Source organism: Paramisgurnus dabryanus, chromosome 17 (genome assembly GCF_030506205.2).
Source record: "Paramisgurnus dabryanus chromosome 17, PD_genome_1.1, whole genome shotgun sequence".
Classification (NCBI taxonomy): domain Eukaryota; kingdom Metazoa; phylum Chordata; class Actinopteri; order Cypriniformes; family Cobitidae; genus Paramisgurnus; species Paramisgurnus dabryanus.
This window is the reverse complement of record NC_133353.1, coordinates 11,386,390-11,458,478: the sequence shown is the minus strand read 5'-3', so window position 1 is coordinate 11,458,478 and position 72,089 is coordinate 11,386,390. Positions and strand designations below refer to the sequence as shown.

Below are 72,089 nucleotides of genomic sequence, written 5' to 3'. Positions count from 1 at the left end.
ATTGTGTTTGTCTATTGTTGTGACCTAGATAAGGATCACATTTTATGGCAAATCACTGTAGAAAACCAGTTCATTACAAGAGGGTTCACTTACTTTTTTCTTTCCATTGTATGTATAAAATAGCATTCAGTTGTGTTAAAATGCAATATTACTGTAATGTGATGGATCAAAGAGTAGAAATGGAGTAGCTGTGTTCTTTAAAATTATATTTTGAGCAAAAACAAACTTCAGTAAAATGTTAAACAATAAATATGAATTTCTTAGTCACTGTCCTCTCTTTTGTTTTAAAAACAGTATGCACTAGGGCTGGCATGAACCACACAGTTTGTACAAAACCTGATGATCCATGTATTTTCACAGCATACTTTGAGACGATCAGAGAGCACCCTTTGTGTTTAAATGATTAATGAAAAAATAACACAAAAATTTAAAATTATACTTCAATTTCCATGTTCAAATAAATAATAAAAAGAAATCCCTTAAATTTAAATTCAGTCACAAGCCCTTAAAACACCACTGTACTATATACAATCTGATCTCACAGAAATTCATAGATATATGAAGAGAAAGAGCAGAGAAAAACAGCCTTTATCCATCCAATTAGTACAAAAGTGTTCAGATGAGAGACAAAGAGGTGGGAGTAGGAGTCTGGAGAAAGTGGGGGAGAAAACGAAAGAAATGCGGAGTTCAATGCTGCTTCCAAGTCAGTAGCCATTAAACAACACTGACTCCTACAGGATTCATAATTACTGAAGCCTCCATGCGTGTGCGTGCGTGTGTGTGTGTGTAAGCGCAGGCAGACATGTGCTAGTGTGCCCATGTTAATTAACACCCCCTTTTTAATCATTTAATCAAACAGAAGAATTTGAATTCCAATTTGCAAATACTGCAACTGCATCTGCTACAGCATGTCATCAATGACGTTCCAAGCGATGACATGCATTCGCTGATTCTCATGACAGCAGCAGAGCTGAATAGATCTGCACCCGTGTGCTCTCAATGATGTGGTTGCTGACATCGTCACTCAAAGCATACGGGGGATTTTCTTGGTATTAAATAATGTAACTCTCATCACAAGATATCATCTATGAGAAGTGGATAGTGAGTCATAGGATATGATTAACCAGGTCTTCAAGACAGAACAAAGACTGTGCACTGTGACACATGCAAAAAAAATCTAAAATTGATTTATAGTCTTATAATTCTTGCATAATTAACCGATTTTGGATTTCCTTCCTAGATATTATGAAGGTAAAATTACTTACATGGTTTCTTTTTACAGTGTGTTAAAACAGACTGTATAATAAATATGATAAATATCTATAAATGTCTAAAGTATTTGAAATTACTTGGTAGAAACTAACACACTGTTGGCATCTTTCTTTCTCTAGAGACAATGGAGTCTGCATCTGAGTATTTACTTAGTTGTGGGGCAGCAGCATCGGCTATGGCTGAATAAGCCAATGCGGGAGCTGCAGCTCCTGCCGCACTTGCTGCAAATGTGGACCGTGTTAGGTACTATGGGGGGAGCAGTGGTAGGTGGAGTTCCCTGCCCTGCTGCTGATGGTGAGGCCAAAATCTGTGCACGCCTCCGCGAAGAGAGTGATGAGTCGCTGAAGGGTGGATTCCGTGTGAGCAGTGAGGGCGACGTCATCAGCAAAGAGCATCTCCCGGATGAGGACCTTGTGCACCTTGGTCTTCGCTCTGAGGTGGCGGTTTGAATAGGTTTCCGTTGGTCCATGTGTGGAGGAAGATTCCATTTTTGGACTTGCTGAATGCGTAGCACAGGAAAAGGGAGAAGAATATGCCAAAAAGTGTCGGGGCCAGGACACATCCCTGTTTCACGCCGCTCTTGATTGGGAAGGGGTTTGATGATGCTCCGTCATACTGAACAGTACCAGACATATTGTCGTGGAATGACTCTACCATCTTCAGAAGCTTGGGGGGCATCCAATCTTGTTGAGGAGGGCAAAGAGGCCAGACCGACTGAATCAAGCGTGCCTTGGTCAAGACGATGAAGGTGAGGTACAGGGGACGTCGCTGTTCGCTGCACTTTTCCTGCAGCTGTCTGAGGGAGAACACCATGTTGATGGTTGATCGCTTAGCCCGGAAACCACACTGTCACTTGGGATACACGTTGAAAGCAAGTACCTGCAGGCGGTTGAGGACAACCCTGGCGAAGGCCTTTCCCACAACACTGAGGAGAGAGATCCCACGATAGTTGTTACAGTCCCTGCGGTCGCCCTTGTTCTTGTAGAGCGTGACGATATTTGCATCCCGGGGTGTGGTGTTCTCCATGGCTCTCTCTAGAGTACAGCTCCCCGTAGTGCTCAACTCATCTCTCCATCTGCTCGCCACGGTCCTTGATGATGTCGCCGGAGGTGGACTTGAGGGGTGTGATCTTGGTGACACTTGGTCCAAATGCTTTCTTCATCCCCTGGTACATGGCATGGGTGTTTCCACAGTCGGCAGAGGTCTGGATGTCACTGCAAAGCTTCTGCCAGTAGTCGTTGGCGCACCTACGGGAAACCCTCTTGGCGTTGTTGCAGGCTTCCCTGTAGGTGGCCAGTGCTTTCTCGCAGGGCTTCCTCTTGTACTTGAGAAGCGCAGCACCCTTAGCAGCTAAGGCCGGCTCCATCTCTTCTATCTCAACCTCGAACCAGTCCTTGTTATTCCTGGCTCTTTTCCAAAGGTGTCTGAAGCAGCCTGGTATATGGCATCACGGATAAAGTCAGGGCGTGCTATGGCGCTGTCTGTGGGGCAGCCTTTCAGGTTCTGGGAGACTGCCCCACAGACAGGGAGGGAGGCTGGCCCTTCTGCTTGGAGCGGCGGGTCTGTCTGAGTCTGAGACGCATCATGATGCTGAACAGGGAGTTGTCGGTGTCGCAGGCGACACTGTGGTAACTGCGCATGGGGAGCACGTGGTTCAGCATGGGTCATCTAGTGATGACAAGGTCCAGCTGGTGCCAGTGCTTCGACCTGGGATGTCACCAAGACACTCTGTGATGGGACTTGGTGGAATAGAAGGTGTTGGTGATGGCAAGATCATGATAGGAGCAGAGCTCAAGTAGTCGCTGTCCATTCTCAGTGAGCTTGCCAACGCCGAAGGGTCCGATGCAACATGGCCAGGAGGTATGGGCTGCGCCTACCGGGGCGTTGAAGTCTCCGAGCATCTCTCTAATCTTTGTCTCAAGCTCCTCATAGAATGCATCTTTGGCCTCAGCTGTAGAGCAGGGGCATAGACCCCAAAGATGTGTGTAGGTCCTGAGGAGGTAGTGAGGCGGAGTGGATGATACGCTCCCTGTGAAGGAGGTTCGACTGATAACAGAAGGGAGTTGCGAATTGCAAAGCCAACCCCGTAAATTCCAGACTTCAGACCTCCTGGAGGGAGGCGATGTTCCACTTGGCTAGCTTGCGTTTTTTTCTGCCGTCATCTACTTGTTGGAGGTGTTCAGAGAGGCCAGGTTAGGGTTAGGCCAGGGCTGGTGGTTTATTTTCCTTTTACTTGTGTTTGCCTGGTGCTCAATTTTACAACAAGCCAAGTTGTGGCAAGGTAGTACCTTATTGCCCGGGGGCTGCCAGGGTTGAGGCGGGTGGTAACTTCCCAATTGAGTCAGAAGACTCTTCCCACCATCGAGAGCAACCTCTGGCACCCTGGCTCTATGCCAAAAGAGCCTGGGCTTATCACTGGTGTCTGCTGCCCCCAGTGTTGAGTCTACGCTGGACAGCAAAGCTGGAGTGACCTCTCCAGGCGCAGGCCTGGGCAAATAGTATGGAGATCCTAGAGTGCCCAGTGCCAGGATAGCCCTCTCTGCGTTGCTGGCAGAGTCCGGCAGAAAAGCAAGACGATACAGCCGGTGCCAACGCAGCTGCAGGAGGTGCCAGAAGGCATTGCAAAGCTCAGTCAACTGCCTACGGGTCTCCGCACCAGATTTTCTATTTGTGTTTACTCCCATAGCCTTTGACCAACCAAGGCCCACCTGCAAGGCAGCAGGAAACTCGTGGAAGGCGGGGTCGTTCATTTCCTGTGCAAATGCGAGGTCCACTGACGCAAAACTTATACACAAACTAACACACCAGCTATAGCATTTGTATTAATTTGTTGAAGTTATCAATATCGATGTTGTCATCCACCCATTTTTAGGAACATTTTGGAGTATCGCCAAGATGCACACAAATTCTAAAAACGTGCATAAAAACGTATGTGCTCATTTAAGTCAGACAAATTTCTTATTCAATAAGAAAGCAGGCGCATGAACGACGATGGAAACACTTTAACCAAATAGATCACTCAGCATCTAAAATGTGGTGTCGATTTGCTCATTTCAGCTCGCTGGATGGAAACGCTGCTTCAATCGCAAACGTTTAATGCGATATACCAATTATGCGCATAAGTTTAATACACGTTTTAATACACAAAATGTGTTGGCTACATTTTACAAGACGTGAATACTACAACTCTAAAGGAAAGTGGTTCTGCTGGCCCAGTTCCATGCTCATAAAGATAGTATATGACCTGTTTTTGGCATTGATCTTAACCAAACCTATACTGTGGATTTGAACAAAAGGTCTGAATCATTCTATTCCACTTCAGGCTGAAATGTATGACCCTTAAATGTCAGGGCCAGAGAGAGACGCAAGGAAATATCTATCCGCTCCAGAAAATCAATTAACCCTCCTCCTTCCCAGATGCAATTCTCATTATTATCAAATTAGTGCTCAACCATCAATTAAAGCCACAATACTGTGGCTTATCATAGACAGGAAAGATAGAAAAAAATCAGTGTTGGAATTTTGGAAAATATAGTATTGTTGTTTTCACACCACTTTCACAGCACCAGACTAAAGCTCATTCTCAGAAATGTCACCAGGCCCCCATAGTATGACAGGAGTTTTGCTGATGTGTTGGTGACCTTCAACATGAAAATTATCTAGACGGCTCTTCAAATAATACAAAAACGTGCACTTATTATTCAAAAAAAGCACACAGAATGTTTCATGGATAAGTAGATGTATTTGTTTTGCAACTTTATCTGAAACTGGCTTTACAGTCTTTTCCTGCTCTTTATATAACAGCAACATTGCAATTTATTGCATGTTAATTAATTAACTAAAATAAAGAAAAAAATGTGACCTTTCATACAATCTAAACTGTAACTTAAAACTGTGTGTTAGGTTATAAGCGCTGTACTGTAATATTTCCATTACCAAATGATGTCCAAAAATGTGACATGAATTTTTTTATCCAGACAGGTTCATTTTAATGATCAAACTCTGTGAAAATGCAAATGGGACAGGTTAATTAATGTGACACTGTGGGGTTAAACTCAGAAATGAAGTCTTACCTCTGCTGAACCACAACAGATTGTATTTGCTAATTTAAATTAGTTTTTTTTTCTTTCTTACTTCCTTTAAAATTTCAGTTGCTGTCAGACACTTTATGGGTGTTATGGGTGGTAATGACAAGGACCATCAACAACAGGCTAAAAAGTTATGCCACACACTTAAAATAACCCTCGGTTGTTATGCTTTCAGACCCCATCAGCCGGCAGAGGGAATACAGGGGTTATGACAGAAATTAAAGTCCACAAAGACAGTGATGAATGACTCATACAGTAAATGTGTCACAGACCACGTGTAGGCAGACATCTCAATGCACAAGCGTGTGTGCAAACATCTATCTCTATTTTCCAGGTCTCATATGAGCAAGTCTTTAATTGTTTAAATTAATGCATTAGTTTAATGCAGAGTCATTTCTTGAGAGAAATCAGAACCAATTAATACTAAATTGAGTTTTGCTGAGAATGTCAATACATTAAAGTTACAACTAATATTCCTAAATAAGCTGTTAGTGTTTGTCACAATATTTAAATCATTCGCATACAGAAACCTAATATAGATATGTAAAACATGTTCATATAAAGCCATACTATATTAGACTTCATATGCCATTGTTGTTCCTCAGCAATGAACACTATGGGCCCTATTTTAACGATCTGAAACGCAAGTGTCAAGCGCAAAGCGCATGTGACTTTGTGGGCGGATCTTGGGTGCTGTTGCTATTTTCCCGGTGGGAGAAATAACTCTTGCGCCAGACGCAAATCTACAAGGGGTTGTTCTGAAGTAGGTTCATTATTCATAGGTGTGGTTTGGGCGTAACGTCAAATAAACCAATCAGAAAGTCATCCAACATTCCCTTTAAACGCAAGTGCACAAGTTCCATGGCGGGTTGCTATTATTATGACGGATTTACCAGGCACACACCATGAGCGGTTCACAGACGAGGAGACTGACCTTCTTGTAAGAGCAGTCAAAGACAGAGAAGTTGTTTTGTATGGGGATGGGAAAAACCCACCCAAATCAGCGTCGGTTAAACAGGCGTGGGAGGAAATAGCCACAATTGTCTCATCAACTGGCATCCCCAGGACGTTGCGCCGCGAGCACTACAATGATGTCAGGAGATGGGGGAATCCCAAGCTTGCCAGCATAAATCGGGCACGCCGTGTAACGGGAGGTGGATCTGCCTCTACACAGGACCTGACGCCAGCAGAGGACATTGCTGCATCCACCCTCACCGCTAAAAGTGTTGAAGGGTTTGGTGGCTTTGAAATCGGCACCCAAGAAACGCAAGCAGTCCAACCCCAAAGTGCACTTACAAATCAAGTTCACATACATTAAGGTAACCAAACTGCATTTCCCCAACCTGTGTATGGATCAACTTGTGTTTTGATTAACCAGTTTTGGCTATGAGTATAGCCATAGATGCTGGAATGGTAAGAAGAAAGAAAGTATCTCAAATGTACATATTGGTACCAAATGTATACATATATGTACTTAAAATTGCTATGAAACGGAATTAGAGATCGCCTTATTTTACAGGTGGTAACGTATATCCAAGTGGTACCGGCTTCAGAAATGAAATAAGGCAGGGCTGGATTTGAATTTATCCATCGAAATCCTACTGGATCATTTGAAGATGGGTCGTGTTTCTAATTGCAGTGGCCCACCAGTGGCGGCCGGTGACTTCTTTTTTCGGGGGCACTCGATGCGAAGTTCGTCACAACATGTATGTAGCCCATCGTGTGTGGTTCCTTTTTTCAAAATATGTGTTCTGCGCCTCGAGAGATCCTATGTTCATCAGGTGTCTTGTCAAAATAAGTGCCTGCTGCACACGTGTCAAAACCGTTTCCAAACACTTATTTTGAATTAGCGGCCCTCGGTTGGACTGCCACTGCCACCCACCTGCCATACCATATGACCAGAAGTAAAGAGAGATCGTTTTGAGAAGGGGAGGAGATTTGAAATTTTGATTGAAGATTATGAGGGCACTTGAATTAAAAAAAAGAATAATAAAGTGTACAGATAAGTCATTTGTAAATACCACATTATTCCAAAACAAACTACATTTTTTCATTTTATTTTCATGGCGACTTTAATTGGTACATATTAGGACCTTTTTAAAGGGTACTGCCCAAGTGACAGCTTGGAATTTGTTTTACCATTTTTTTCTGACAGTGTAAGCATTTCTACAGTACAGGTCTACAGAATAAGTGTCTCTTATTAAACTTTTTGCTTAAATGTCAGTGCAATCAAAAAATAATAATATAAAACTGAACAAAACTGAAGCAAAAGGTTAAATTACAACCCAATGGGCTGGGCTCATCCTTTTGTAACCCTGCAATCTTTTACAGTGTATCTAAACATTAAAGCAGCCCTGCAAAAATCTGAAACTAAATTGTATGAAGCATTCAGTGGTGAAATTGGGTTAAAAAAATCAAGCCAAGACATCTTTGTCTTTATTATAACTTTTCATTATATCTAAGGATTAGATAATGTATGCAATTTCAGGGAAAAACCTATTTGTGGGTGATACATGGTAATCGATGACAATGACAAATATAACTCATACAGAAGTATATATGCCTCTTTCTACCTGCTATTTTATTATTTCTTGGGAATGCCAACGCAATTAGACCATCTTGATGCACAGATCACCCGGAAGTCATCTTGTTTATTTATTTATTTTTTATATCACATGTGGTCTTTAAACATTAACATAAAGTTTCTACATCCTGGTTTATTCCATAAATGAATTAATTAATGTCTCAGCTGTTCTGTATAACTAAAACCCAATTATATTTGCCTCACATACAGCTGCTGATGTCATAGTCAAATGTTTTCTATTGCTTCCTATTGCTATTTTCGGTCTCCTTTGATTGACAGCTGGCTGTATAATCATCTCTAGAAGTCTGTGTATATATATCTGAGATTATATATAAATATAAAGAATGATGACCCACTGCATGCCATATGTCATATAAGCCACGTAAGTACATAGTTATGAAAAAGTAGAAAGGACATATTTAGGGAAAAAACATAAAATTCTTTCACATTTTAGCAATAGATGTGGTTCAATGTAACATGACACTTCAATAGGCTTTATGCCCAGCTGCCCTACTTCCTGAACTTCAGCCAGCTCCTTGTTTCCTGTCTGCCATTATTGGACAAAATGATTAATCCAGGTGTGTCTGATTATTGTTGTTGTGACTACTGATGTCAGGCACACCTGGATTAATCAGTTTGTTTGTGATTACTGAGGTCAAGCACACCTGGATTAATCAGTTTGTCCAATAATGGCAGACAGGAAACAAGGAGCTGGCTGAAGTTCAGGAAGTAGTGCAGCTGGGCATAAAGCCTATTGTCACTTTATGGAGTTTAGTGAATGACAAAACAGTGATTATTTTATAAATAACACAATTTCAATAATCACTTAACCACAAACTGATATGTTTTGTAAGAATTACAATAACTTAATCTACACTCTCAATGTGTCTTTAAACATTTTAAATCTAAAAAATAAATGTTCTATGTTCACTTTTAGGTATGTGGACATGTTTATAATTCATAATGACATTAAATTCATAAGGTTCTCAAGAATCCTAAATCACTTAATACACAGAAGATCTGCAAGACTCTCAATACATCAAAAGGTTTAGCTCAACATGTTCACCGTTCAGTCATTTTAAGCTTTCAATAATAAGCATATATTTTAATTACTCAAAAGAAGATGTAAGTCTTTGATGATCTCCCATTTTTGGCAGTGCAGCTTTTAAATGAGAGCAGTTTGTGGCCTTAGAGATTTTGCACATTAGCAATGAAGTCTTTCACTAAACTAATGACTTCAAATAAAACAAATTTTTTTTTTTTTTTTAAAGCTGAATACATATCAGTCTATTTATTTTCCGCATAAAAAAATTCCCCCAATTTGTTCAAAAATCTAAATCAAAGTTTAATATATGCTTAGTATGTTACTCAATTTAAGAAGACATTAACAGTAGGGATGTGCATTTATCTCATTTGTTCAATCCATAGGTCTGAAGAACGAGTACTCAATTAACTGGGGGAGGGGCAATCAGAGGCTGTACATGTCATGAAGAAAATATTTGTATTAAAAACACTCAAATAAAACTTAATTTTGAAGAAACTATGACAGAACACTTAACAGGTAATTTGCTGTACAGTTGATATTAAGATACCTCTACTTTAAAACTTAGGTCACACCACACTGTTAATCTGACACAAGCACAGACACAAATAACGTTCAACCTGCCCAAGTGTATACAAAAGAAACAAATATATACAATAACAATATTTGTTACATGGCTCTCTGGAATGCTTGATTCTGATTGGTCAGTTGAGACATTTGCAGGTTCGTTCTATTTTTAAATAATAACCCCTCCAAAGTAATAACGCATAGCCGGTATACTTGTACGATTTAAATCGCTCCGCGCCAATAAAAATTACTGTTTGGCGCCATCTTGTGAAAAACACTGGACAACCACAACATTTTGACATAAATTTTAACATGTACGAAAAAAACAAAACATTTAAACAGTGGATAGAAGAACGAACAACGACAAGACACAGAGAGCTTACTGAGACTGAACTTGACAAAATAGAGCATGACAGCTACGAAGCCAACATACAAAAAAATACAGAATGGGCATTAAAACTTCTCAAAGACTGGCTAAAACAGAAAAAATGGAGACAGACAAGTATGAAGCAGAGGATCTTAATAAGGTATTACGATCATTTTATGCATCTGTGCAAAGTTTCGGGAAAGGATAAAAATGATAATTTAAAACAAATATGCCAATAAGATGTTTCAAATTCACATTCATGTCCAGTTTTTTTTCTAATGTGGCAAGTAGCCGTGTAATAAGCGGGATAATGTAGAGGCAGCCGGTAGTTATCGGGAAATAACTACCGGCTGCCTCTACATTATCCCTTACATAAACAACGATGCCCAAGTAGTATACCGTGAATGTGTGTGCTTGAAAGTCGTGAAAGGTGATGATAGCAACCTTAGAAACCCATGGCAACAGTGGTGTGGACAATTGCGGAAGTAATAGCGTCTGTCGGGCTAATTGCTTGTTTATGAAAAACCTAATTCTGTGCTGTGTTAACGCACCATCGAATTGGACTAATACAGTAACATCTATGACAATTTAGTTTTGAACATTACATGAACCCTTACATAAGCAGTGTTTCCCATAGATCTGAAATTTACTTGTGGTGGTAGCTGGTGAAAAGGGCAATCATTATCCACCAACAAAAAATGGTCTACTATACATGTGACAAAGAACTAATAATGTGTGACACAACACAATACTTTGATTTATTAAACATTAATATTAATTTCACATTATAGTTCATTAATCTAACCACCCCAAACTTTCTTTGCCATAAACAAAGCTGACACTGTTTGTCAAAGCACCACGAAAACACTTTTTGCACTGATATATAAAGTAATTTGATGACCCCTTTTATCAAACTCAATATACAATACTATGTATAGCCTATGATAGACAGTGCAGGTCTATAGATTATAAATGTGACTGATGTTATAATGGTAATAATTTCTAGATAGGCACTTTTACTGCTTCTGCTTTCTATTTCTCTCTTGCCGATTAAAAAAAGCTTAATCCACTAATTATTTCAGATTTAAAAGTCTACTTGCTGTCCCAATGACAGACTTTACATTACAGCTTTGCGTTTTTTATATCCTGAGTCAGCTAGAGCTTTGCTCGTTCAGTATTAGCACTGCTTTTTGCTGCAATCTCTTTGCAAACTGTTTAGATTTTAGTAAAGATATTGTCTATTAATAGTAAGATTATTAAAAAATGGGATAAAGAAAATGAAGCGGCGCGTGGTCTGAAACAGCACTCGAGCTTTAGCGCGGTTTTTTTTTCCTGGGCGGGTCGCAATTTACCTGGGCGCAGCGCCCAAGTAGAGCCTATGTATGGGAAACACTGATAAGGAAACAAAAGGATGTCATCAAATGCAACATTTATAAAATTTGATGACTTTACCTCATCCATTAACATGATTTCTCGTTCCCGTCTGATGGCCATCAGAGGTTGAGTTAAAGAAAACAAATCCCATCATTCCACGCTGCTTCAGAGCGTCATTAATCTACGTCATTGTTTTGATTGTGCGCCCTGTAGCGGCAGATTCTACAAATTGTATTTTTAACTTTGAGTTAAATTTTTTAACTTGCAAGGATGAAGTGTTTGAGGCAAATGGCGCGCCTTTGCGTTATTCGTATCGCCCCCCCCCCCCCACACACAGTTTTGCGTCTATTTGTGCAAATAATTAAGCCACACTACAGATATGAAAGACAGCGGAGGAGCCTTGCATTGATGTCTCGCTTCTTCGCTTGCCATGGTAGAGCATGTTTGAAATCTGACACAAGCAGTTAGCCGCCTGTAGCACATAGTGACTTGATATTTACTCATGGGGAGACGAATGGATTTGCAGAAACACGAACAGATGCACAGGACATAATAAAATAATAGACATAATAAAACGGATAGATTTGGATGCACAAAAAACCCCGCAATTCATATATGTGCACATTTGATTGTGGAGGTCATACCGATTGGTTCAATACTATATTAAAAATTGTGACATCCCTACTTTGCATCAGTTTTATTTATACTTCTGCATCATTGTTCACGGCATTATGCAATTACACATGCAGATCACTAGGCTAGTTGTAGAGTCTATGGGCATGTTACTGTTGTATACACAGTATCAAGGCAAAAGACAAAAGGCAGCAGCTAGAGTTGTTTCATTTCACTTCTCAACTTGGTCTATCTTTGTTGTTATCATCACAAGTGAAAAATGTGTATTAGGAAATGCGCTTCGTTACATTTTTGGAGAAGTGTGCGTCAGGCTAAGCAGAGCTATGCACAGCATAGGCCGTAGGTACGGCCTACTCAGAAGAATAAATCACACTTTAGACCTTACCAGCAAGCTAAAACAACAATTGTCAGGTTAATTAATAGGAATTTACCCATACCCCTTTTTCCAGTACCGATCTAATTTTAATACCAGAATTCTGAGTATTGGCTGATCCTGATACAATACTACTGTATTTTTCTTGAACCATTTAAATTGCCTACACACACAAAATCAAGAAAATGTGAAATGTCTAGAGCGCTTATTGCTACATCTGGTATAATTTTAAATTGAGAAAACTATCATTTAAAATTATTTACAAGTTACAAGAACATCAGTGTTTCCATAAACTGACATTTCTTTACAGTATATACGTGTTTGCCTTTGTCCACTATTTTTGTCCTATAAAATCCTGTGAATAATGGACAGTATGCCTATGCAGTTTCTACACAGAATCTTTAACAATTCATGCAGAGAGATTTCAATCACCAACTGTAACTTCTCCAGCTTCTTGGAGCACATTTGAATAATTCATTATGAGAATATTCATCTCCTCCAAGAGTTTGATGCAAATAAAACTTTTGATTAAATTGCCATGACATTACCGAGGCTGCCCTTAAAGAAACGAATGCTAATCTGAGTTTTAGCCTTATACAACTTTCAACTTGGGTGTGCAAATAAAATGTGTAGTGTTCTAGGAGCCGTGTCTATCAAAGCAGATGTGTGAGATGTTTGTGAGGTGTCACAGATGAAATTTAGACAAATGCATACAGCAGATCACTGATTCACTGAAGAATCACTGAAATTTCAGCTTCTGTCATATAAATAACATGGATGCTATTTTAAACTATTAAGATGCTCTATCACATCAGATAAACAAAAATCTTAAAAATATGACACTGACTTTCACCATAGAAAGCCTCAGGGAGATTTTAGCACTAAAAAGTGTGAAACAGTTCCCTTCACCCGGTGAAAAAACAACACTCCAACATGTTTAGGCTTTACTTTTTCATTTATACATGTTTGTGTGTGTTTTGTATCCCTCACTTTTACATTTATATACCTTTATATCACTCATTATTTTTAAGTGGAATGCCAGCCCCTCAGTCAATAACAAAATTGAAGAACATTGTAAAGTCTCATGAATTCCATGAATAGTCTTTGAACCAATCAAACTCTGCTTATTTGCGGCTGCCTTCTCTTCCCCACAGCGGCCAATACAGCAAATTCATACTCATTATTGTCTTATCGGGTCACACAATCATCCGTCAGATGATGCCCTGCAGCCTAAATCGCACTCTATCAAGCCTAAATTACTACTGTCGGCAGGGTGAAAGCTGTATTTATGGGTGTATCCATGCGTTTGTGTCTACAATGCTTTTTTATTGCATGTTAAGAATTTAACATGCAATTTGTGTTTGCCTGACGAAGGTCTTGGACCGATACGTTGCAGTTTTAACTACTTAAATAAAGGGACTTTTTACAGTGTGCAGATCTTTTTCTGTTCTATGTTAAGAATTTAACACATCTCTCGCACGGGCGTTCTTTATATGAGTGGCTTAGATTTGGGTCTGAATAAACGCAACATACTTTTAAAGCTATGTTTACCACCCCCCCCCCCCCCTTTATACTGTAACTCCATGCCTACCAGTTGGGGAATCAGCCACTACCTTTAGTAAGAGTCTTCTTTCTGTTCGTTGTCTGATTGATTTTTTTCTATGTATATTGGCTGCAAAATTATATAAGTTAATCCTTCTGGCCAGTAGTGGCCCCCCAAGCCCACGGGCCCCAGGCAATTGTGTGATTGCGTGGTGAGTAAAGACACCACTTATCGTATCAGCATCAGTAAAGCATCAATAAGGCAAAAATACATTAGAGCAACATCATTAAGTGCAACCCAGCACCACACACTATTATGCTGTGTTTAAAACATCGATATGGCTATACAGTGTCATGAATTCCCAGGGCCCGTTCTTTGTACGTGGATCAATCAGTTAGCCGGATTTGATTGTTGATCTTGGATTATTTGGTTCTTCGAAGCTCATCCTAGAGTTGCTGTCAAAGCAACAGGTCCGTAAGCTTAAACCTGCTCGGCAAACAGTAGATGACAAAAATAGCTAGTTGGGTTTACAAATTCAGCATCATAAAAAGTTCACATTAACCTTCCATCAACAGCTCGCGAATGGCAGGGGTTAAAACTTGGGCATGTTCTTGGCCTTTGAAAACCAACCGGCCAATCACAGCGTTGCTGATAAATGTTTCTACTATTAATATGTATTGGTTTTTTATGCAGTGCAGGAACATGCAATGATCTCAGATAATTCAATCATGCCATAATAATCATCAACAGCAGAGGTGTTGAAAGAACCAAATTAGCGAGATCATAATTAGCGAGATCTGAACATCACAAATCTGTCATTTGATCTCGGATGTAATAAGCGGCATATGAAGAACGGGCCCCTGTTGATGCGCGCATAGATACAGCACCTTCCGTATCGATTTGGATGCACTTTTGAAAGTAACATGACGAATCGCAGTTGATCCGTGAACGGTGACTAGTATGAAGGAAGCATGTGACCTGCAGAGTGAAAGGTAGCAGGGTATACTTGACTTTCCTTGTCTGTCTCATGCGCACACGCATCTGCATACCTTAAGATAATAACTTTAATAAATTAATAAAAAAATATATAAATTAAAAGGATCTTGTATCGTGATGTGCATTGCACCGTGGCCTTGTATTGGGATACGTATCGTTTCTGGAAATTGTTGGCAATATACAGCCCTATTACATACCTACAAAACTACAACACCAACATTTTTAAGGTTGAAGCCGGATCATTACAAGAAAAGCTATATTACCAGTATTTAAATAAAAGACTAACATCAGCAGTCAAAAAGCAAGCCATCAAAACAGACGATGGCAGAAATCAAAAATCCACTTCAGTACTAAACACGTGATTCAAACAGATATATATATAGTAGGTGATATCTCACAGCCTGGCAGCAGCCCATCAAAACTTTACTATTACCTACGTGCCTGCGGTCAACCAGATATTAGCCCAGGCCTGAAATTCATCTCCCGGAGAAGATATGTTTTTTTCCTATGAGAGATTCAAGCTAAAACAAACAATGTATGAGTCATACGCATGTTGATCTCTCCGTCCTCCCACAATTATACTGCGCTCATGTGTTTCTCAAAGGATTATGTGAAGAGCAGGTGAAAAGGAGATACACACAGTGAAAAATGTGTTTGAGGAAATGGAGCAGAGAGCCATGAATAATGTGTGTGAAGGGTTGTGTGTCTGCAATGTCATACTCCATCAGATAGTGGCCAGATCATGATGAGTAATATCTTAGATGCTCTGAACTATATTTTCTGATGCGTATAAAGAGGTTTACAATAGACATTCTGAGTCTAAAAATAAAAAATCTTGATGCAGTTTTGGGGTGGGAGATCTTGAGATCTTTGTAAGAACTGGTTGACATTTTTAGGTCAACTGACTAAACATTACAAAGCTCTGCATACTAGCCTACTAGGATTTTATAAGGTGCTGGGTTGCATTAGTGCAGAAACGCATGAAACTTTAAAAGACATGTTTTGATGTTTCAGATCTGTTGAAGATTTCAAAATCCATTTTGCATAGCCTATTCAAGTTATTTGGTGATATATTTCCTCATGCTTACAGAGCATTGGCTAGTCAGTAGAATATGTGAGTTAAATTAATTACTAAAGATGATTTACTATACAAGGGGTGGGCAAAATTGACTCAAGGACCACATCAAGTTTTTGAAACCATGTAAAGGGCTGCATACTATTTGTGACAAATTAAGCTTTGCATTTCTTATTAACACTCAGTTACTTTATTTAAAAAGTGCTGGGTTATTTTCAACCAAGGGTTGGGTCAAACAGGGACGAATCCAGTCGTTGAGTTAAATTAAACACGAAAATGTTTATATTTGACCCAGCAATGGGTTTAAACTACCCATATGCTGTTGGGTAAATTAAGAATTGGGGTTGACCCTTTTGCACTGTAATCAATTGGATTCTATTTGTATTGGATCAAGTTAGTAATTATGACAAAATCCTTACTAAAGTGCAAAAATATTAAATTAACTTACTACAGATAAAAAACGCCTTACAGTCTGGACAAGACTGGTCAGCGTGCCACCCTCTGTACTATATGGACCTGTTAACCTGCAATACTCAGTAGTGCTGGGCAGTTTGACTATTCTACATGTCCATATCACAATTTATTAGTTCTTCTGTCGGAATTCACGTTTCATCACGGTTCCCCTCCCAAAAGAACACTGTATATTTACTAACTAATGCATAGTGTTGGGTTCATTATTTATTTTTTACAAAAACACAATTGTTGCAGGAGCATTCAGTCACACAATATCACTATAAATGTACCATTTATTTACAGACTAAATAGCCTAGCTTACTCCTATGTTTGCACTCTGACGCTAACTGCAATGTCACATTCCAGTCAAATACATATATGCTGCTATATACGGTCACTGCTTAACTTCGGTTTTACTTGGCTAAAATCAATTTAGCCAGTTCAGTAGCAGACACATCTTGAGCAAATTTGTGTTCTCAATAATCAATGTTAACAATAATGCCGATGCTAAGGAACGTCTTGTGATTGATTTACTGTTTTAGGTCAAGGTGCTGCAAACTAATTGCCATACAATATTTTGTTCTTTTTTAATCCGCTTAAAAAAATTGATACGTAAAAAAACATACTTACTCATGTAACTGCTCATGTAACAGTTTTTAAATACGGAAAACATGCAAGTGTTTGGTGGCTTCTAAATTCATCCCTGTTTGGATCCTAAGGAATGAATGGGTTGAGGCTAAATGCTAACACATTCACGATGCGCTGTACAAAAATTAAGTGCATGCATTAAAAAAGATAAGTATGTATTAATTCGTCTAAGTTGAGGTAAGAAAATATAAAATATTTTTCCTTTAACCGACCTATGAAAAGTAGCAATCGTGAAAGGCCTAATCTGAGCTTTATTCGAGGCTTAATAATTTTCCCATCACTATTTTCAATTATGGGATTAGTTATCACAAAGGCAGTCTCTGTTTATATTTCAAACAGAATTCTGTTACGTTGCCTTTGAAGGCTGTCCGAATGCGTTTCTCGGAGCTGCCCCAAAATCATTGCCTCATGAGGCAGCGAGGCAACAAGTCAGCTGCCAAAAATTTCGTATGCAGCCATACTGCGGATGGACTTAGTGACTTTTTAAATGGTCTTTGCTGCCCTCTAATGGATTAACAGAAACCAACTACGAATATATATTTTCTAAAATGACGTAAAGTTATGTGGAATAGCTACAAACAGAGTTAAACAAAGTTCTGGCATTTTGCTAAAATAGTTGTCCCCCAAACGTACATTGTCAACGTGTACTTACTTTGATATGTCGCCGTTAACCCGAATCACGTTGTTGTCTTCCGTGATGCAAAAAAATGTAGACAGTGCTGCTCACATGATTTGTCAAAATAAACACCATTAAAGTAAACCATAGACTTGAATCCAAAGGACAAATATGTGTCACCACAGCAGAAAATGATTATTAACAAGTCCTTCACAGTTCACAGTGCACCCTGCCCAATCTGTGGAAAAGACGTTTGACAACATGGATCATCACGCATGCGCATTGTTAACCAATCATATAAGGCAAACAGAGTTTACTGCATTCACCTTACGAAGATTGTAAGTCAAGATATATCTCGTTAGTTTTCGTCTTTTGGTAAATGTCGTTACTAGACCTTAATTAGGACAAAAACTTATATACATTTATTCTGACTGTATATTTGGTTGTAACGTTAAAAACATGTTCTATGCTATTTAACGTTATTTCTTGCAGGGTATTGCACAGGACATTATGGGGCGGTTTCCCCGACAGGGATTAGACTAGTCCTAGACTAAAATAAATGTAAGCTGTCTAAAAATAAAAACAACTTGACATATATCAATGCCCTTTGTTTTGCATCAGAATGCACATAATTAATGTTTTTGGTAATGCATGATTGTTAAAACCAGTTGTATTTCCTAATTAAACTGAGGCCTAGTCCTGCTTTAAAGTAATCACTGTCCGGGAAACCACCCCTATAGGTGTATAAGTAGCTGTGAAGAAAATATGTTTCTGTTGTCGTTTGGACAAAATAATCTCTGATTTGACTGAAAGAAATTCACCACTTTAAGCCATATCAAATAAGAGCACATTAGTAAATATAGAAGGTAATATTTTTAGGTAAAATTTTTTGGTAATCATGCATGCAAAGTTTATCAATGCATTGAGCATCTAAGACACTATATTTGAAAACAATTTACTTGTTTACCACACATGTTGAAATAAAAAATATATATAAAGAAAAACTTTATTGCAGTTCAATGAGAAAATATATAAAATATTAACTTAATGACTTAACTGGAAGATATCTGTTCTTGCCCTGATCTCTGTATTTATAATATCAGCTAACATTATAAAGTTACATAACAGACATCATCGTTCATTTTTCAAGTTCGATGTACATGAATACTTTTGTGCTGTTTCCTCAAACCTTCATATTGTCAGAAGTCAAAGGCTGAGGGACAGGGAGGGAACTCTGAGCCATCTCGGAATTCTTGAGCCAAACTCACTTGGATTAAAGGTAAAATCCAAAACATTGTTTATTATGACTTCTCAAGTGTATTTTTGTAGTGTTGGCTACCTCTTCTTTTGCTGTACAGAACGGTTAGTTTTCTATTTTTTGAAACACCTCATATTATCCTTACAAACAGATGCATTACATAAATTGTCTATTGATTATTTGTCAATCACTGGGAAGAAATACTCTCAAAGTGCAGTGATGAAAGTGTCCAGCACCTCATAACAAAATAAAAAAATGGTACCTATACAGTACACATATACTTCATTTAAATTTAAAGGTGAACCAGCCACCCGGCACAGGTTTAGCAACTTGAAGAGTTTAATTTGTTTCTTTTTGTTTGTTACAATGCATTTCTTTTAATTCCTTCTTTGTCAGGACTACGTCCACAGAAAGGCAGGATCTCGAAGCACATGGGCAAGGTGCTGGTTAAAAGGCCGGTAGAAGCTTTGCAGAATCTCCTTGGTTATGGGCAGCATTGGGCCAAGATTTCGATTGGCTGGTCTTCTGGTGTTGGAGGCGGGGCTCTTTGTAATGTCTGCTTCCTTCTGCAGAGTGAGTCGTCCTGAAAGGTAGATAAAGCACAAATGATAAAGATCAGACAGACAGATAGACACTTGGTCCTACAGTATATGGAAATGAACTCACCCAACTGTAGAAAGTCAAATACTCTCCGCATAGTGTTTTTCCGGTTAGCTGCATGATCCTCTAGTCGTAGTATGAGAATTTGCTCTCTACTGAAAATGCTCAGCCAGTCCAGCACGTATATGACATATAGCCCAACCTGAAGTCTCACCTACAGAAAAAAAGGAATGAAATGATCATTCCTGCTAATCTATATTGCCGCAAATGCCATGCATATCCATGTTTTTGATTTGCTCATCAAATTTTGACACAGCATTTGAACAAGCGTTGTTGAGATTCAATAGCTATGGTGAAGCAAACATTTATTTTCTAAACAGTCAGATAGTGAAGTGCTAATCAGTGTCATTTTTTCGTTTCATGTCCTGGAGGGCCAGTGTCCTACAGAGTTTAGCTCAGACTTGCCACAGGACACCTGCCTGGAAGTTTCTAGTATGCTTAGTAAGGCCTTGTCCCAAATGGCACACTCCGAACACTTTGAAGACATCATGTAGTGCAGACCTAAGGGACCATTGGCCCTGTCCCAAATGGTGCACTTCATGTAGACTTTCGGTCTTGTGGCCTTAAATTGCGCGTTCTCGCTTGGTTTACGAGTCCGTAGGTTGTCCCATCTGTCATTTTTACACTTTGAAGTGTGCTCATCAGCGCTTCCTTTGCCCCCTTGATGCGGTCTTCAGCGAAGCCCGCACTGCAGCAGGCTTTGCGCACTTTACCAACCCAGAAGTCTATGCGAAAGGGCAATCAGACGACGGAAGGGAAGAGTTCACACTGACGGGCAACTTCTCTACCTATTTCCGGTGTGATGCTCGTGTCTGTCCCAAAATAGGACTCTGGTGCACCCACGTGGACTCGCATCAAGGGTCCCTAAAGTCTGGACTACGTGATGTCATCAAAGTGTGGACTCTGAGGAGGACCACAACCCTGCTGAAAAAAACAGCATACCAGCAAGACCAGCATATGTTGTGTTTTGGTGCTGTTTTTTTTGTGAACACCAGCTAAACCAGCATCAAACCAGCATCAGCACCAGCATTAGCACCAGCTAAACCAGCACCAAACCAGCATTAGCACCAGCTAAACCAGCATTAGCACCAGCATAATTCCCATGCTGGTCCATGCTGGTTTGATGCTGTTTTTTTTCAGCAGGGAAGTCCGGAGTGTGCCACAGACGCGAGTCCACGAGGGCGTACCAAAGTCGTATTTTGGGACAGACTTAAACATCACACCAGAAATAGGAAGAAAAGTTGCCCATTAGTGTAAACTCCTCCCTTCCATCTTCTGATTTGTCTGATTGCTCTTTCGCAAGGACTTCTGGGTTGGTAAAGTGTGTGAAGCCTGCTGCACACTGAAGACCACATCGTGGGTGCAAAGGGGGTGCTGATGAGCACACTTCAGAACGTAAAAAATGACAGATGGGACAATTTGTAAAAGGTAAAAAACTTGCAGGGTTAGGAATGACAGCATGTGATTTTATAAGTTGACCAACAGAGGGACCCAGAGGTTCAGCAGAGCAGTCAGGATTAAGAATTTTAAGAAAAACATTTTCTGCACTGGTACATTAACATTAAAATATCATCTTAAATCTGATTTACTCCAACCTAAACCTGATACATAGGTCTATTTGTCCTATATTAAAGTATAAAACAATTCCATATTATTAAAAAGGACTATGGATGAGATGTATGTATTTATATATTATTAATGTGCATGGTTCCTGATTAAATAAATTAAAGAAAATAATAAGCCATGATTCACCATTAAAAGTATTTTGCTGGTGCATCACTTCCATGAATAAAATTAATCTACAGCAAAATAATCTACAGTAATAAAATCGTTTGGCTTCACAGCTTCAGAACAGCATTTTATCTATCTGGGTGCACCTGGCTGAACAAATTACATCATATCCGACTGAATGAAATTTAATTCATTCCAGCCACCATAGGAGCTTGAACCTAATGAGAATCAGCCATGACTCAAAAGATCTGATAACATTTTAATAAATTAAAGAAATGTTCCCCTAAAGTGAAAATGATGTCATTATATTTTCTCAAACTTCTTTATTTCCTTTTTTACGAAATATAAAATCACACAAAGGCAAGTAAATGATGTAAGGGTTTTCATTTCTGGGTGAACTATATTTGAGAAAAAAATAGTAAATGTAAAATTTGTAAGTAAAATGTTCTGTACACTTTATCATAGTATTTCAATGCATATGATCAGGTTTTACAAATGGAGCAAAACTCACAGGCATTATATTGTTGAGAGTGGTGTTGTAAATACAGGATCGGATGGATCTCTCAGCCAAGCAGATTTCAAACAGCTGCAGTGATTCTGATACTCGCTCATGAAAATCCTCAACGGATTTATTGGTCATACCAAAATATAGATAGTCCGAGTAAAGCCTGCTCTCTCACACACAAATACATGATATAAGGTAGGAAGAGAATCAAAAGAGCATTTTCATGCATACTTAAAATCTGGTTATAATATCTTGTCCATAAGGATGAATATAAAGATTTGAAAAAAGAAAATAGTACCTTTCTACGGGGTCTCTGAGCATTACAATAAATTTGGCATCTGGTTGCACAGCATGAATGAAATCTTGTACCAAAAAAGGAGGCTCCACCGCCGTACCATTGTCGTAAAAATAAACCCAGGCATTGTTGTCCCACATAGTGGATGCGCTTGCTTCACCTGTCAAAGAGACAATGACTTACATTACCAAGTTTTTGTATAAAACACCACCTGAGAAAACATCACTTTTAATGATCTAGAAAAAAAATCTAATGAGCTTAACAAAACAACGTTTATTGACGACAATGATTATCAAAAGATGAACTTTAAAAAGGGACTTTCCACTTATTTTGAAAACATGCTCATTTTACAGCTCCCATAGAGTTAAACATTTGATTCTTTCGTTTCGGAATCCATTCAGCTGATATTCGGTTCTGGCGCTAGCACTTTTAACATAGCATAGCACAATCTATTGAATCTGATTAGACCATTAGCACTGCACTAAAAATAACCAAAGAGTTTCAATATTTTTCCTATTTAAAACTTGACTCTTCTGTAGTTACATCATGTACCGACGGAAAATTAAAAGTTGCGATTTTCTAGGCGGATATGGCAAGGAATTATACTCTCAAACTGGTGTAATAATCAAGGACTTCATCAGGCGTAGTGATATTACGCACTGCATGAAAATAGTCCCCTTGGTTACTTTTAATAGCAGGGGACTATTTTCAGGCACTGCGTAATATCATTGCGCCTGCTGCAGCCATGTTACATCAGCAAAGTCCTTGATAATTACGCCAGCTTGAGAGTGTAGTTCCTAGCCATATCTGCCTAGAAAACCTCAACTTTTACTTTTCCATCGTTCTTAGTACACAATGTGACTACAGAAGAGTCAAGTTTCAAAAATATTAAAAAACCTCTAGTTATTTTTTAGCACAATGCTAATGGTCTAATCAGATTCAATGGATTGTGCTAAGCTATGCTAAAAGTGCTAGCGCCAGACCCGAATATCAGCTGAATGAATTCCAAAACTGTAAGATACAAATGTTTAACTCTATGGGAGCTGGAAAATGGAAAAATTATTATTTTCAAAAAAAGTGGAATGTTCCTTTAACCTAGCAAAATAAACTACTTTAGATTCAAACCCATTCAGGACACCATTTTAAATAATTTAAACCGAATACTGAGCTATATTCACAGGATTGTGAGATGTCACAGGTACCAAAGGTGGACAAAGAAAGCGGTTTCCATTAATATTTTCATAATTTATATTCATAACAGAGGGGTAGATTTTGACCCTGAAGTCTCTAATGGGAAATAAAGTCTGTGCTTTCATACAAAATGCGATATAATAAAGCTCTTAGTTTGTCAAATCAATTTAAATTATAATCCAATATATTAAAAAAACTCACTCATACTCATACTCATAACTCAAAGACTCTCTCTGCTATCTGCACTGACCTAAAACTTTGATTTTACATACATATTTAAAGTATTTACCACTACAGTCATCATCATAAACCATAGAATAAAGCCATCACAAGGACGTCAACCCCATCTAGCAAATTTGGGTCAAGTTGAAAAATAAACACTAGTTATACATTCAAAGGAAAGCCTTTGGCTTGAGGGATAACATTATTGATAAGTTTTGAGAAAATATACTGACATTGCCAGATAGCTGTGCTGCTGTAATTGCTGCAAAAGGTGGACATACCAAATAATATACTCAAAGGGGACATCATGAAAATCTGACTTTTTCCCATGTTTAAGTGCTATAATTGGGTCCCAAGTGCTTCTATAAATCTAGAAAATTAAAAAAAAATAACAACCCAGTAACTTAGTTTTGTTAAACCATGTAAAAAATAGGTCACTGAAATGTGGCTCCCCTTGTGATGTCAGAAGGGGATAATATCGCCCCTTAATCTGCACTATCCAACCATGGCACTGCCATTTAGTCCAGAGATCAGCTCATTTGCATTAAAAAGGACACATCCAAAAACAGCACATTTTTGATCACACCTACAAAGTGGCAATTTTAAAGCAACACCAAAGAGTTTTTTTTACCTTAAAATAACGCTTCCAAAACAGTTTCAGTCGTTCATCCACTCTAAACAGGGTGAACAGCACTTTCACATTCGCTTTGCAGCCCTCTATCGACCAAAACCGCACTAAAGAAGTTTCCAAACGTCGGGTAGTGGTCCTGTAGTCCGAGTGAATACTACAAAAACTTGCTTTACGGCAGACCTACAATCCAATCAGAGCCAGCTATGCCTCAGTATTTATGACAGTGGTAATGAACAATTACGCTTCTAACCTGTAGGGGGAGCAAAGAGCCAGAGTTCTTTAGTGTTGCTTTAACATGCTATAATAAATTATATGGTATTTTGAGCTAGAACTTCACATACGTAATCTGGGGACACCAAAGATGTATTTTACATCTTTAAAAAGTCTTGTGAAATGTCCCTTTTAAAAGTGGAAATGGATGAAGTCTGACTCACTTCATCTAATATTTGTTGAGCTCAGAGAAACCATCATTATGAAATAAAATCATGTTTTGGAGGCAGAAAAAGGTATAAAGTTAACGTTACCTATTATAATGTCAACTTTTTGGTGGCTTTGAAGGGAGTCGTTCATCAGCTGATCCTGAATATGATTGGATGCCTGGTCAAACAGATCCAGATAATCTTTCAGTGGGTATGGATTATGAAAACCATTACTCAATCTGATGATACCTGAAATCAAGGGACAAATGTGAGATGATTATCAGTTACGTCAGTTGTCGTATGGCAAAACAGCCCACTTCGACAATCTGGTCCCTCTGTGTGGGACCTCTATTTCCGTTGTAAGCAGAAGCAATAGTTGTAGTGATGCTTGTCCTAGCATCACTAATTATAGGGCAGATGTTTGGTAGCTGTTAAACTGTGTAATGCATTAAATGTGATTAAACCCAATGATCTGTGAAAAAATAAAGCAGATGCTCTGCACAGTAAGAAAATGAGAGCGACAGAGAGATGGATGAGTGTTTGACTTGCCAACATAGAAAACCAAACAGCATCATTAATTACAAATATTCACATTTCAAGCTTGCGATTTCTCAATTTTTCATTTAAATCTTTTAACTTCACATTTAAATCGTATGATTTATTAGTCTCAGTGGAATCCGAAACTCACCAAACCTCTTTCTCGTCCACCAATGTGGTTCCTTCATAGTAGTGAAATGGACCTCGGGATGCAGCCGTAATCGGTCGTAGAGATCTGTGGTGCCACACTTGGGCTGCCCGATGATGTAAAAAAAAGGCAGGCAGCGCAGACGGTAATGTCTACCCGCATACTGATGTAGGTGAGCCGGAAAAGCCCTGCGCAAGTGGTCATATATCGCCTGAAAGCGTTTTGAATAAAGCGCATACAGGTTTTTCCCATATGGATCTGCTGTTATATTCCCAAAGAATTCCTCATACCAACATGGATTTTTGAGATTGGGAAGGAACTTATGAGGAATGGCAGTGAATAACTGGGGAGGAGAAAGAGCAGATAAGTGTGTATTTGTGTTGTAGTGAAGTACTTATGAAGGTATGTAAACATCTGTTTATCTTTATAAACATTTTTAATAGGATTCTTGGCTAACTCTTAAATTCGTTCGTCACACTACAGGAACTTAAAGGAGGGGGTGACAAAAGGCCCAAGATATCATTTTTTCTTACACACGAAAATAAAGGTGCTTTATGAATGTAAATTTTAAAATATTAATATTCAAGGGATAATTCACCCGAAAATGAATATTCTGTCATCATTTACTCACCCATCATCATGTTGTTCTAAAACTGCAAACCAATTGACTTCCGTAGTATTTGTATTTCCTACTATGGAGGTCAATGGGTGCTGTCAACTGTGTGCTTAACATCATTTATCAAAATATCGTCTTTTGTGTTATTCAGAATAAAGAAACTCATACAGGTTTAGAACAACATGATTTCATTATGTATCACATTATGAATGTTACATTATGAATTAACTACCCAAAATTAGATGCTTGCTAATGATCTTATGCAAATATATTTTTTTATGAATTACAGGTGCTGCTCATCATAAAAAAGTTCATGAATTCCATATAAAAAGTATAACTTGTATATTATATTCATTTGTTACACACAGACTCATATATTTCAAATATTTATTTATTTTAATTTTGATGATTATAACTGACAGCTAAGGAAAATCCCAAATTCAGTATCTCAGAAAATCTGAATATTGTGATAAGCTTCAATATTGAAGACCCCTGGTGCCACACTCTAATCAGCTAATAAACTCAAAACGCCTGCAAAGGCTTTAAATGGTCTCTCAGTCTAGTTCCTTTGGCTACACAATCATGGGGAAGACTGCTGACTTGATAGTTGTCCAAAAGACGACCATTGATGCCTGGCACAAGGAGGGCAAGGCACAAAAGGTCATTGCAAGAGAGGCTGGCTGTTCACAGATCTGTGTCCAAGCACATTAATAGAGAGGCGATTCAAGCGAAGGGAAGGAAAAGATGTGGTAGAAAAAAAGTGTACAAGCAATAGGGATAATCGCACCCTGGAGAGGATTGTCAAACAAAACCCATTTAAAAATGTGGTGGAGATTCAGAGAGAGTGGACTTCATCTAGAGTCAGTGCTTCAAGAACCACTACGCACAGACTTATGCAAGATATGGGTTTCAGCTGTCGCATTCCTTGTGTCTAGCCACTCTTGAACAACAGACAGCATCAGAAGCATCTCAAAGACAAAAAGCACTGGACAGCTGCTGAGTGGTCCAAAGTTATGTTCTCTGATGAAAGCAAATTTTGCATTTCCTTTGGAAATAAGGGTCCCAGAGTCTGGAGGAAGAGTGGAGAGACACACAATTCACGTTGCTTGTGTTCCAGTGTAAAGTTTCCACAGTCAGCGATGGTTTGGGGTGCTGGTGTTGGCCCACTGTTTTCTGAGGTCCAAGGTCAACGCAGCCGTATACCAGGAAGTTTAGAGAACTTCATGCTTCCTGCTGCTGACCCACTTTATGGAGATGCAGATTTCATTTTCCAACAGGACTTGGCAACCACACACGGTGCCAAAGCTACCAGTACCTGGTTTAAGAACTGTTCTAAATTGGCCAGCAAACTCACCTGACCTTAACACCATAAAAAATATGGGTATTGTGAAGAGGAAGATGCAATATGTCAGACCCAACAATGCAGAAGAGCTGAAGGCCACATAACACCTGAGCAGTGCCACAGACTGATCGACTCCATGCCACACCGTATTTCTGCAGTAATTCAGGCAAAAGGAGCCCCAACTATGTATTGAGTGCTGTACATGCTCATACTTTTCAAGTTCATACTTTTCAATTGGCCAAGATTTCTGAAAATCCTTTCTTGTATTGGTCTTAAGTAATATTCTAATTTTCTAAGATACTACATTTGGGATTTCTCAGTTGTCAGTTATAATTATCAAAATTAAAAGAAATAAACAATTGAAATATATCAGTCTGTGTGTAATGAATGAATACAATATACAAGTTTCACATTTTAATGGAATTAGTGAAATAAATCAACTTTTGTATGCGTGACCCTGCCTGTAAAAACCCAGATAATGTTTTTTAAGATTCACCGTTTTAGATGATTTTACATAAAATAAAATGTTATGTTAATATAACCTTGATATCTTTAATACTGACTGAGAAAGGTCATATCAAGGATTCAAATCAATGTGAAATCAGTAAGTAAAAATAAAAATTATGCTTCTAATCTCATTTTTATTATGACACTTTAACCTTGATTTCACAGGCAGGATCACATAGCCTACTATTATTATCATGTTTACTGTTAATTTTGGATTGTTTAAAAAAACATTTAATAAGATAATTCAAATGTACATACATGTGGCTCTTTCTCTCGCAGTTCTCTGATATCAGGAACTCTTCTGCTTCTGAAGTCCACTCTGGCCACAATGTTTCTCACCATCTCTCTCTCAGTTTTATAGTCTGTGATGGAGGTCAGGTTGAGATTCAGCTGTGCAGGGTGAGATATTACAGTAAAGTGATACGGTGATGGGGTTAGAAAAATTCCTTTCTGGTCCCTCGTCAAAATGTAAGAAGCCATGATGAGAACGGTGACCATAAGCCCAAAAATGAAGCTCAAGATTTTGATTTTTCTTACAGACCCCATTATCCAATGGCCCCATGCCTGGTGTGGTACTCTGCTGTATTCTATGATAGTCAAAACACTCGTCCACCTGTTGCCCAGGTTTAGAAACACAGGCCTGTTTTCATACTCCAGTTTTTTAGCCAGGCCATTGAGAAGCCCATGTCTGTGGTCCATTTTGTGTCAAGTTAATTTTACACCCTTCGCACATAAAGTGAACCCCATTGATGTGAGTTATTGTAGGGTGTAGATTGCTTCATCACACTACTGGTCTAGAGTACACTGTGACCGAAAAGAGCTTTGGCAGTGAAAACATCATCTTTCAGACAGCAGATGTTGTGTGGCTTCAGGTCATTGTTTGTAATGAAATGCTTGCGGGCAGGGAGACAGACAGTGGAATGAGAGAGCTGCCACCCGGGGCTTCCAGCACACACGGCGAGGAGCAAGACGTGTGGGAGAAGATTACAATGCTGCTTCAATTTAGCTGCCACAAATGACACGGTGGCAGCACAACGCAAATTTTGTTGTGAAGGTCACAAAGGTTCCAACAGCAGCTTAGATCTTAAGAATGGCTATTCCTGCAAGACAGATAAAGAGAATTACAGCAAACAACACAATAAAAATACAGAAAAAAGAAGCTTATCGATCATAGCCTTGTCTAAAACTTTGAGACAGTTCCAAAGGAAAAAGCTTTCTCATAGGTCTGAAGGCTTTTATGAGTATCAATTTTGGCTCAAGTGTTGATTTAACCGCCATCTGAGACAGGTGTGTAAATGCGAGTCTTTTACTGAAAAAAAGTCACCTTATTGTTAAACTTAAAGTTAAAACCTAAAGTTTTGGCGTTTATATGTCTTTGTAGTGCTTTAATATGCTTTAGGTCAAATCATGTGCAAATTATCATTCAACACCATTGCTGAATATGTTATTCATAATATTTAAGTTTTCCAAGGACATCTCATCACACACATGTAACCAATTCACATTTGAACTCAAATGTGCTGAACTCACGTGCAGTGTGTAATAATCCAACCTGCTAACGTTAGCGCTAAAAACAGACTTTGCAGTTATGTGTCTGAAACTAGCAAAAATAGTATACATTTACAAATAGGAAAGGATGGAGGTGGGGACTAATCCGAATATTTATTTCTATGGTCCGAGCTGTGCAATGGAGTAGAGGCGGAGACTAGTTCAAATATTCATAGATCTGTGTATATTAAATGAAAGAACAGACCCTCTGCTTTCATCCTATCTTCATTTGTTCTTTTATAATCACCTTTCAATTATGGGTAGGTTTCTTTAGAAGTCCAAACTTTTGAACAAATTGCAAAGGACTTTTGTTAGAGTTCAGAGTCAGAAGGATGATGAAAACATACCTAAGGTTTTGACTGTTTTTGGATCAGTGGATGCTTCAGTGTTGATATTAGGTAAGTTTATAAGGTAAGCGCGGCACCTAGTGGATAACAGCGTAAATATAGATTGTCGTAAAAACTCGTCATTGGTAGGGAAGCGATTTCTCTTAATTGACGAGATAACTCTCCAATGGCGGGAAAAGAAATTAAGAGGAGGAGGGGGACTAATTTGCATATTCAAATCTATGGCCCAAGCGATTGAGTAGAGGCGGGGACTAATTTTCATATTCTTTTTTTAAATTACATTTTAGGGGCTTTAGGCCTTTATTTGGATAGTGTAGTAGAGCGATGACAGGAAAGATTGACCGGAGTCAAACTCGTGTCACCGTGAGGGCACTGACGCTATTCATGAATATCAGCTGACGTCACTCGCATCTCAAACTTGTCTTCCGCCATTTTGAGTACCTGTGGTCGCAAAAGAACTAGAAGCTATGCCTTCAATATGTTGTGAGCATCAAAATCGCTATTTATCAACACTAAGAAGGCTCGACACAACATGATACTTTGCCCGAAGTATCACCTGTGTCTCTACACATGAACTCGAGCATTGAGAAGATTGTTTGTGTACACAGAGTTTACTAAAATGAAAGTTTTGAACAACTTACTTTGACTGTTTTGATGTCCGCTCGCCGCAATCTTGCCAGTCATGACAGTCTCCGTCATATCAATCTCCGAATGCGACATAGGGAAGGAGGAGAGTAAAGACGGATAGCTCCTAAAGCATAGTTCCATATAAATGCACGGATAATTTGTTGTTTTGTCGCAAGTGAAAAACAATATTGACCTTCTAGTTGAAAAAGGAGATTTATATGAGATTCATTCATTCGCATTCGATTCTTTATGTCTGGCAAAGATGGCGAGCGGACACCAAAACAGCCAAAGTCAGTTATTCAAAACCTTTCTTTTTAGTAAACTGTGTACACAAACAATGTTCTCAATGCTCACGTTCATGTCTAGAGATCCAGGTGATACTTCGAGCAAAGTTTCATGTTGTGTCGCGCCTTCTTATGTTGTAAAAACAGTGGTAGTTCGGTAGCAGCGGACAGCCGCTGGAAGAACGCATCAGGGATCGAGTAGGCATCACACCCTAACCAAGATTTAATTTTTTTTAAGTATTGTTTCTTTTCATGACAGTCGAAGTGTGAAATGTTGTCTTTCGTAACCATTTCCTGTATCCGCAAGATTCAAAGCAGTAAAAGATAAGAAATCCGGAAATCGTAGCAAGCTAGCCAATGCTTGTCAGTAGCCTGCTGGTACTCGGTAGGTACTCAAGATGGCGGCAGTAAGCTGAAAAAAGGGCGGATGACTTAAAGGTCGCATGACTGATAATCATCTATGTGTCAGCGCACTAACCACGTGGCTATTGGCGTAGACTAATTTGCATATTCATAGCACTGCGTGTACTAAAGGAGGCGAGGGTATAGGGTTACATTCAGCTGTTCTAAAGCATGCAAAAATTACTGTCACAGAAAAAAACATATGCTTTACATGTTATGCACAAAGTTTTAAGTGATAAAATGATCAATTACATGGGGACTTTTAGAGGCCGTTTTCTCCACTGAATTTAATTTTGGTCTAGGAGTACAAACTGAGACATTAAAGAGGTGAGATGCTGGCTATGAAAAAAATCTGTTTGTCTCCCACATGTGCTGTGCCAATAACACTGTGATGAGGTTTGGATTAACATCAGAGAAACAATGGCTCAAAGACCATACAGACCACAATGTGTGTGTAGCGTACAGTGTGAGTGGGTATGTATGTGGGCATTGTGTCTGTGTGCGATGTGTGTTTTGGAGAGTTTAATGTTTAATCCATCCAGTCATGATAGCCTCAGGACATGCCTAATTAAGATCAAAGTAGACCAGCTGCAAGCAGATTATTATTTTTTATTTAACATCAATCTCTCTCACTCTCTTTCCCTCTCTCACTTCCATATCAATGCAATCTCATGGCTATTTGTATTTAATTTTACGAGGTTCATAATTTGTACTGTATGTAGTTTTTTTTGGTACAATTTGCTTTCACCCCGTGATGTTGAGGTTAGGGGTGGGGTTTCATTATTGTCTTTATTATGCATATAATAACTTGAGAAGAAGCATTAGCCGATCTTCTCACAACATAAGCATCATACAGTACAATCCTGAACTGTTAAAAAAAAAAACAATAAAATAAAGGTTTTATTTTAACGTTATAAAGAAGAACTGAAAATCAAGCTACCAAAATCAGATGACAAAAAATGCCAGGGTTGCCAGGGAGCTGCCATAAAATTTAAAGGTGCAATGTGTAACTTCTTGACAGAAATGCAAAATAATATACATAACTATATAATCATTGGTTTATAAAGACCTCACATTATGAACTGTAATTTTTTTGTTACCTTACAATAAGCCGTTTTTATCAACATACATCACGGGTCTCCTTACATGGAAGTCATGTTTCTACTGTAGCTCTAACCAGACAAACTGGCCTACAGACTGCTTTCGTCCCTATGTTGACTCCGACGATGACATGTTTGTCCTGTTAAGGTTGGTTGAAATTTGCAATCTCACCACTAGATGCTGCTAAAAACCCATACTGTACCTTTAACTAAATGTTTAATTATTCCTACAAATAAAAAACTCTATTATAGGTGGCAGTTGATAGTATCCAATATTTGGGAATATAAATGTGCTCATTTTTCCATTCAGCATGTATGTGCATTAAATTCGAGAACGCTTAATCACAATCATTTGTTTTAAACTTCACAGTCAGGTGAGGAAAGAAAACGCTGGCACACCAATGAATAACAAAACATTTCTCCTTGAAATAGAAATAAAGTCTTGTTATTGCTGGATATGCAAGGTTGGAAATGTTAGAACCGGCCCTTTTTAAAACCTAAAATAAATTTTGTTGATCTTGTATCTCTTCTTTTGGCAGATTAAAGAGTCTACTGGGTGCTCTGGCGGAGGGTTTGCCTTCATCATTTCATCAGACAGTTCAGGACTGTTATTTACTGCCTAACTGTGGTTAAATTAACCCTAAGAAAGTCATTAACAGAAATGTGACTCTACTAAGAACCACACATACCACAGTAAACCATGCTGAACTAATACTGCATAGTACATAGATGTGGGGCTTATAAATTATAGATAATTTCCTATTTGTGCACGGTTTTAAAAAGGCAGGAAGAGAGAGAGAGAGAGAAAGATTAATGAAAAATGAAAAGAGGTAGTCAAATGAGGACATGTGCGTTCCCATGGAGATGAAGGCAGGTGTCATTGATCTGTGTTGCCATGGAAAGTAGATTCTAGGAGTGTTTACGTGTAAAGTACATGATGACCCTAAATGAAAATCTTTTGACAGATTGTGTGTCTGAGTCATGTTAATTGGGAATAAGGGAGGACTCACTATGCTGGAAACAGGAGGCTAAGGTAAACATCCTTCTTTTTCGGCGTGGGTTTCTATTTTAAGCATCAGTATTAGATTTCTGATGACTTTAGCACAGGGTTAGGCTGACGTCGTGAGCTGTCACTTGAAATAAATTGTAGAATAACAAACCCAGATATAAGTATGAGGAGATGAGCCATCTGTGAATGTGTCTTCATTATGAATCTTACTGAAGTAAAGGAGGAGTCTGGGACAACGTGAAGATGCAGTTGAGTTGAAATTCGTTACTGAGAAGCAACATAATTATATCTGTCAATCAAAACAACAGGTGAGCTCAAGCACATACTGCACTTTTAGAGATGCTCTTCATCCTGTTTATGCAAGCACATTCAAACGTACAAGTACGTAATGCAATGTTCCTTAAAGGTGGTGTGTCATATCTGAGAAAAAATATGCTTTGTAAACTAGAGGTCATGTCGGGGCTAAAGAAATGTACCTGACCCGAAATGAATCACTTTTTAGCCGAACCCTAAGTGCAAAAATCTTTTTCTTTTAAAGATAAACTCGACAAAATTAGACCCGAGCCTGACTCAACACGTGGCAATTTTTTATAACCCGAATGTAAACCGACATGTGTGCAGTCAGCAGCCCGCATGCACCAGAAAGAAACCATGGTGGCCTCGCTACCAATTTGGCAAGCTGCTCAATTTATTTTCATCTGACAACGGCACCAAGGTAACTCTGCAGTGTGCATTTTAAAATTGATTGACAGGTCTGGCTCAACGAAAATTATCTTACCACCAGCCACACGATGTTGCAAGTCTCTTGGCAAACTAAGGCTATGTCCACATGAAGCCGGTGCATTCCCTATCCGATCATTTTTTTCCTTGCTCAAAAAAAAAAATCCGTAAACACGAAACCACTGAAACCTACTGAAAGCGGTGTAGTATATATGCCGGACCAGTATGGGGCGCTGTAATTCTGCCACAGATATACACTATACACGGAGAAGAAGACTTTGAGCATGCGCATAACCAACGCATGGTGTTGTCCATTATCGCTTGTTGGTCACCACAATTGCATAGAAGCAATAGATTTTGCTGTAATAAAGCTAGTAGGCTTTAGTAGCTTCTGTAGCACGAACACAATCACGTAGTTCGCCGTTATTGTTGTTGCTGTTACGTGTGACACTTCCGACACGTGATGTGATGACGTTTTCGCTTCACAAAATATACGGATTGGCTGTACAGACGAAACCGCAAGGGTGTCGGTTTCAGATTGATCCACTTTAGGACCCGGTTTCAAAAAATAGCGGATTCAGTCTCCCAAAACGCCGGATCCGTGTGGATGAAACGCCAATACGATAACAAATTTATACGTATACGGTGATTCGCGTCTCCGTGTGGACAGCCCCTAAGGTGGGGTTGGATAAAAAACTTGATGCACACGCGCTATATAGTTTGGGTCTTCTCTGGTCATTCAGAAACAAACACATTCATTTTAAAGGGGCCATGGGCACAAGACTTTAAGATTTAAAATAAATCTTCGGTATCCCCAGAGTACACATGTGAAGTTTAAGCTCAAAATACCATATATATAATTTATTATAACATGTTAAAATTGACACTTTGTAGGTGTGTGCAAAAATGTGCTGTGTCCTTTAAAATGCACATGAACGGATGAAGTGCAAACACTGATCACAATGATGGTGGTTTGTTGCAATTGAAACTCAATTGTCATGTGAATTATTTTCTCTCTCGCTCTCTCTTTCTCTGCACTAAATGGCAGTTTTGTGGTTGGATAGTGCAGATTAAGGGGTGGTATTATTATAATAAGAGCTCCTTATGACATCATAAGGAGAGCCAAATTTCAACTAACTATTTTTTTATGTGCTTGTGTAGAATGGTTTATTTAAACTAAGTTACTGGGTTGATCTTTTTCACATTTTCTAAGTTGATAGAAGCACTGGGACCCAATCATAGCACTTAAACATGTAAAAAGTCCGATTTTCATGCCATGGCCCCTTTAAATTACCCGAAACCACTAATATTATACCTGACCTGTGTCCAGGGGCACACGTGAAATTTTAAAACCCAAACCCACTCGGGTCGACCCATGGGTTTTCGGATCTACTGTAAGTGGTCCCATGAGGATCTCTACTCCCTTCCTCAAGCAGATTTGATGAACAAGCAGTCCTTGACCCAAAGTCAGTCCAATCTGGTTGGTTCTGATGCTTCAACAAAGAGAGGAAAGCAGTCTACTAATGGTGGTTTATCTAGAAAAATCTGTTTTATGAAAAAGTACTTGTCTTCTTGTGAATGCAATTATTCTCTGCAATGTATTAAATCATGTAAAGGCCACATATTATTGCAAGATACTATCGCAATAACATTCACAGTGCTGCTTTTATCACAAAAAAACAATAACCAGTACGTGTTCTTATGCTAGACATTTTTCAACCCAGCGACTGATCCACTATACCAAATAACTGATCCTGACAAAAGCTCAAAATGAACATAATTCTAGAGCACATGTGTCTTTCTGTGCACCCTGCCTGTCAAACCCACAGTCACAAGGAGTGTGAGGGGGATTGGGGCATTACTGGCAAGACCGCTGCCTCTGAGCACAGAAGCTGCCCTGTCTGTGCCAGGCACTGCCATGACTAATGGATCAGAGTACACAGGAATGGATCTGTATGGAAAGAGAATGCCTAAAAGGTCCCGGGTGAAAGTCATTGCTCATGTTGAAGCCTACATAGAAACAAAACACCTTAAGAGAGACAAAACTAAACACAAAATATAACATGGAGATTGGAGAAATACTACATATACATGCGAGCTTTGGGTCAAAAAGAAACAAACCCAGACGTTTGGGTTACATTAACCCAGAAAATGTTTATATTTGACCCAACCATTGGTTGAAACAACCCAGCATTTTGAGTTGAAACAACCCAGCATAGGTTCAATTACAATCCAAGGGGTTGGGATTATTTTGAAAATTACCCAGCATTTTTAAAAGTATATAGAATTAGAAAACACAATGTAAACAAACTACTGTAAATTCCACACTCATTTATCTGCTCTGTTTAAAGTGACATAAAAAAAAATATATATATATATATATATATATATATATATATATATATATATATATATATATATATATATATATATATATATATATATATATATATATATATTTACTTATAATAAATACCTGTAGACCTACAATGAACAAGCCAAAGACGATTACAGCAGGGAACGAAAAACTGGTGCTGGTGTTGAAGAATCCGGCTCATCTGTGCCTTTGCTCATCTAAATTCCCCTATAGTCCCATCACACACATACCGACTGACAAGTACACACATTCAATTAGTTCGGTGTCAATAGAGGAAGAACACGCAGAGATAAGATCTATGCCACAGTCAGTACAAGCGAGAGGAAATGAAGGAACGTAGCAGCTGATAGAAGTAGATAATGAAGCTTAGTGGAGCCGAGTCTGAACATTAGTCTGTTATTTTTAATATATACGGATTTCATCAAATAATCTGTGCTAAAAGAAGGTGGTTTAACCATTCAAGTCACCTGGAAGCGTTGTGTAAAATCTCTTAAATTTTGCCCAGTCCCTTGAATTATTAAGTTTTATTGCAAATGTTTATCAACATAAAAATCTTTTCTCAGAATCTTTATTCTTTTGAATTCTTATAGTCTGAGGGAAATTTGTATTTTACGAGGCAGCTGACTCATGTACAAATGTACAATTATTTGAAAAAAACATACATGCAGCCCCATCCCCAAACTCAACATCACAAAGGCGAAAGCAGAATGTACTAAACAAATGAGATATTCATATGAATATGTTCTTATCCACCGTATAAAATGGTAACTAAATGCAGTTATGCAATTGTGTTGATTGTTTAACCATTTCCTGCAAAGAAATAACATTCAGAAGACATCAAATAAATCAAAAGCTATTATGAATAAATCCTCTGTGTACAAGAATGTGATGTGTGACACAAACAGCCCAGAGATAACAGTTTAGTCTCCAGAGTGACAGTTCAATTAATACGGTTGTGCCGTGAGAAACTCAGACGCTCCCTGAGCTATACAACATAAAACCTATTAGGTTCAGTTACATATCCAGCTGCATATTCGCCATTGTCAAAGTTTCCGTTTCACCATAATGAAAGCAATCAGCGCATACTGTATGCATAACAAATAACACCTTTCATTCATTCATAAAGCGTTAGCATTTCCAAAATTACTTTCAGGCTTGAAAAATCACTTGCAATGACAAGCTCCTATTTTCCACTTTTATGGAGACATGACCATAAAATAAACAGTTATTAACAGAAACCACAAAAACTGAAAAGAGTGCCATTTTGCATTTCTGAAAGGTAATTTTTGGGCATTTTTCCCATTTTCATACATACAAACACGGCATAAATTATTATTTTGTTAGGCTAGTAAAACACATCTGAATAAGCAACAAATGTGAATCTTATTATCTTATTTATTGATTTCATTTTTTTTTTCCATTTTCTGTATTAACAATTGGATAAAAAAATAAAGAAAGCCTTTTTTACGGGTATGTTTCATTGGACAGTACAGTATCATTTATTTACTTCAGCAGGGCATGGAAACAACTTAAGCAGATACCTAGGCAATAAGGCAGTTAATTTTTGTGACAGTGGGACACATCTGGCTGACATGTGTGTTTAGGGCAACGTTATGAACGTCTTTCTCTTACTGATATTCATTCAGGATGAATAAGATAACAGACTTGTGTTTGGTAAATTTATTTTGCAACATAAAGATGTTTGTGTCTCAGCGCATAAGGCACGAGGGATGTGGTTTGCTGTTGATTTCAGACTGTCAGGATTATGATAGAAAACTTCATTGTGTTTGGTGCACGCCTTGTGTGGCACCAGAGCGAGAAAGCACTGGAGATGTGTTTATGTAACCCTCAGTGAAATGAGCAATAACACACCAGAAAAGAAAAAGTGTAAATAAACAAAAGAGATGAGAGAAGGGATGTTCCCTCAGGTGCTTAACTTAGATGAATTACCTAACAAAGAAAGAAAGAAAGAAAGAAAGAAAGAACGAAAGAAAGAAAGAACGAACGAAAGAACGAAAGAAAGAACGAAAGAACGAAAGAAAGAAGGATGGGCTAAAGTAAAAAATAGTCTACAAAAATGCACCAGAAAGTCTTGACATAAGTGACACAACATTATTCACTTTAACAAACAAGTCCATTCGCACCACAAGTTCATTCATCAAATCCTAATTAACTGACAGCAACTGAGTGCACCCTTGCATCTCGACCAGATGTGTGGAAGCCGCTATGGTGAAAGACAACAATCCAAACCTTTAATTTACACAAAGCTCATATCTCCATATCTGTGACTTACCAGAACCCGCAACAAAACATGAGACAGAGTAGAGCAGCCAGTTATACAGTCACCTCTTTAAAGGGGAACCTATTATGTCCCATTTTTACAATATGTTATACAAGTCTCAGGTGTGCCTAGAATGAGTCTGTAAAGTTTCAGCTCAAAATACTCTACAGATCATTGGTTATAGCATGTCCAAAATGCCCCTATTTGGGTGGGGGGGGAAACGCTGTTTTCATGTGTGTACCTTAAAGGTCCCGTTCTTTCTGTGGTTTTGCAGCTTTGATTGTGTTTACAGTGCGCAATATAATGTGTTCATGTTTCACGTGTAAAAAACACATTGGGCCCTATCTTGCACCCAGCGCAATTGAGTTTGTCAGTGGCGCATGTATAATTCGTATTTTGCACCGGTGCACAGCGGGTTTTTCCCTCCACTGACGCACGTCGGCAAACTAGGGAATGAACTTGCGCTCCCTGGGCGGTTCAGCTCAAAAAAGGAGGCGTGTTTCGGCACAAACCATCCCTAATGCTATTTTGCAGTTTCAAAAAACAATTGCGCCACCAGAAAAAAATAGAATGTTACACGGTGTGCCCGATTTATGCTGGCAAGCTTGGGATTCCCCCATCTCCTGACATCATTGTAGCGCTTGCGGCGTAACGTCCTGGGGATGCCAGCTGATAAGACAATTGTGGCTATTTCCTCCCACACCTGTTTAACCGACGCTGATTTGGGTGGATTTCTCCCATCCCCATTCAAAACAACTTCTCTGTCTTTGACTGCTCTTACAAGAACGTCGGTCTCCTCGGCTATGAACCGCTCCTGGCGTGCGCCTGGTAAATCCGTCATAATAATAGCAATCCGCCATGGAACTTGCGCACTTGCATTTAAAGGGAATGTTGGATAACGTTCTGATTGGTTTATTTGACGTTACGCCCAAACCACACCTATGAATAATGAACCTACTTCAGACCAACCCCTTATTGATTTGCGTCTGGCGCATGAGTTATTTCTCCCGCTGGGAAAATAGCTACAGCGCCCAAGATCCGCCCACGAAGTCACTTGCGCTTTGCGCTTCCCACCTGCATTTCAGATCGTTAAAGCAACACCAAAGAGTTTTTTTACCTTAAAATAACGTTTCCAAAAAAGTTTCAGTGATTCATCCACTCAAAACAGGGTGAACGGCACTTTCACATTTGCTTTGCAGCCCTCTATCGGCCAAAACCGCACTAAACAAGTTTCCAACCGTCGGGTAGTGGTCCTGTAGTTTGAGTGAAAACTACAAAAACTTGCTTTATGGCAGACCTACAATCTAATCAGAGCCAGCTATGCTGCAGTATTTACGACAGTGCATGAGCAATTACGCTTCTAACCTGTAGGGGGGGGCAAAGAGCAGGAACTCTTTAGTGTTGCTTTAAAATAGGGCCCATTATTTTTCACACAATTTACTTATCTGTATACTGCGGTTTTCACTGTCCTCTAAAAGGGCTGATGTCTTCCTAACTAACGAGTTCTGATTGTGTAGTTTGTTTAGTGTGTTGTGATTTGATAGCAGCTTAGCTTGCCGTTAGTTTGTGACTGATGTATTCTTGTGGGCATAGTTTAGTCAAAAAACTGTTTTATTGACATCATTAAAGCAAGAAGTAGATTGTAGTCCAAACCGGCTGTTCGCTGTAGACTTTAAAAGGCGAATTCCGTTAATTTTATCTCCTGGCAGTGAACTTTGAGCTTTATCAATTGACAGGTATTATTTATGCTATTATAGCAACATTACACACTAACTATAGGGTTTAAAGAAATGGGATCAGAAAGAACGAGACCTTTAAATGCAAATGAACTACAGCTCTTCACTCCCTTAGCAACAGACAGTATAAGAGCTTTTGGTTAAAAATAAAATCTGATTTCTGTGAATACAGTCTGATACAATAGCATCTTTAGCCGCATTAGCGCAACAATGTGCCAACTATGGCTGCAACAAAGATTATTTTGACAATCGACTAATCTATTGATTATTAGACCGATTAATCGACTAATCATCGATTATTTATATGATTAATCAGTACGTTTTGAACGATTATTCAGCTTTTTCAATTAGTTAAAACATTAAGGGCTGTATCTTACACACGGCGCAATGCAGCGCAATGCGCGACGCAAGTGTCTTTTGCTAGTTTCCACCCTGTGCAATTATCATTTTCACGATTAGCACCACGTTGTTTAAATAGCAAATGCATTTGCGCCCCCTTTTGCGCCCATGGTGTGTTCAGGCGCATTGTTGGCACGTTGCTATTTTGAGGGAACTAAAATAGACTACGCCATTGATCAACAAAAACCTGGCGCATTATGTTTTTTTGTTATTTAAAGAGCGCATTAGTAATATTCGCCTATAAACGGGACGACAACGCGGGTTTGCTTATTGCATACATAAATGCGCAGCAGCACAAAAACGCTTTTAAATATGAAAGATTAAAGGATTGAATGTAAAAGATTATTATTGAGTCTCTTGGACATAAATGAGGACAGATGATGAGATGTTAGAAGGCACAAAGAGCTGCTTCACCTGCAGCCTGGTAAGTAAATAAATGCTTTGCTTTAACAAATGCATCTGTTTTTAAATGTTTTTTTTTTAAATGCTACCTTACGGATTTATTGTATATGATGACTCTGTACCTGTGGATATGGTGGGGTGAGAAACATTTTTAAGTAGTGCTGAAATGTGCAGATAGCCGTTTGTAAATTCTTTATCTCCTGTTTGTTACAAAGAAAGTATTTTTAGAGTACAAACTTTTTCTTACATACTTGTAAATTATTTTTTGATGATATTGGATAGCCATACATTTAAAGCAATTAAAAGCCTGCTTTTTTACTTCCATGACTTAAAGAAAACGGGTTTTAAAGGTTTTAATAAAAAATGAAAAAAGTTCAATACAAGTGAAAAACAACACAATTATTTAACATTAATCTTAAACTGGGGATCTCCTTTCTCCGTATAGTTTTTAAGTTTACAAAGTCCGTCATCTAAATAGGGATTAGACATAGCACCAGCGCAACTGGCTTTTAAAGGGGATGAGAGCGGAGACTCTCATTGGTTTATTGCACGTTACGCCCAAAATACTCCCATTACTCATTTAACTAAAGGACCAACCCTTTTCGACCATGCACTCGGCGCACAAATTTTTTTCCAGTCGTTAAATAAGCAAAAGTGAATTTGGACACGCCCATTTAGACGTTGCACTGTGCGCTTTAGACAATGCGCTTAGATCGTTAAAATAGGGCCCTTAGTTTTAACTAATAAATAAAAAAGAAAATCACTTCAGCATTTTATATAGCTGTTTTAATGAACTTTAAACTTTAAGGTTTCTGTCCAACTCAAATTACATACAAATGCTCTCTAAGCATTGTTTAAATATTCTGTTCTCTTTCAATTGAAAAAAAAAACTAAGCAGCATTACAGACTAAATTTCTTAACACAAACATCTCTTAGTCTTAAGACCTAAAAGTGTTACTATAATAACATTATTTACCATCACTATCCTGAATGATAGTTATGTAGATAGTTATAATGATGACTCATCTTCATTAGTTTATGAATAGTCCATGCCTTAACTCAGCATTAGTTCAGGCTGAAGTAAAAATGAGTTCATAATTCATGGACCCTTATTACAAAGTGTACTCATTATATTATTACTGTTTATATTATTACTGCAATATTAGTACGTCATTCTCATTTATCTAATAGAGATTTACCGCCAAGTTAGTTAACGTAGCTCCAGCTGGAGAACACTTAAGTTACCTCTGACCGGCTCCTCTTGCACTGGGATATTTCCTCTTTAAGTGCTCAAACATGCACGTTGTGCTCCCGTGAAAGGCAAGTTCTGTATTTTATGTATTACAAATGACAGCATCATCGATCTTCTTCTATCGCACATTTTAAGGGCTGCATTACACGCTAGCGCTTGTCAACTACACGACAACAAAGATATTTGACAATGTTGGCACTAGGGCTGAAAGGATTAGTGAAATACATTTAGAAGAGCTTTTGGGTAAAATTAGTCAGTCAGAGGTCTTGGGTGGGGCTTTGTTTGTGTGATGTCACATTAACAAGAAAATCAAAGCAGCATGTCTAATGAAACTGCTTTGGTGTAATGGGGATTAAAAAAATAGGAAAGGGTGAATTTTTCATTGTAGGGTTGTTGTGTTCACACACTCTCAACACACATTTATGTTGATTTTGCATAATATGTGCTCTTTAAGGGATTAACTTCAGTGATAAAATGTGGGTGGCATTCATACCATAATCAAACTGTGAATGAACTGACCCATATTTAGCACCCTAAATTGGAAATGTTTTGCTGCTGTGTGAATGTAGCCATGGTGTAACTGGTTTGTTTATCCACAAATTTTCCACAGCATAATTTAAAATTCATTAACAGCAACATGATAATGCGTTTAACCATTATGTTCTTCCGGATAATGCTTTCTTGAAACACTATTATGTTCTTGATGGGCAACTTAAGACAAGCTTTTCAACAGCATTTATGTCCCAGAGGCGGACACAATACAACAATACATTCAAGTTCCTGTTGCCAGTTAATCAATAGCCTCTTATTTGTTGCCACCCCAATGCACAACTCACAAGGATAATGTGTAGCCAATGTCAGAGGTGCACCAAAATGTCAAGTCACACTGACTCTGAACTGAAAGATAACAGCAACTTGAATTGATCTCATAAATAAACTATACGTGGGACTGGACCTTTAATTAAATCTGCTAAAGGAGACTTATGATACAAAAAGAGAAGTATAAAACTGAACATCGAGGGAATAGAGACTGTGTATTTCTCTGTGCCAGTGAACACTGTGAACTATAAATAAACCAAAGAGTTCTGTCTCATTGCGTTACGGAGTTGGGGTGGAGGAAGGATGCCGGATGAATTGTCACAGGAGTGAGGTAAGAAGCAGATTATATGTGAAGAGCTCAGATGCAAAAGCGGTTAGACGCCACCTCAATCAAAAATGAGATAATGATATTAACCAAATCTCGGCACGTGTTATATGTTCATTAAATACCTTCACTTCAAAAAAAAAAAAAAACTGGTTTGTTGAATCTGTTAAACGCCATGTGGATTTTTTAGCAATGACCTCAAAAGTGCACAGAAGATGAATGTGAAACGACCGTTAATCACATTCAAACTTGGGTCCAATGCAAGTACTTGGACCTGAATACAACCCGAATGTGGTAGCCACATGCATCACAGCGCCCCCTTATGTATGGTTCAGTTTCTTCATTTCCACATTGGAATTCTGGCTTCATTGTTTGCAATGTTTCTCATGTTTAGTGATTTTGCAACGGTTTACTATGTCTTGTCCAAAGAAGTGAATTTTGCTTTAAAAACATACATTTTTTTCAAACAAAGTTTGCATGCAATTCATTTTGATTGACATTAAAGTGAATTATTGAACCTAAATATAAGAGCCTGATTAAAAAAAAACATTTACAAAAAGATGAGGGGTTTGCATCTGAACTCTTCATGTGCTTCTGTAATTTTAGAAAACAAACTCAGATTAGACAGCACACTTTGTACCCTTCCTCAGTAGGCCATGCTATTCTAAACTGCAACAATGAAGCCTTTTTAACCAGAAAATGCCACCGTCCCCATCCTATCTTGGGATAGTGGCTGGCAAATGTTCCATGCATCATTAAAGAGGGCAGCAGACCAAAGCTCCTGGCATAGATGACCAGTAGCGAGCGAGAGAGAGCGAGACTCATGCAACTTATGGATCAGGCACCACTGCTGCGGTTCACAATATTTATGTGTCTGGTCCAAAGGAACATGACTGGGTGTAAAACTTGGCCCCAGGCGGGCAGACATTCGAAGTAAATTTAAATTATAAGTGCGATCTAAATCTGCAGTTGTGCAATACATTTCCAGTAGCTTCTTAATTATTTACCAAATATAAAGCTTACATCTGACTGCATTTATTCACTCTATGTACCTATATTACATAAAAACATTCTGTCAGGAATAAACCGTAAGAATATTTGCATCCGCATTGTGGTATTATTAAAACGTTAAGCAGTGAAACTCTCAAGGTGGCTGCAAAATCAATCACACCAGTGGAATGGGCCATCAAGTAATTCCCACTAACTTTCTGAAGCACTCCTGCATTGTTTCTTTCTGGAAAGAATCCATGAAAACATAAAAATTGAGTTTTAGCGCAAAATACACAGGAAATAGTGTATTGTAACTGTATGGTGAGTCCATTGCCGTAAAAGTCACTTTAGAGTTACCAGAAATATGTTATGATTGAAGTTAACAAGCCATTAACACAACCCAACTATGGATCACTGAATGAGGGTGAGGCGTCTCCCTATTTGGATCTTTCAGCCTGCTTAACACAAGGACAAATACCACTCTGACACCATTAAGACTCTCAAAAACCACTCAGGCAAGCTAATGCTGCTTACATATTACTCTATAATGACACTCATGGTCTTCTGGACTTGTAGGCTACACTGAACACAACATGAAGGTTAATACAAACAAATGTGTATGATTTAATATTTACAATGACTTTTAAATAAATAGCTGACGCTAGATCAGTGGTAGTTTTTTCCAGTGGCCAAAATTGAGATTATCGTAAATGACGCAAATTTCAGAATAGCATTACAACGCACTATGCTACATATTAGGTCTATTATTGTCACAGGAGTGAGGTAAGGAGCAGGTTATATACTGTATGAGATAATGATAATAACTGAATGCTCTCGGTGCGTATTATAGGTTCATCTAATACATTCAATTTCAGAAATACTGGTTTGTTGAATCCATTAAACGCCACATCAATTTTTCAGCAAAGTCCTCAAAGTGCACGAAAGACGAATGTGAAACGAAAAAGGATTATATTTAATCACATGCATCACAGTGCCCCCTAACTTATAGTTCAGTTTTGTAATTTTTACCTTTGTAATTTTGACTTTCATCATTTGCAATGTTTCTAGTTGCGTCTTTAGTGATTTTGCAACTATGGCTTGACCAAATATGTTTTTTTTTTTCAAAAAAGTTTGCATGCACTTATAGGGTTTTGCAGTGAAAGATGTTTACATTTATTCATTATCAGATAAATGACTAAAGTGATATTTTTGAAAAAAAAATATTTCAATTCCTTATAATAGTCATTAAACTGAAATTACTCAACCTAAACATAAGAGCCTGATAAAAAGCAAGAGGGTTTTGCATCTGATTATGCGGTGTAGTGATTAGGGCTAATACCAATATTTTCATAATCGATTAATCGGACGATTATTTTTCTGATTAATCGAATAAAAACCTAAATATTAACTAGTATATACGTTTCATTTATTATAGCTAAATAAAGTACTAAATTGGACAGAGTTTTACTTAACCTTTTTGATTTTTATATTTTAAGTCTTAAATAAAAGAAATGTGTGCAGCTTTTAAATAGTAAAATATTTAAAATGTCAAAATATAAATAAACAAAACATATTGGGGCGGTTTCCCGGACAGTGCTTATCCTAGTCCTGGACTAAAATGCATGTTTGAGCTGCTTTAATTTAAAAACACCTTGTTAAGTTTAATTGTAACAAATTTTGTTGAAAGTGTTTTGTGTCATCACAGACCAACTAAATGATAATGACATGCATTGTCGATTATTGTTGATTTTATTGATTTGTTGTGGCTAGGGATGGGCATGATTTATCGACGATCGATAATTGATTGTTAAGAATTTAGTCGATGACGTTAATTTGTTATTGATTAATCGAATACTTTTTTTATCTAATGCAGGTTGCGTTGCCTAGCGTAGCGTGTGTCTTGAAGGAAATAAATGAATTTCACTGTGTGGCAGCAATTCAACATTTTACCACCAGGGTGCAATATTTGACACCATACTTCGTTATCTGTGACCTTCCGTTTTGATTTAAAAAAAAAATCATGAAGAGGTCATGATTTTTTGGAACAAATGAGGTCTCTGTTTAAGAATGCGGCTCCTAGCTGCAGGTTCCGCTGCTTTAGAGCACTGCATATTCAAGCGCATATATGTTCCGTTTGTCTAACTAAATGTAGTTTAAAGGGGAATTCCGCCCTAAAACGGAATTTAGGGTGTTTTTTTCGTTGTTAACGAGTCAAACTTTCATTTAAAAGCATATTTATGACTAAAGAGCAACATTTAAGATATTTAAGATTTTCGTTTTCTGGTAAACTGGCCTTTGAATGGGAGTGAATAGGGCATGTCGATTGAGCGCACAAAATCTCTATTTTTACAACACTAAGGAGGCTCGACACAACGTGATACTTTACTCGAAGTATCACGTGGGTCTCTACACATGAACGCGAGCATTGAGAACATTGTTTGTGTACACAGATTTTAGTAAAAGCGAAAAGTTTGGAACAACTTACCGTGCTGTTAAACTGCGTCCCGCCGCCATATTGCCAGTCATGAGCAATCGATTTCAGAATGCGATTGAATGGACTCCATAGGACGCTACTTTTCAACTACAGGGTCAATATTGTTTTTCACTTGAGACAAAACAACAAATTATCCGTGCATTTATATGGAACTATGCTTTAGGAGCTATCCATCTTTACTCTCCTTCCTCCTTATGTCGCATTCTGAGATCGATTTCTCATGACTGGCAAGATGGCGGCGGGACGCAGTTTAACAGCACGGTAAGTTGTTCCAAACTTTTCGCTTTTACTAAAATCTGTGTACACAAACAATGTTCTCAATGCTCGCGTTCATGTGTAGAGACCCACGTGATACTTCGAGTAAAGTATCACGTTGTGTCGAGCCTCCTTAGTGTTGTAAAAATAGAGATTTTGTGCGCTCAATCGACATGCCCTATTCACTCCCATTCAAAGGCCAGTTTACCAGAAAACGAAAATCTTAAATATCTTAAATGTTGCTCTTTAGTCATAAATATGCTTTTAAATGAAACTTTGACTCGTTAACAACGAAAAAACACCCTAAATTCCGTTTTAGGGCGGAATTCCCCTTTAACTGTTTGCCACAAGTTGATCTTGTAATAAAGGTCTCATGGAGGTAAACACTCTTATCGTTCGTATCGATCATTAATTCTCCCGACAATCGACTAAAAAAATTTAATCGAATGCCCATCCCTAGTTGTGGCAGCTGATAGGCCAATTTTAAATAAAGCAGTGTTTGTTTTTAAGGGAAATATGTATGAACTTAAATGAACTGCAATGTCACTCATGGTCTTCTGCACTTGTAGGCTACACTGTCTGAAACACAAGATGGAGGTTAATACAAACAAAAGCATGAGTCAATTTTACACTGACAAATAAATGACAGTAGATCAGTTTTGCAAAAAGCAATGACTGAAAGATTATAATATTAGGATCTTTTCATTTTTTTCAAGTGCGCCCTTTAAGTGGCCAAAGTTGGAATTTCAGAAATTTTAGGACATTTTACAATTTAAATTAAACAAATCACAGAAATAGCTTTACATTGCACTATGCTAGCATATGACTAGCTATTAGGCTGTCAAGTTCTTAAAATCAGACCATTCTTTTTGGGCCTATACTCTTTTGGGCTTAAGCTGTGTGCACTTTGAACATTCATTGTGTGACTATAACTGGAATAAAGTTGGTAAACAGCTAAAATAACACGAAATGTGCCTACTGTATGTTCCAATAAACACACACATACATACACACATATACACATAAACATACACACATACATAAATACTGTTAATTTTTATAATATATATTTTCATATATAATAATGTCATTTTAAAATATATATTTTAAACATGTAATTTTATATTTTACGGTTTAATTTTATTATTGCTGTTGTATTTGATATCTTGCTGTTATATTTGGAGGTCTGCACTTGGATGTCATGAAGCTTTGGGTAAAAGTTTATGTGCATGCAAGCACACTTGGCAATAAAGCGCTTACTGATTCAAAAATAAAAAAGGAAACGCAATAAAGTATGTGTAAAAAGACAAGTTTCAGAATATGCAAGAGTTGATTCCTTGAGTTTAGCTACTGCTAGTAGTTTTAAAATATCTCTTTCTTTTTGTCTTGCACAGATCACACAATAATAAAAATCCAAAGCTGTATAATATCTGATTCGCCACTATGAAATTGCACAAAGAGAGAATGCAAAGCATTTACATAATCATGCGAATAAGCAATAATTTTATCCCATTTCCTTTTTTTCCATCTGCTTTATATCTTTTTACCAATCCACAACCAGACAACCATAAACAAGTATACTGCAGGTGAGTGAAACTTACACGCACGCACGCACGCACGCACGCACGCGCGCACACACACACACACACACACACACACACGTACGTCAGAAGCCAAAGGGTCTACCTGTCTACTTGTCAGGCCAAGCTTTGTGACACTCACAAGAAATAAAGACAAGAAATGTCAATAAAAGCCCTAAGCCCTAGTCTGAGGTCTGTGTGAGAAACCCTGCTGACACTCAGTGCTGACTTCCAACACTGCTGACAGCAACAGGAACTCCATACAAAAAAAATAATAAAAGGGTCTTTTCTGACATACCTCAAGGCAAAGGTTCTCAACTCTGGCCCTCGAGATCCACTTTCCTGCAGAGTTTAGCTCCAGCCCTGATCAAACTCACCTGCCAGCAATTTTCTGGTATTCCTGAAGACATTGATTAGCTTGCTCAGGTGTGTTTGATCAGGGCTGGAGCTAAACTCTTCAGGAAAGAGGATCTCGAGGGCCAGAGCTGAGAACCTCTGCTTTAAGGAATAGTATGGACAGAATAATGATGAAAAATAACAAAAGTCATTAACGTTTTGTCATTCAACACCAATGCAATTTTAGGCCAAGGGTAACAAGTGGAACAGAAACATAAGCTTTAAATCAGTTGCTAAATATGATTAATTTTACAGAAAACAGATCTTCTGTACTATTAATGTTTTACACGGTGTGAATCAGTTTGTCACATTGAAGTTTATACTCTTGGGGTCCTGTGCAGAATTTGTGGCATGGATTGTACTGTATGTATGCATGGCCTCAGTCTATGTGTATAGGCAGACAGAGGGTCAGAGCACTTGTTGTTGGTATGGAAAGGTTGTTGGTATGGATGTCATGTTGACTCATCAAAGAGTTATTTATTCTGCAGCTGTTAAGATCTTAGAGTACTGAATGTCTTTCTAAGGAAATGACTCTCCAACCATTCCAAATACACGTCCTGTGCCAACAATTACTAATACATCACAGCCGTGTAGACACTCCAGAGTGCAGTAGCCACGATAAACACGAAAGCACGCCACAGTCATTTCCACTAACAACAGCAACACTTTCATATCTTCCAAGTCTATTTAGATGGCTAGATTTGGGGTTGAAACAACACAGCTTAGGTTAAATTATATCCCTTTTAAACCCAACAATGGGTTGAAAATAACCCAGAATTTTCTAAATACCCACTAAAGTTCCTTGAAATGTGCACTTAGGTTGATGGTTGATGTAATTTCCACTAAAACAGGAAGTTAGACTGGGACATACTGTACTGAGTAGCCCCTCCTCTGTTTCAAATAGCCAATATCATGGAGTCTTCATTTCAATTCACAGTCACATTATAATTTAAAAAGCATATGAATTGTATGAATTTGAGTAGTATTAATAAAATTCATACAACAAGAGAGTTGTTAACTTGGAATAAGTTAAACATGCACAATTTAACCACAAGGAACAACTGTTTTTCTTATGTACATGTATTAACATTTGAACTTTTCGCCTACTGTTTTCAAATACTATGAATTTGGATATACTACTCGCCTCGCCTTCTGCTTTTCCCCTACTATACAGTTTGAAAGTAGGCATTTTGGATGTAGCAGTAAGTTTTTCATGAATCTTTTAAATGCAAATTTTGTAAGGCTGACTTATGGCCATTTTCCTTTACACCCCATGGTCAGCTTACTTTTGGGGACTTTTCCACTGGGTGCAGTACTAGTACCCAATACTTTTTTTAGTACCACCTCGGTTGGGGTTTCAAGCCACCCGAGCTGATACCAAAACGTGACGTGAAAACACTGTAAATCACTGATTGGTCTGAAAAAATCGTCACTACCAGCGCCATCGCTATAATGTAAAAGATTAGCTTTACCTTCGAGTCAGCTCCGAGTAAACCTGTTGTCATCTGTGCTTTGCTATAAGTTCCCAACTCCCTTTTAGCGATGAAAACATCCACAGGTTGAGAATCAGGAACACCATACCAGTTTTTTCCAGACTTACAGTTTGTGGCGGCACATTCGCGACATGCACGTCCGCATATATGCTTAAATGCAACTTAAATGAGGCTCAGCGGAGCGCTTTGACTGACGTACAGAAACTTTCATGTGAGACAGAGGTAGTGATAAACGCAATGTGCAAACATCTATTTCGGATGGTCAATTTTAATTTGGTGGCGGACTGAGAAATAAATGAATGTTTGGGGATGTATAGCATCCCAACAATGCTCTCACTTGCAAAATGTCACGGCAGTAGGCAGCGCAAATATAACGACACGCCTATAATCCCTCCCACTCCGATGTGTTATTAACTCGAGAGAAAAGATAACCAAGCAAAAGTGAGGTGAGCTGATCCAACCTGACCCGACCTAAACCGGGGCGTACTATGTATGGAAAAGCGGCATTAGAGCGTTTTTATACTGTACTCATTTGCTGCGGTCCGAGTGCGAATGACCCGCAGCGTTGGTCTGGTTTCTATCGAACCCCGGTTCACTTGTGTAATCTCACGTCATCAGCAATGCACTCAGCATGTTTTTTTTTTTTTTTTTATATGTTGGTGTTATCATGCACAACAGATAGAGCGACAATTGCACATATGTGCTTTAGAATGCGCAATTCTTCAGTTGTCATGGTAATCGTGTATTGTGGAAACTAATGATCAACGTCATTGTCTAAAATGCATGCACAGGTTACTTTGTTTCCTGGACGAGTGGCCCTCCAGTCCAAGGTGCTTTCACATTCACGCAAACAGCCCCACAGTTCGATTGCAACCAACTCAGACCACCTCCTTCAGGTAGTCTCAGGCTCAGTACCACGGTACACTTCCGGCCATGCATGACAGCTTTCACATTACAAATTTTTCATGCGAACTGTGCCCTGTTTCGCACTAAACTACCAGTGTGAAAGCCCCCTTATTCATACTAAAAAATACTCTTTTTGATTTCATGGGGACTTTAAGTCATAATCTAGCAATGAAGTTCTAGCAATTATAGGATGTGAGAATGACAATTTACTTCAGTAAGAATAACTGTTACTATAGTATTTTGGTGATGACTGTGGTTACCACGGTAAATTTTTGGGTAATACTTGAAAATACAGCCGGTGTCATGCAACTGAACTTGCCCGAGGTCCGTAGACAGCCAATTCTTCCTTCACAGCAGTGTAAGCATCTCCATCGATCTGAATGAAACATTGTGCTTGTGAAGATCCTGATAAGGACAGCGATTTATGAAGAGTGACTCTCTCAGTTAACGAGTTTCAAAGATCTGGATGAAACGCGTCAAAAATCAACGTCAAAAACAGCGTTTCATAAATATCAGCGCTGCTTTTTTAATCTATAAAGCGCTTCACCATAATCTTTAACAAAGAAATTCCGACACAAAAATATATAGAAATAAAAATATATAGAAAACGACTCACAAAAATATATAAATATGACATATCAGTTGCGTGTAAAACTTACCCTGACAACTTGAATATTTCAATATTCCACATTCAAATTTGCGCCCAACTTTCCTTGCGACTGCCTGACCAAAGCCGTTTTGTCTCTGTCACAACACACTCTCTCTCTCTCTCTCTCTCTCTCTCTCTCTCTCTCTCTCTCTCTCTCTCTCTCTCTCTCTCTCTCTCTCTCTCTCTCTCTCTCTCTCTCCTCTCTCTCTCTCTCTCTCTCTCTCTCTCTCTCTCTCTCTCTCTCTCTCTCTCTCTCTCTCTCTCTCTCTCTCGCTCTCTCGTAGCAGGGGATCTGGGTAGGATTGATGCGCTATGCTCCCACGAGCCTCGTGTGATTATGAATATACCTTTTACTATTCAACTGATTCATAATGAAACTGAATGGAAAAGACTGAATAGACTGTAATTAGAGAGTAAAATTGGTTGTGATTTGTCTAGCTCTAACCTTTCTGTTAAAAATCATTTAAAGTAATATTGGTAGAAAGTAATCATGTTTTTGTATCTTGTATTTAAATTAGCTATCTACAGTACATGTCCACATGTATAACGTTTTTAGTGATTTACAGTGCATTCAAGGTATTCTGAATGACCTTTGTGTTTCTAATTCGATTCCCAACCAACTAAGCTGGGAACAGATTTAATGTATTGTGAAAAGCATTAAACATTTTGAATATCTTGTCTAGTAAATGCCTCACATCTGTGTTGAATGAACAATTCTGGGCTTTGTCAATGCTGAGTCTTATCTTTCATGTTTACACTATATTGACTGTCTTGTTTATATTCTTTGGTTAATTCATATAACAGGATGTAGTCGGTTGCAGCACATTAAAGAAACTTACAGGTATGCACTCTTGTTATTTTTGTAAATAATACAGGAAGGTATAAAAAATCTCTCCACTCTTATCTTCCCTTTGATGGACTCACAAAGGATCGTGGCAAAGCTTTTAGATTGATGATACAGTATCTGTAGGTTTAACGCACTGCAACGGGAAAAAAAGGAGAAGCTAGTTGTCCTCATGCGGTCTAAACTTCTGGCAGACGACAGATCATTTTCCTGTGGGAAAGTCTGAAAAGATAAAACAAGATGCATTCAGTACAGCAGAGATGCCAACATAAATGAGGAGGAATACAAAGAAGCACATGCTGTCTAAATCGAAGTCATTATACAGTTTAATTGTTATTGATTTTGTACAAATTAAATTATCTGTTTTTTAGCACTCAGTGGGCATGCAGTTTGCCAGACCACAAACATAAGACAGCATCCAGTTTCTCAACAGAAACTATTTAGATGCATTAACTGAGAAGAGGCTTGAGGTTTGTCCTCCTACATGAAAATAAAAGATGATATTGTATAAACACTAATTTTAAAGTACAATAAAATAGATTTTACTCATGTGGGAGTCATTTTGTAATAGTACAAAACTTCATCTTAAAAATAGCTGTGACGTGTGTGCGGCGTCGTTCATTTGATTCTTCTTCCGTGCACTTAGAGGACTAAAAAAATCGCCGTGGTGTTTAAAGGATTCTGCCAACAAAGCAGTATTTCTGAATGGCCTGATAAGCGGATTTAAACTGAAAATTAAAATTAGCAAAATATATTTTAAAAAATATAATATAAGAGAACAGAAGTCTTTGTGAATGATGGATATTTGAATTCTGTGGGCACTAGCCTTATTGTGAGTAACATGAGTTATGACTGAGGTACAGTTTTTTCATTTGCAGCATGTTTGCACACACACACACAGCTGTCATATTGCTTATCTTGAAGGAAGTGCTGGAAAGGCACCGCAATGTCTGGATATCTGCACATTTGGACAATTTTCACATAATGCCAAAAATGATCTTAGTAAACATGGATTTGTTTTTCTGGCTCATTGTCCACTTGATTTGATGTATGACGTAATCTCTTGCATTATTTCGTTATGTCTGCACACTGTCAGAGGTCAATCCCTGGTTTTTGCAATAGATGTTTAGCAACATTTCCAGATAATTGCTGAATATGACCAAGACAGGAAAATGAGTCAGAGTTTATATATGCATCATTGCTGTTTAATGCTGCAGTGTCTAATTTCAGTTGCTATATCAGTTATGGCCACACGGATACAGTCCAAAAAGTTGTTTTTGGAAATCATAGCAGTGTTAATACAAAATACGATTTTTTTACTTTTTAAAACTAGTTTTGGTGTGTTGTAGCAGTATCATTCTCTAGTTTTAAGTAACATGTCTCAGAGCTAATCTCTCTCTCACTGTCTGTCTTTCTGTCTGATTATCTCTGTTGCTATGAGTGCCAACAGCCCACCTCTTCAAAGAGAGCTTCCCACTGGGAAATCAAAATTTAATTCCCCATAACAAATGGGATTTGACCAACACTGTCACATATTCACATTTGTTCAATGGTCTGTTTGTAACCCAGAATCAGAGATTAAACAGCTAGGTTCAATGCAGAAACAGACCAAATGGATTTAGGTGTTAAATAAAGGTGGTCTGAACAAATACATTTACCTGCCTATCTGTATCTGGTGGGTGAATTATTTGGTTGGAAGGACAGACAGATAGACAGACAGATTAATAAAAGATAGTAATGGAAAGCTGGCAGACACAGACTCCCCAATGTGGTCTCCCTGCTTGCACAACACGCATCTGTTATAGCGAATCTATTCCCCCCGTAGACCATTTTGCAAGATGTAGACAACACTGGTCCAGAGGTCCAGTTGTTTTTAAGTTTTTTAGTTGTACATTTTGATTAAGTTTTACATTTTCTGTTGGTTGTATTTTGTTCTAATATTAATTCAAATTAATATTTTGTTCAGTGTTCAGGTCTCTCTCACTCTCTCTCTCTCTCTCTCTCTCTCTCTCTCTCGCTTAATTTGGTTAAGAACACACTAGGGCAGTGGTTCCCAAACTTTTTCAGCGTGTGGCCCCCCTTGTGTACGGTGCATTCCTTCGCGGCCCCCGACAGAAATTTTTTGACAAAAAACTATTCAAAAAAAAAAAACATTAAATTATACAAAAAAGTCATGCTTTTGGTTAGTAGCCTTATTTTTTTAGGTTTAATTACACAGAATTTATGATAAATTAATGTATTTCATAAAATGTCATAAAACTGGGGCCCCCCTGGCACCATATCGCGGCCCCCCTGGGGGCCCCGGCCCCCAGTTTGAAAACCACTGCACTAGGGCATCGTTTCTCAAAGTGTGGGGCGGGCCCCACTGGTGGGGAATAAGACCATTACAAGTGGGGCGTGACAAACAGGAGAAAGTTTTGTCCCTTTTTGTGACCATCTCTATTACTTCATTTATTGATTATACACTTAAACAACACATTTAAATATAAGCCTAACCTAAAACAACATCAGACAGAAAATGGCACACAGAAATATTGTAGGCATAGCCTTCAAGAATGAATTAATGTTAATTGAAGCCAAACCAAAACTTTAATGTGGAGAGGCTGTAAACAAAGACAGACAGTGGACCTACTGTAATCAACCAAAAAGAAAAAACTAAATTAAAACACATTCGCATTATTATTATTTAATTATGAACGAACTCTTATTTAATGCAAAGTATAATACATTTGCATGTTTATTTTCTGTTTTTAAAGTGTTTTATGCTTTAAAATGTGATATAAATAAATTTCAACAGTTAAACTTATAGTTGATTACCATTTTGTTGGGGCGATTGGGGACAGGTATAGCTCAGAACCCTTCCCCACCTCCAAAGTGTTGAATGGCAGAAAAGTTTGAGAAACACTGCACAAGGGGAACCCTCAAATGAAGACAAATTTAAACCAACTGCAAGTTTTCAGCCGAGAACAAAACAAGTAGATTTAGGCATTCTCAAATGATTACAGGTGACATAGAATGATTGAACAGGGTATTTATCCTTGTTCTGTGATGTGACATGTAGACAACATTTTTTTGTTTGGGTCTATAATGCCTTAGAAGCTTCCTAAAAACCTCTCTCAGATAGCTCTATTAGGGTGGTTTTTTTTAAACAAGTGGTTTTGCACCTATTTGGCTCCCCCTACTGGCTTAACTTGCAATCTCATTACTGATTGGCTGACTTTGCTGCCACTCAAAAAATTTAGCCAATTACTTTAAAGTGGAGGGGCAGTGAGATGCCTGTGATGTCATAAGCATCAGTTTTTCAGATTGGGACGTTTTCTGGCTGACATTTCTAAAAGAGGAATTTCTATGAGACTGAGATGTTTAGCATGTCTAGCACTTTTTGTATGTTTGTGAATGCGGGTAGACTACCATTATTCAACAAAGACAAGGTAAAAATGTTTTTTCATTCTCTGTCCCCTTTAATTAAACCCTTTTTTGTATAGTCATCCAGCCCAGAATTATTCACCTGGTTTGAAACAGTCATTCACAGCAAGGAGGTGCTATATTAAAGATTAAATAAAAGTAAGAGTTTAAAGAAAAATATATTGATCTTGTGGTATATCATGTTATTAGTAATTTTGTGTATTGCTGCCTGAATCATCTCATCTATGAAATTCTCTCCACATGCTGTAATAAAAATTAAAGCCAAAATCGCAAAAAAAAGAGTTGTGCTATGTTTGAGAATCACAGCCATTAAAAATGCAACAAAACTAAGCTAAAACAAACTTTTTATTTAAGGCAAGTTATATTTTTCCTAAGTGCATGTCTCTAAAAATCACAGTTTAATTTTATTGGCCCTGTGTTTGGGATTAAAAATGTTGTTTGAATAAGACACATCCCCTTCATTTATATTCATGACAAAAGCATGTCTAATTTCATGAGTGAGCGAGTTGTTTATAAACATCTCATCTAAATGCCAATCCACTCTTCACTGCTCAGAAATCCTGCTTGTTCTCAGGAAGCTGATGATGTTAATCAAGTCACTGAGAAATATCCAATTACCTTTAGATATTTTATTCAGGTCTTCTCTCTAATTTGCTATCAGGCAGTCCACTTAAAGAAACTGTTACCTGGTGTCTTGATGAAATGTCAAAACAGTAACCAACAGAGATGACTGCATGAATCTACATTAAATCAGCCTATTTGCTATAGTCATATTAATTTTTTTTACTTTCTCGTCCAAATCCTAAATTTCAGCTGTACAACACTGTATCATTTTACCTACAATTTGGTCATCAAATTGTAAATTATGTCAATTTTTAAAGATTCCTTGGATAGGCCAAAATCTGTATTTTTTTTGTGCTATTTGTGCTAGTTAGTTTAACACGACATACAGACAGCGATTCATAACCAATGTGATAACATTTTTCTTCCAATAAAATTCTGCCCATGCAAGAACTTTTAAACGATATCCCAAACACATGTATGGCATATTGATGCTGGGATTGGCTATGCTGTGGGAAATGTCACAGTTTTAATGAACTAAATTAAATTCACTTTGTGGCCACCATTTTGTTTACATCACAACGGGTGAAAGGTTGCAATTAAAACAGGTTCTATTAAAGCTACGGCGATGTAATATGCTGAACAAGCCTTTAATCAGTAGATTGTAAACTGATGTGAAACAGAAGATGAAAGTTATAAATGCACACAGACATAGGTGACTGTATGGGCTCTTGACTCCTCCATGCCATTAAAATACAAGAACATCAATGTCTTCTGTTAACCCCCTTTTAATTAAGTGTTTCAACAGTAACAACATAAACAAACAGCTTTCGTGAAACAAACGTAACTTCCGGTAAACTTCTGCAAAGAACAACCTTTAAGAGTAGTTTATTTCTGTTAACGAGCAAAATAAATAACAAGTAGATAGTTTAAATCATAGCTTAAGCATTTTAAAAACTACATTTTACTGTGTAAAATTAATGTATACAATGTTAAAGGGGACATATCATAAAAATCTGACTTTTTCATGTTTAAGTGCTATAATTGAGTGACCCAGTGCTTCTAACCAAATGTGAAAAAGATCAACTCAGTAACTTAGTCTTGGTAACCATTCTTTGCAAGCATGTGAAAAATAGCATTATTGAAATTTTGCTCCCCTTGTGATGTCAGAAGAGGATAATACTGCCCCTTAATTTGCATTATCCAAACACTGCACTGCCATTAAGTTCAAAGATCAGCTCATTTAAATTTTTTGCTCACACCTACAAAGTGGCAATTTTAGCATGCTATAATAAATAATCTATATGGTATTTTTAGCTAGACCTTCACATACATACTCTGATGACACCAAAGATTTATTTGGCATTTTTAAAAAGTCTTGTGAAATGTCCCCTTTACAGATCGGCTGCCAAACCTCCCTTCACATAGCAGTGATCCATGATCGCCATCTCCCCTCGTCTTTGTTATTTTCGACAAGCTTATAGAGTTCAGTTTAGCCACTAGCCAGACCATTTAAGAAACAGAGACCGAAAGTTAAGTTTCATCCAGAAGCATAACCGTGAAAATGCGCGTGCTTCTATAAAATGAAAGATGATCAAAATAAAGACGATCTGTGGTAGAAATGTGGTAGTTGAGAGTAAAATATTCTCACATAAAAGACTATAGTAGATACCATAGTATTTATTATAGTAACTGAAGTAATATTTTGCGACAAACTTTACACCTCATCGACCCAGAATGCACTAAAATATGTCCAAAACATAATGCCAGCCTCCTTAACCTTAATTGAGTATTACATGTTGATATTTTTGGAAGTAATAAAAATATTGTATGTTTACATACATGGATTTTAGCAGTAGACAGCAAATATAATGTATTAAAGCATTCAAGTCTTCATAGTTGAGCTTAGGGGTGTGCCGGTTTCAGAATTGGTGATGACGGTTATGACATGAGTCAAATGTGACGGTTCATAACATAACCGTCTGTGGGGGGCGTTTTGCTCATTTAAATGCTTGTGGATTGACGCGAAAGTGTCATTTTACCATAAAATCATGAATGTGATGCCAAGTGTGTTTTAAACAGTAATGACTTTAAGCAATTTAACAGAGAGCAATGAAATATAAAAAAAAAACACACACTGTTAACAGAAGACTGCGCTGTCACTCTCTGCTCAGCATAAATGAATCCTCTCTCATCTATTTTGATAATCTTCAGAAAAATAGATTTAATTGTGTCTATATCTGTCATTACATGGACCGGAATGTGGATTAAAAAGCGTCTTGAAGAGGTTTTGCTCATAAATGCATATAAAGTAAAGTAATATGAACTTGAGATTTTTATACTGTTGTTAAACTGCAAAGTATGCGCTGCAAACGCAGCCGACAATGGCCACGCGCGGCAAACGCTCTCCACATACAGTACGCGCTGTTCTGTGCTCACACTTGCGAAGTAAACCGGCGTTTGAATAAACAAGACACTGATTAGCTACTTACTCTACGTTTATTTAAAATTAACAGCAAGACAAGCAGTGAATGTGCTTTCAGGAGAGTTAGTAGATTAGCATGGGAGGATTTGAACTTGAAAAGCGGAGTGTACTGACGCCTTTCCGCGGTTAAAACAACATCCTTCTTATGGTCATTCATGTTTATTTGATGCTATAAATTAACTAGAAGGAAGAGATGATTTGAAAGGTGAGACTTTGTTTAATATGTTAAACCTCAAAAGTAACTGAAAAGTAACCTGGTCTGTCCTGTATGTCAGCGCGTTGTCAGTGTCTGCCCCGCTCTGTATTTTTCACTGCGTGAGAACATGGTGGGGCGTATAACACAGACTGTTAACAACTGTTTTTAATAACTATTTAAACATTCTTTATGATACAAATGTTTTTTATATATGTTAATAACACGGTTTTGCCGGTTATAGAGTTCTAATGACGGTGTTCAACTATAACCGTCGGTCTCACGGTTATATAATGACCGTCACAGCCCTAGTTGAGCTGCCCTTTAAGACACATGCAGTGTGTCTGTTTTTAACGAGTCTTGACTGTTATACAGTATGACATTGACAGCTGAGATCCCACAGCATGACAGGGTTTATAGCTGGCATCATGTTTGAACAATCTGACAAGCAACAATTGTACAGCACTATTAAACATTGTACAGTTTGATTTTAGGCTTTACTGGTCTTTAGGCAGAAGAACTAATAGGCCCTGTTTTAGAGTTGCAGATCTCAGATGGGAGGTATATTTCTAGTGACTGGGACTAAAAGAGCAGAAAGCTGTTTTTGCAATCCCCACTCAATTGATGTTATAGTCGGGTAATGTTGTTTGTACAGAGTAGACATCTTAGATTAATGTACAATCAGTCCTTTACTAAAATGGTGTGTCCTTGTTTGCAGAAGCTATTTACACAAATGCTGCTTTCGTGGGCTATCAAAATTATCCTAAGTACAACGTTCCTAGTTGGAAAATGGTCATGAATGGCCTCTTAAGATATACTGGGAAACTTTGAGGGAATGTTGATTCCAGAGGCTCCGAGATGTGGTCCATGACCTTTAAACATATAGCGGAGGGGATACAAATTGCCATACTATAGAAATAACCATTTACTCAGGTATGTTTTATAAACAATGAAATAGCATGTACCGTATTTGAAATTTCAGAATCGTCAGCAATCTGCATTAAGTGCAGATTAGATCCAATATACAGTACAGTGGAGCATATGATGTGTGCTTGACATATGGACACATTCCAGGCAAAAACCATAAAAAAACCATCTCTAGTATTTTGACATGAACCTGATTCCTTCTACATTACGACAAAAAAGCACTTTACAAAAAAATTGATTTGATTATTTTGTAAAGACAAATCCTCTTTGGAGATGAAACCTTATGTTAGACTTTGGGTTCCATCAATTTGATGCTCCATTCAGAGGAGTCAAGCTGTGGCATTTTTCTTCTGATGGTTAGTTGCCAACTATTTAAAGTGATAGCTCACCCAAAAATAAAAATTCTGTTGTCATTTACTCACTCTCATGTTTTAACAAACCTGCATAAAGTTCTTTGTTCTCCCTGCTGAAAAAACAGCATGGGCCAGCATGGGAATTATGCTGGTCTGCTGGTTTAGCTGGTGGTCACCAGCATACCAGCACCAAAACACAACATATGCTGGTCTTGCTGGTATGCTGTTTTTTAGCAGGGCTGATTGTCAAATCAAGTCAAGTCAAGTTTAGTTTTATTTGTTGATTTGTGAAGTTTAGTCTAGTTTTTGTATCAGTCTTGTGTTTATTCTATCATTAGTTTATAGCCTTGTTTGCCCCATTTTGTTTTTTTAAAGTTTCTTTGTTGCATACACGTCTGTGCTTGGGTTCATCTCCATTAATTCCTGACACATAACTCCTTAGTAGAATCATATTGTTGTAAACACACAGTTAAACAAACTTCACTATATACACAACAATTGACTGTTTTTCAAGTCACAAAATTAAGCTGTAGAATGCTAATATTTGTATTAATTTTAAGGGATGTTATAAACAAAATATGTGACGGCAGCATTTGGGTTGCAAAACTGAATATACAGTATGTTGATATTAAGCATTATTGAATTTGTGGTTGGAAATTAACAACTTGAGACCACCTCTTATGTTTTTTTTTTTAAGATTTTAATTTCTGCTCTAATTCTTGTTCTTTAGCATAAATCCTCTTACCTCAGACATTACAGTCCCTTGTGTTTGACAAGGCTGAAGAAAAACACAAAATTAATATATTAAACATCTTTAAACATCTTTGTCAGTGCACAAAATTACCACTGCAGTTATGCGTTCTTTATAATTGTGTAAAAAAGTAAATTGCGTGGAAAAATACCACGTTTTATTACACGTGAGACATGAACACATGTAACATTGTGCACTGTAAACACAATCAAAGCTTTAAAAACACAGAAAGATGGTGACCTTAATTATTCTCTACTAAAAATGTACAAATGTAACATTTAAGTGCAAATATAAGTGCAACTTAGGGAACTGGAAAAATAACCCTGGTAAATGAAAATGTGTGGCCACAGAGCAGAGCCTTCATCCATTATGAGGTTATAGTTAGATGAAGTTAGACAAAGTATTGATTGTACAACATTATGCTTTACATGGTATATATAACAATCCATGCAAAACCTGTAACTTTGTACAAATAAGACCTTTATATCACACTGGTTAGATCACAATAATAAAATTTTCAAATGAAAGACTCACTTTTTTTAAAAAGAAATGTGTGCATGCTGTGAAGTGACACACATTTGACTTGAAACAAGTCATTTTGTACAATCTACATGCTAGTAAGTGGAGCCCACTTTTACAAAGGTACACTAGATAGTTACCTAAGGAAGTAATGCCTTTAAATCAGAACTTGCCAAGGCAGATACTCAGCCCAAAAGCTTTTTACAAAGATTCTTATAGAAATGTAAATAAGTTTTGAATAAATTTAATTTGCCTACCTCAGATTGAAAACCACTGAGAGACTTGGTTTTGAAAATTAATTGACCTGCTACACCTGTGAGATGAAGATTATAATTCCAGAGTTTAATGAAGACTGACCTTCCGAGTCCCTCGAGTGTTGGTGCATACACTTAACAATCATGTCTCTAAGCAGCTGGCAGAGGACGTTTATTATAAGCCAGTGGAGCCTAGACATTTCATAATCTCATTTTTATGGTTGATAATGCAAAGAAATGCAAATTAAAATAAAATAATTAAAATTAAGATCTGGTACACCAACAAATGCAAATCATAACATTAGAACAGATGTGTGACTTATACAGACTTATGGTGCATTGGTCAAATGTGGAGTATTGTTTAATTCAGGAACAATGTTACTTTTGGTTTTATCTGAAAAATTGACTTTTTAAAAATGCAGCACAAGCCATATGAATCATATGCATTAACACATTTGGCAGATGCTTTATCTAGTGACTTACAATGCATTCAAGGTATACATTTTATCACCAGTATAAAAATGTGCAACCAACTGAGCTACAAGAATCTTAGTGGTTTACAGTTATAAAAGTGTGTGCTCTGATGACCTGGGTATGCTAAGAATTGTTGTGAAAGGCGAAACTGGCTGTTTAACATCATCATATTTAGCTGAGACTGTCCTTCAACAAAATGTCCCTGTGTTGTATGGGTTTGTTAATTTAGTTTATGTTGTCAACTTTGTGTATTAGCTGAAGGGTTTTTTAACATGTATTAAAATGATGCCAGACATGCACTTGGCCAGTGCAAAGTGACTTTCTACACAAATGTCTGCAATTAATTTACTGTCATTTCAACTAACTAAAACAATTTCTCCTTACAATACAGCAGGGGTGAAGTTTCCTAGGAAGGACACATAATCAAAACTAGCAGTTATGCACACTCCCAATATTTATTTAGATGATTGAAGACATATGTACTGTTGACACTTTGGCTGTTTCTCAGTTTCAAGAACGCAAGACTTGGAGACAACCTTGGCGACCTTGGTCCCAGGCAACCCTAAAGATCGAACTTCGAAGGATGTGAGGACAAAGAATGCATCTTTGTGAGAACTGAGATGTGCTATTATTTTCTTGTTGGTTAACTGACCTTTTACACTATCAGAAAAAAGTATGAAACCTTAACCTTTTCTGTCACTAGAGTGGCACCTACAAAACACAATACAATGTTGTACCTTTTTGGGTCAATTTTACTTTACCTTAAAGACCTATTGTGTACCCTTAAAGGTACAGTTAAATGTTTTGTACCCCTTACATTTAACTGGTACACAATATTGTCGGTCCTTAAAGGTACACAATAGGTCCTCAGGGTATAATATTGTACCCAAAAATGTACAGAATGTCAATGTGTTGTATACCCATAGGTACAAAAATGTACTTATTGTCATCATACCCTGTTCTCTGGTTTTTAATAGATGCTATTTTAACTGACTGAAGATTTAACATTTAAACATGGTTGTTGGACTTTTTAAGACCAATAATATTGGACCCACTCACTTTTTCTCTAATTTAGCACATATGTCTGTTTACTGTCAGAGAGCCATCAGTCAAATCTATTCCACTAGATGAATGCTCTAATAAATTTAACTTGGTTCCGTGTTTTAGCTGCAGCCGTGACTTCCTGTGGCTTCTTCAAATCCATTCCACTTGGCTCCATTTGGAGTGTTTCTCAATGTCAAGGATACTTCCTTGGCAGGACTTGTCTTTCCAAGTCACTTCCTTCAGAGGGTAGGCGAGGCTCCTCTTTAGCTTTTGGAGAACACGTAAATAGAACAGGTGCGTGTCATTACATCAGCGGAAAAGTGTTCTTTTGGCGCTGCACGCATATGATTGTGGGTGATTTGAGATCACGAAGAGTGCAAAGGATACACATATGCATCCTTTCCTGTATATGGGATATTTTTCGAACAAAGTCCTGCGTTGAAATTCCAAGGATCCTTGACATTGGAACAGTCCTTCGACGGATGCCGATTAACGTAGCATCCGTGAAATTCTGGCTTACGAGGATCCTTACTTGACATTGAGAAACACCTTTGGGGTCCATGTAATTAAACTCCATTTCGTGTTTTCACTACTTTTTAAGACTAATAATATTGGACCCACTCACTTTTACTCTAATTTAGCACATATGTCTGTTTACTTGCCAGAGAGCCATCAATTAAATCTATTCCACTAGATAAATGCCCTAATAAATTTAACTTGGTTCTGCATTTAAGCTGCAGCCTTGACTTCTACGCTGTGGCTTCTTCCAATCCATTCCACTTGGCTCATTTGGAATACATATAATTAAACTCCACTTCGTGTTTTCACTACTTTCGCCTTCTGCGCTCCTACGACACAACACGGTAAACAAACCTCTTAGGCTATAAAAGTTGTTTAATTAAAAAGCACCAGAATAGTGGCATCTACTCCAGTAAATGTGTTGGACCCACATAATTTTTTTTTTGCTTCTGACACCAATGCATTTAAACATCTATATTCTCGCCTAAACAACTTTTAGAACATAATTTTATGACACTAAGTAGTAACATTTTGAATATGCTAGTTCCATTATGCGAAATGCTTTCGGGGAAACCTGGCTGTAATAGGTCCACACAAGTCACCACCTAATGCATGTACAATAAAAGGGGCGGAGCTAGAACACATCCGGGTATTAAATGTGTACGAGGCTTGATGTGAACTTGGAATTGGAAAAGTATTTGGGCAGTGACGTGTCACAAGTCCACAAGAACACAAGTTTAAACAAGATCAAGAAGGTTTGTTATATATATCAACATCTTTTGATACAATCAAGAATTAATATTGATTTTTGATGTTTGGTGTTATCATTAGTAGCAATACAGTTTGTTTAACAATGACTGGAGTTTATTATAATAAGCAAATAAATCCAAGCAAGTGTCTGTTGTGTTCTCAGTCAATATTGTCCTGTAATTCAACAGCTACATACAGCATAGAAAACTATCTACTGTCCGACAAACACATTTTCAGCCTAACTGTCTGCCACTGTTAATGTTTTGGATTTATAATGTCACATTTTCTCAGTCTGTTCAAGGACGCATCCGATCTGCAAGCTGTCACATCTCACAACATGTTCTGCTAAGCATCAAATGTCCATATTTGGGAGAATGGAATGAAGATGCAAAGAGTATTGAGGCAAAAGGTCACCGAGAGGTCAATGTACCAGAGAACAGTGCACCCTCTGACTTCCACTGTAAGTTCATGCTGGGGTCCAGGTTGAGTTCTACACTCATTTCCCTCTATACGATTGTCATTTCCTTCATAATCTCTGTCTTTATAAAAAAACACTTGTTTGCCATCCCACTGATCTCATTTTTTACCCCCCTCCAATCCCACATCCACTACTTTATCCGACTTTTCCACTCTACTCATCCTTGCCTCCCTCATTCTTGTGGTTTCATCCTTAGATCATGACTGTTTCCCCAACTGCAGTTTTCAATCAAACCACAGGGTCACAAGGCCAAATGCTCATCTCAAACCAAATTCACATGACCGCAGAAAACGCCACTGCTATGGAAAACAGACAATGACCCTGCACTCTTAGAAAGGATGTATTAATTTTTTACACATCTTTTTGTGTTAAGCTTTTAACACATTATGTTTTTAACACATTATGTGTCATTTTGTGTTGATTTTGTGTTAAAAGTAACACAAAATGTGTTGTTTGAATAATAACACAGAGATGGGTGGATTCTGGGACAAGGCATTTAGTGTGTTGTCCCAGAATCAACACTAATGTGTTGTTTTAAACACATCCGTTCTAAGATGTGCAGGGTCACACATCCATACAGTATCTCATCACTTTAACTCACTTGTCAATGTTTTTGCACTATGGTATATCTTCTTGATACTGTAGCTTCTTTTGTGCTGATCTCAAATCAGTTATATATACTGTAGTGGAGGATTTTATTATGCTTTCTTTTCATATTATTATACTTTATTTTTCATCCTATTTTTCATTTTTTAATTACAAAGTTCATTGAGTGTGTTTCACATGAGAATCATGTTTTTCTGCTTACGTACAGAATTATGCTCTTTCTGTCTTTTCAGCAAGTACAAATGTCCAAGGACTTAAACATCATGTGCAGTCCTATATGATAAGATAACGAATGAATCATTTAGCTAGAAACCCAGTAAACGGTAGAGTTTACTGAGAACAAGACATATGTTTTATGATGTCATTAGATTTATGTTTAACTGTTTGTTTCTTAATCAGTGACGAATTGAAGGTTGTTTCTCTAAATGACGTTGTAACTGATGATTATACGTGTTTCAGCATCTACTATAAATGTGTGTTCAGCCTTGTGATCGGGGCTCTTAGGTTTTTAAACTTCTTGCACCATGGGGGTGAGAGCCTATTCTGCAGAATATATAAAATTCAGACAAAGAAAATTCTGTCGACAGTGTGTCTGTGTGATCCTTGACTTTGACTCTTAGTGAGTATTATTTGATGCGGCTAAAATTCCACGACAATAATGGCGACGAGGATGCGGATTCCACAGCTGTAGACTCCAGGTTTGGGAGAGACTGACTGATCACCCCTGAGACAAGAGGTCTCGGGCTCCATACCCCAGGCCTAAGGGAAGGGAGAGTCTCAACCATTTCTGAAGTCAAAGCTGACGGAATCTGGAAAAGAACCGTTGTGGTGGCATCTGAATAGATAATACGGTAAGCGTTATTTCGTTCGTGACCATGGGTCAGGGTAATTCGAAAGGGAGTACAAAGTCAATGGATCTGGAAAATGGCGTGTATGCTCGAGTGATCAAATCAAAGGGCACGGGGGCGTTGGAAAGCGTAAAATCTGGGAGAAAAGGTATGATTTTCCTCCTAAAGGAACACTGAGTGTAAAAGCACTCATTTTATTAAGGGAAAAGATCATTGCGGATGGCAGAGAAATGAGAGCACAGAGTAAGATAAGAACCAAGGACGAACTGACTCAGACTAAGTCAGAGCAAAACATTAAGCAAATGTTTTTCCTACATCAGATTCATTACATGATGAACCTAACTTTCTTTTTTTTTTCCTCCTCCATATGCACCTGCACGTACCCCACCTGGGGTACATTTCTCTTATACAAAGGTACCTCTTCTAGACGGTGATCTCCAACCCCCTCCAAGAAGACTCCCACAACCACCCGCACAAGAAGCATTACCAAAAATACCAACTGCACCCCCGCCACCGCCAGCACAAGAACTATCACCTGGGCTAAACCCACCAATCCTCCTCAACAGCATCTTGGAAGAGGAAGAGGAGGAAGTCCAGATAAAAACATCAACACAGGAGAGGTAACATCCTGGGAATCCTACCTAAAGCAAATGTTCCTCGGGGAACTTCAACCTGTAATTTCAACAAAGGTGAAGCAAACCTGCATCGGATGGGAATCAGGAAAGCTGAGTGAGGTCATTACACATTCTCTACATGCTGAACGCCTGCATGAAGAAAAACGAAAGCAGCAGAGAAAGGCAAATCAACAACTATCTTCAGCTTTTGTCAAGATAAGCGAATGGGGCCAGCAACGACATAATCAGCACAGTTTCCCTTCACAAGGACAACGTTTCCAGGAGAACTGGCAACAAAGAGAAAGAGAGAAAAAGAGCGAAAGCAGTGGCAAGAAAATCAGAGAGAGAAGATTTGCTGGTTTTGTTGACAGAAAGAACACTTGAAAAACCAATGTTTTCATTTCCTAAATTCTCAAGAGCAACCAGAATCCCAGGCGGACGCGGGAAACTTTGCGGGGTGTAAAGAAAAAGGGGACTGAAGCCAGGAGGGGGAAAGAGAGAATCGGACGGAAGGGGGTAAGTCCAATCTTGTTTTTTCTGCGGTTCAAATGCCATATTATCTGCTTGCTAATTCTGTTTTTCTGATGTGTGTGAAAGGGAAAGAAACGCTCTATGCAATGAAGAACTTGCTTTGCTTGATGCTGAACGAGAGGCAACATCTCTAAACTGCCTCTCGAAGAAATAATGTTTGAGGGACAGGCATTGTTGTTTATGGTAGACTCTTGTGCAATCAACTCTGTCATACGCAAAGATGAATTCCCATTTGTCACCTTGAGTGGGCAGTTTAACTCATCTATGAGTGCTACGGGGCATATAGTGAGGGAAGAATTTACTGCTCCACTCTGTTGTATGCATGACGGTAACAAGTTTATGCATATGTTCCTTTTATCTGACGCGTGTCCGGTAAACCTCATGGGGAGGGATTTGATGTGTAAAATTAATGCTAGCATCTTATGTAACAACCAAGGCCTGAATATTTCTTGTTGGGATCCCAGAATGTCATCTATATGTATGTCTCTGTCTGTATATGTGTATGAATGGGCCTTTCTGAATGAAGAGTTGCATGCTGAAGGGAAGATAAGATTGCCACAAGCCAGCGAGGTCATTCCAGCTGAAAACATGCATTGCACAAGCTCATGTTGTTGACATAACAGAAAGAGAGTGGCAAGAGAGATGGTTTTCTGTAAAGACAGAGGGTTTTGACTTTAACCCATATATGCTGGAATGACTCATGGTGTGTGGCACTCGTTCAGTTGACAGGAAAGCAGGAACAAATTTTTGATTTTGACAATTCAGTACCCCACATCTCCATTGCAAAAAAATACTAGTCAGCCGTTAGAAATGCAGGTGAATTTGCAAAGGCCTGCAGCGAGGCTGTTGATTGGGAACCATTGGCAGATAGCATACAGTTCTCAGAGCAGTTATCAGCACACAGAAGAGATTATGCTGCTTTTTCATGGCTGAGAGAGAGAGAGTTGTAATACAGAAAGCTGTTTCTGCAGATTTCAACTCACAAAACAGTTTGTCAGTACACATGACGTGTGCTAGCATTGATTTACCGCAAGAGGTTCTTGACAATGTACCTGATTACCTGTGGGCTAAAGACAAGTATGATGTGGGCTTGATTAAAGGGTGTGAACCAGTAACTATCACCCCAAAGAGTGATTATAGACCATGTAAACCCCAATATCCTCTGAAAAGGGAGGCGCTTGAGGGGATAAGGCCAGTATTTAAGGCATTATTGGGATAATTATTCCCTGCCCACACTCACCTGTGAGAACACCCATTTTTCCTGTACAAAAGGTCAGGGATGCAGGTCAGCCCACAGAGTGGAGGTTTGTTCAAGATCTCCAAGCAGGAAAAGCTGTGGTACAAGCAAGAGCACCTCACGTGCCAAACCCTTACACAATTCTCTCACAGATACCAGCTGATGGCCAGTGGTTTTCAGTGTAGTGGATATTTCAAGTGCATTTTTCAGAGTTCCTGTCCATTATGATAGCCAGTTTTGGTTTGATTTTACATTTAAGGGGTATAGCGAGAGCCGCACTATTTACAAACTCTGCATTGCATTGTTCATTACAGAAACTTGTGTTGGATGATGATGTTGCTTTATTGCAGTACGTGGATGACCTCTTGGTGCCAGCACCGACTCAGCAATCGTGCACAGACAACACCATACGGCTGCTTACTCATCTAGCTAAGGAAGGTCATAAGGTAAACCATAATAAAGTCCAGTGCTCAGTCCAGAAAGTAACCTTTCTAGGATATGAAAATAAACCAATGGGTAAGTCTCTCTCTCCAAAGAGAATAGAGGCAATAGCTAATATACCAAAACCCATCACAAAGAAACAAGTAATGTAATTTTTGGGCATGACATCATATTGCAGGATTTTTTTTTGCTAATTATTCTGAGATGCAACAACCATTGCATGACATGATTTTGATTTATGAGAAACCTTTGGCACCATCAGAGAAGGTAGGATGGACAGAGAAGGCTGAAAGGGCATTTGTGGAACTAAAACAGACATTACAGCAGGCACCCACTTTGGGGTTGCCAGATCCAAAAAAGCCTTTTATTCAAACTGTGGATGAAAGAAATGTCTGTATGACCTCTGTTTTGTTACAAGAACATGGTGACAAGTTGAGACCAGTTGCATATTTTTCAGGACGCCTTGATGCGGTGGCCAGGGGCCTACCAGGATGTCTCAGGGCTTGAACAGCGCACATCTCACTTGTCTGCAGCAAGATGGCTGCGTTATTCCTGTGCATTGTTTCAGATGTCTAATGTCACAGTTGAAAGATGTACAGTGCTAAACCCGGCGACATTGTTACCTACACCTGATGAAGGTACACCACATTGTTGTTTGTCTGCCCTACGGGAAGTATGCACACCAAGGCCTGACCTTGCTGACACACCCATACCTAAATGCACCCTCACATATTATGTGGATGGTTCCTCTTCCAGAGATGACAGAGGCATAGATAGGATGGGGTGGGCAGTTGTGTCTGACTTTGAAGTAGTGAAATCCGGATGCTTACCACCTCATAATTCTGCAAAGGTGGCTGAATTGCATGCACTAACACAAGCTTGTCAACTTGCTACTAATCAATCTATAACCATTTACATTGACTGCTGATTTTACTGACAGTTTCTCTCCTATAACAAATTTTACTCCTTTCTCAAATAGCTGTGTGCAAATGCAAAGCACACACCAAGGAACAGGACGTGATCTCCAGAGGAAATGCACGCACGGATGCGGAAGCATCTCTCATGACTACTAACAAAAACGTTTCTCTTACACAGATTTCCCAGGAAAAGGAAGCCGAAACACCACAGGAGTTACTAATAAGCATGCAAACATTTTCTCTTCCAACAGAAATAGCTCTATGGAAATCGTGTGGAGCTACCAAAACTCCTGAAGAAATTTGAATGGGTCCAAATCAAAAACCCTGCTTCCCTAAACACTTTTATTCCCATTTTGCTAGGTTGACACATGGCTTAGACCACGTGTCCAAAGGAGGAATGCTGACAGCCATGGCACAAAATTGTTTCACAAAGGGTTTTTCTCCTGTAGCGCAGAGACATTGTGAAAACTGTCATATATGTCTGGGTAATAATGTTGCAAGAGGGGTAAAAACTGCACCTGTGGGGCATCCCATTTCCTGAGGGACCATTCACACATTTAATGATGGATTACATTGAATTGACACCAGCAGAAGGTAAACGTTATTTTTTGGTGATGACAAACATGTTTTCGAAGTGGAACTGAAGCCACGCCCACCAAACATGCAGACAGTGCTGGGGTGACAAAAATGTTGTTGAAAGATATTATTCCCAGATGGGGAATCCCAAACAAAATTTCCAGTGATAATGGAGCACACTTCACTGCTCAGGTGGTGAAAGATGTGGGTAAATTTTTGCAAATCAATTTGACCAATCACTGTGCCTACCACCCACATAGTGGAGCTGCAGTGGAAAAAGAGAATGCCACGATCAAGGCAAAACTAAGAAAAATGTGTGAAGAAACAAAATTGAATTGGGTTCAGTGCTTACCACTGGTACTCATGTACATGAGAATGAGGGTCAGAGACCAAACAAAATTGTCCCCTTTTGAAATACTTTTTGGAAGACCCGCACATATGGGGTGGGAACCACACAGGGCGACAGGTGATACCCTTCAAAATGAAAATTACATGTTGCAGTATTGTATTTCTATGTCTTCTATCCTTCAAAACATCTCAAAACAGGTTAAAGCAGGACTACCACGCCCCGCAGAGGGACCTTTGCACAACATCAAACCAGGAGATCTCGTGTTGGTGAAAAACCTGAGGAGGAAATCCTGAAAAGCCAGACGGTGG

General features: G+C 38.2%; 1 protein-coding gene across 4 annotated transcripts; it reads right to left on the bottom strand.

Moving 5' to 3' along the window:
• Positions 1 to 18,623: 18,623 nt before the first annotated feature.
• chst15 (carbohydrate (N-acetylgalactosamine 4-sulfate 6-O) sulfotransferase 15) lies at positions 18,624 to 52,217 on the bottom strand. 4 transcript variants are annotated; one of them, XM_065297404.2, is made up of 9 exons: positions 52,095 to 52,217; positions 51,646 to 51,811; positions 27,952 to 28,793; positions 25,232 to 25,571; positions 24,649 to 24,792; positions 22,084 to 22,240; positions 21,792 to 21,948; positions 19,556 to 19,703; positions 18,624 to 19,472 (listed from the first exon to the last, which is right to left on the bottom strand). In XM_065297404.2, exons 3-9 carry the CDS (start codon positions 28,390 to 28,392, stop codon positions 19,288 to 19,290), a joined length of 1,572 nt encoding a protein of 523 aa, XP_065153476.1. In that variant the 5' UTR covers positions 28,393 to 28,793; positions 51,646 to 51,811; positions 52,095 to 52,217; the 3' UTR covers positions 18,624 to 19,287. The 4 variants fall into 4 exon arrangements, with proteins under 4 accessions (XP_065153476.1, XP_065153473.1, XP_065100998.2 ...); XM_065297401.2 differs by having other exon boundaries at positions 51,755 to 51,811; XM_065244926.2 differs by having other exon boundaries at positions 51,755 to 51,897; positions 52,095 to 52,160.
• Between the last annotated feature and the right edge of the window lie 19,872 nt (positions 52,218 to 72,089).

Coding starts and splice junctions, on each gene's coding strand:
- chst15 (XM_065297404.2), bottom strand. CDS start 28,392: ATGGACCACAGACATGGGCTTCTCAATGGCCTGGCTAAAAAACTGGAG. Junction 25,572..27,951: donor TGCGAGAGAAAGAGCCACAT/GTATGTACATTT, acceptor TCTCCTCCCCAG/TTATTCACTGCCATTCCTCA. Junction 19,704..21,791: donor CTCTCAACAATATAATGCCT/GTGAGTTTTGCT, acceptor TTTTTTCTGTAG/GTGAGACTTCAGGTTGGGCT.